The sequence below is a fragment of the Poecilia reticulata genome, chromosome 8, assembly GCF_904066995.2.
Source record: "Poecilia reticulata chromosome 8, P_reticulata-male-v2, whole genome shotgun sequence".
Lineage (NCBI taxonomy): Eukaryota > Metazoa > Chordata > Actinopteri > Cyprinodontiformes > Poeciliidae > Poecilia > Poecilia reticulata.
This window is the reverse complement of record NC_088837.1, coordinates 4,626,452-4,687,399: the sequence shown is the minus strand read 5'-3', so window position 1 is coordinate 4,687,399 and position 60,948 is coordinate 4,626,452. Positions and strand designations below refer to the sequence as shown.

At 40.5% G+C, this 60,948-nt stretch overlaps 1 protein-coding gene across 3 annotated transcripts; it reads left to right on the top strand.

Annotated features, from left to right (window-relative positions):
- The first annotated feature begins 233 nt into the window (after positions 1-233).
- On the top strand, positions 234-41,639 carry plppr2a (phospholipid phosphatase related 2a). Of its 3 annotated transcripts, none has more exons than XM_008415345.3 (8): positions 234-877; positions 7,259-7,359; positions 20,028-20,216; positions 33,659-33,779; positions 34,941-35,191; positions 35,407-35,583; positions 36,217-36,344; positions 38,020-41,639. In XM_008415345.3, exons 2-8 carry the CDS (start codon positions 7,291-7,293, stop codon positions 38,126-38,128), a joined length of 1,044 nt encoding a protein of 347 aa, XP_008413567.1. In that variant the 5' UTR covers positions 234-877; positions 7,259-7,290; the 3' UTR covers positions 38,129-41,639. The 3 variants fall into 3 exon arrangements, with proteins under 3 accessions (XP_008413567.1, XP_008413570.1, XP_008413568.1); XM_008415348.3 differs by having other exon boundaries at positions 238-877; positions 36,217-36,360; XM_008415346.3 differs by lacking the exon at positions 38,020-41,639 and adding an exon at positions 37,709-37,882 and having other exon boundaries at positions 241-877; positions 36,217-36,360.
- Positions 41,640-60,948: the final 19,309 nt, after the last annotated feature.

Genomic DNA, 60,948 nt, shown 5'->3' with positions numbered 1-60,948 from the left:
GATTTCCCATCGTAGGGATATTTGCAGTTAAAACATGAACAGATGTGTGTAGTGGCCATCTGCTGTGGCCAGCCTCCATCTTTGTCTTTGCTCCTGCATCTCTGTATCAGTAGTAGCCATGTGTCATTAACTCACTTCCTTTCCTCTCGACACCTCTGCCCCTTAGTTTGCAGAATTCTTTCATCACTCTTGCCTCTCCCCCCGCCTGGGTCGGGGTTCACGGCCGAGAAAGGCAAAGGAATGGAGGGACGAATTGTAGATAAAGGGGGGAAGATGGATAGAGGGATGGAAAAAGGCAGGGATGAAGAGGCAAAACAAGCACTGAATACAAATGAGCTGACACACATAATGCTCTCCCTCCCTCCTGCCCTCCCTCCATTTCCCTCTCTCTCTCTTTCTGCTCTCGATCACTGTCTCCCTCACACCGTTTCTTCCCTCTCGCACACGTTCTTGCGCTCTCTGGCTCCGCTCGGCGTCCTCTCTGCTGGATCAATGGAGCGCAGGAGGTGATTTCAGCCCCTTGATTTATTAGTCACCCCTGGTTCCTGGAACAAGCCAATTAAAGAGGATTCCGAGTGTGTGCACGCGTGTGTGTGCGGCCGATCCTGAGACGGAGACGATCCTGAGACAGAGACGAGACTCTTCGGCTGTTCCCTCACGCTTTTTACTGTGGACCAGGAGGCAGTGAGGAGAAGAGGGCTGCAGGGTGGTGTGGGGAGGGTGATGGTGGGTTTCTTGGACGAGGAAGAGAAAAAAGAAGTAACGAGGGACAGGCAACTGGGCGGACAATTTCACGCCACTTTAGCATGATTTGTTCTGTCATGGCCAGGACATAGAACTCCACAGCAAACATCAGCTTGGCGGCAAGGTACCCAAGGTAAGAATGATGTGTGTAATGACAGACGGCAGGTTTTCCTTCTAATTTTACTGTTGATATGTTGCGTTTAGGATCCTACCTGATTGGGGAGCTGTTAGAAAACAGCTACTATATGGTTTCTTTGACCCCCCCCCCCTCCCTTCTATAAAGAATTTCCTTCTACACAGTGAAAGGTTTGCTTACTTGTTTTTTCCTAGAGGCTCTCCAAGCGCCTCTTGGGTTTCCTCCCCGAGGGTGTTCTGAGGTATTCCCCAAACTGAAACCCCAATTATACAATGCAGCTTTAGTCCTATTATGGTTTCTAATCCCCACTCTGTTCTTTTCATTAGAAAAGCTGTTTGTCACATAGCCAGAGGACCGCTGTGTGTATGTGTGTGTGTGTGTGTTTGTTTTTGACGGTTGTTTGTGGGTCAACTTCTCAATCAAGATAGCCGTGTTGCACATGTTTCTAGCTCCTATGTGCACAACCGACCAACGGTACCGTCAACCCCTGGCAAGTGTGAGGCTACAATAACCACAGTGTGTGGGAACTTTGGAGTTTGCGAATGTTGCTATTCAATAGACAAGGCAAACTAACAGAGCCGCTAACCTCTCAGGCCTACCTGCTGAAACATTGTAGCAGAAAATTTTACATCACCTTCATAGTGATACATTCTAGGATCATCCTAATGATTCTCTTCAGAATGGATGGGGAAGCCGGTCGGCTTGTACGTTTGTTTGTAACCAGAAATTAGCGCTGCATGTCACTCCAACTTCCATGGAACATGGGTTGAACTTACAGCTCTTTCCCAGTCATTCTGTCAGGTCAAAACGCTTTACGCTGGAGCCACATTCACACTCACAAATTTATACACAGAGTCACAGATTGGTTAACTTAAGGTTAAGGTAAAAGGTTTTAAAAAACTGCACATTTTCTATTGCTTTAATGCATGTGCAGTCAATGGTGAGAGCCCCAGGGGGATTCTGGGAGAAAACTTATTGAGGTTCTGAAACATTTGAGATTAAAAATTTTACACCAAGTGATATTCATGTCCTAGAATGGCCTAGTCCAGACTTAAAACTATTTCAAAGTAGAAATGTCACCATCTAATATCTATATCTGTCCAATATTGAAAAAGAAATCTAGATCAGATATCGATGATTATGTGTCCAATCCATTAGAGCAGATTTAGTTAGTATAATTCTTTGCTTTGCTGTTTCTTTTACATTATATTTAGAGTTGCACTTTCTGAACCATTTGAAAGGTTTGTTGCTGCTTATTTTTACGTTTGTCTAAGACAGTCAACTTATTGTTTTTGTCACTTTCAGTTTCTTTATGATTTTTTTTCCATTGGCTGTTCTGCTCCTAATTACACCGAATAACGCAACAAATGAAAGTCGTGTTATTTTTACATGTTTGACCAGGCTTGTGAAGCTATTGGTGTATTTAAATGTGCTGTACTGGTGAGAGTTATCAAATACATTTGTAATTCAGTACATTTATGTTCGTGTTTTTAAAAAAAAGAAACATTTTAAGTCAGTTCAGCACTTTTTTTCTGTATCAGATCGGTATCGGCTGATACTAATCCTCAGATATCGGTATCAGAATCTGAAGTGGAAAAAGGTGGATTGTTGCATCCCTAGTGTGAGGTTTGTGGTGAGACTTGAAAATTATTGTTCACAGATGCTTTCATCCAGCCTGACTGAACTATCTGACACATAATGGAACAAATGCTCCCAAATGATGCGGTTCTGAAATAATTCCATTACAATTTTTAAAATCTGCTCTACCACTGACTGTTGCACGGCAAAAAAATAACTCCAGTCCACAAATATAAAATTGTTCAAAGGCATTTAAAAGGAAGAGATTTGTTGTGATAAAACCCGGAACCCAAAATGGTAAAAATTCAAATGACATTTTAACACTGCTGCATCTTCGCGAATGCTCCTGCAGCACAAAATGCATATTGAAGCAAAAAACGGCACAGAATATGCAAGGCCATTTGCTCTGCAAGGACAAAACTGAGCCGGACCCAAACCTTTGTGTCCAATTACTCAATGTGTCTGCATTTTTTTTCTCTCCACATGCATGGCTCTGTGTTTAGTCTGTCCTGGAGCTTGGTGGCAAAAGAGAGGACAGATGGCTGCCCGGGTCTCTGCTCTTTGACCAGAGTCCTTGGAGCGGCAGGGCATTCAAATGTCCTGCTGACCCTGATGTTTGGGTTTGTGTGTGCGTGAGACAGTCAGCTTTCCTCTCTGTCGCTCCTTTTCTCTTCTCGCCACCACCATTTTGATTTCAGTTCTTTCATGGTTTCATGATGCTGTGGTTTGTGGAGAGTCTTTGGTTGGAGTCCTTTTAATCTCTGAATCCTCAGACAGAGAAACTTGAGCTTCCCTGATAGATGGATTATTAGGATAGATTCATTTTCATGTGATCTCTGGGAGTCAAATCAGATCAAATCCTGCTGGACTGTTTTATTCCACATACTAATGTCTTTATCAGTTTCAATATATTTCTTTTTACATATTGTCACATTAAAAAAATCAATCAATCACATGATAAATGAAAAGACACTCAATCATTTTTATTTGATTTTTCTTTTTTCTCTTTTTTACCAAAAACTGGATGATAAAGTCTTCAATCTGGTGCTTTGGTCTCAACTAGACCTTTTTTTAAAACACATTTTTGTTTACAGAAACTTCATAATTCATTTAATTTGTTGTTTTCTTTATTTATCTTGAATATTTCAAATGTCTTCCAATTCCTGTGTTTAAATGTTCATTTGAATTTAAAGTTTATTAATCATTGAGAATGTGTTCTTGCATTTTTATCGCATTATTACTATTAGGTCACTTATACATGGTCTCAAAACAACAATATTATTGTTTATCGCAATAAGTTCTGACAATTTATCGCCCAGCAAAATTTGTTGTTGTGACAGAGATAACAGTCACCTTTCAAAATTAGTGGTCACTTTTTCCCAAAAGTGAAAAGACAGGTAAATTGTCAATTAAACGACTGGTACAATTGGTAAAAGCAAAGACACCTCTATTGTCGCGAAACAAAGTAATGTTAATGGTTCATCTAGATTTATAAACTTGTTTTATATTATAGTAAGCAATGAATTCAGATAGTTTAACCTGAGCCAGCCATGACAAAGTGGCGCTCATAACATTTCTGACGGAGGATTCAAAGACTGCTACAGTCTTTATTCACAGTTACCCCACAAAACTACACTGGTGAAGAAAAATAAATCAAACTTAAACTGTGCTAATGCTGTGACTGGAATAGAGTTCTTTTTTCTTAGGCCGTCTATTGAGTTTCTATTCTACTCAGTACAGAGTTGGTACAATGTGTATGGAATATGGCTTTAGTTGTAAAGAGTTTTACCTTATTGAACATAGGAATTACTGTGTTCCTCACCATATCTGTCTGTCTGTCTAGTTAGCTATAGATATTGAGCTTCTATCTATCATTTTATCATATAGCTGTAGATATCAATCTATCAGTCTACCAGATACCTATCTATTTAGCCAGCTAGCTATAAATAACTAGCTCCCTAACTAGCTAGAGATACCTATCACTCTATCTTGCTAGCTTCCTATCACTCTTAGTTAGCTTCCTGTCTGTCTGTCTGTCTGTCTGTCTGTCTGTCTGTCTGTCTGTCTGTCTGTCTGTCTGTCTGTCTGTCTGTCTGTCTGTCTGTCTGTCTGTCTGTCTGTCTGTCTGTCTGTCTGTCGAGCTATCCAGACAGACAGATGGATTGTTGGAGTAGCTGGTCTATTAAAGAAACACAGACTTCCTCAGTGAGGATCCCAAAGCATTCCCAGGTCACAAGAGATACATCTGCAGTCCCTCGTATGAGTTCTGGGTCTGGTGAGGGGTCTTCTACCCCTTCTTTGCAGCATAAACCTTTAGTTTATGCTGCAAACCTTTAGTTTATGCTGCAAAATCGTCCTGAAGGAGGCATCCAAGAAACATCCTGATCAGACGCCCTAAGCACCTCAACTGACTCCTTTCATAGGGAAGAAGCAGCAACTCAGAGTTGAACTTTGACTGCGCCCTATCTGTGAGGATGTGCCTTTCATTGGTTCCATCTTGTTGTTTTGGTCATTATCTCTATGTAATGGCTCGGACTTTAGATGGACCTCTAAGTCTTTGCCGTTTTGCTCAGCTCTGTATCCACTACAGCGGAGCGGCGCTTGTATTACTGCTGTCCCACTCCACCCGGCCATCGCCTGTGAACAAGAGGCTGACATACTTTGAACTCTCCCGCTTGGGGCAGATGCTGACCTCCTGACCCGAATCATAATCTTCCGAGCTAATTTTTCAAATGCGACATGATGACGGAGGGTCTGTGTCAGCCTCCAGCGCACTTCGCGTGCTTTTTGAGAGCAGCGAACAGATTGTTTTCACACACTAATCAAGCCTCAAACTTGCCAAAATCTGTCATTACTTTACCCATACTAACCGAGTCAGCTCAGCAGGCTGCATATACCTCAAAGGAGTGTAACTTAAACTTTAATGATCCTATTCCTTTGAAGGAATCCTCTGCTTATCAGATATTAATCATCCGCTTCATCGTAGGCCCTTCGAGCCTTTTCCTCAAATCATAAGTGCACCTTTGGGGAACCTGCCAACGCCAAACCCTCTGACGGGCCGAAGTGTGGGAGAGCTCCCCCGTGCCGCCTCACACCGAGCCAATGAAACACAAAGTCACATCTCAATTGTTCTCTTGAGGTGACGAGACAGCAGCCATTTTCCCCTCTGTTTCACCATCTCTTCCTCTGTCTCTGTTGGTTTCCTTCGCTCGAGGTTTCTGCTTGCTCGCAGTGACAGCTACTTGCTTCTTCTCTTTTCTTCTTTGGAGGGGGACATGTATCACACGCACACACCAGTTAACCATGAAAGCAGCCATGGTTGGCACGTTGTGATGTCCTGAAGGCTGCTAAGAGCCTGGTTTTATGTTTTATTTATCCCTCAGGCTCATTTTTTATTTTTTTTTCCTCCAGCGAAGAGGGATTTTTGAAGAAAAGCTCTCCAACACGAAGCACTTGTAGCGGTTAGCCTTACAAATGCTGGCAAACAAAATTTGTGTAAGTGTGACAACCACTATCGGGCAGCGCTTGTTGTTGGCAGCTTGCGCTGGTCTTTAAAGTGTTTGCTTGTGGGATCTTCTTCCGTACTGATGCTGCCGAACACGAAGCACAGAAGCAGAGATATTTGGCAGAAAAAGAAATTGTTTTGCATTTCAGGAATATGTGGAAGCTCATTAAAGCTGTTCACAGCGCAGAAGCTGCTCCCACATTTGAGACAGAAGCAGCTGAATATGTCCGTTGTACATCGTAACAGGGAGGCACACATCCACTTTTTCACTTCTGATACCGATACAGAAAAACAGTGCTGAATTGACGTAAAATGATTCTTTTATTTTTAAACACAGACATAAATGTGCCGAATTACAAATTTCTGTGGTAACTCTGCACAAGTGCAGTACAATTAAATACACAAACTTGGTCAAACATGCAAAAACAACTTTAGTTTGTTCAGTCAGTTCAATTAGGAGTAGAACTGCCAATATAAAATAAAGAAAACAATAAGTTGAATATGTTGGTCAATCATGTAAATAATAAGGTGCAACAAACCTTTTTTCAAATGGTTCAGAAAGTGAAATCAGAAATTCTACATATAATGTAACACAAATAAAGCATGACGTCACTCAGAGCACAAAGCATAGATCTATTCTGAATAGATCTGCCCTTTTGGTCACATTGTCACAGATACCCGATTTAGAATTTTTTTCAATATTGGGACCGATACTAATATTAATATCGGATCGGTGTGTCTTCACATAAGACTAATTTGAATGTAACACAGTAGGGATTTTAGATATTTTAATCTAATATTTAATATTTAAATTAAATTCACTTAGATCCATTTAAATGGTTCAGTAACACTGAGCCCTCTTAGGTAGCATTCACACTGTTCAGTCTGCTTTATTTGAACTCTAGTTGGTTTTCCTAAAAAGTCTGGTTCGTTTGGGGAGGTGTGAATCCACAACCGAATTCTGATGTGGATGAATAAAGCTAACTCTGGTCCACCTACAAACCTATAGGTCTCTGTTCAGATGAAGTGAACTTTTGTGCGGTTTGAATACATGAATGTCAAGTGGACAGAAGAGAACTCCAAAAGCAGGAAGTGGACTGTAGTGCAGGGCATTCTGGGTAAATACAACCAAAACAAATGTGCTAGTCTTATGCTGACGGGAGAAATCGCTCGTTTTTTTAAAAAAAATTTTAATGTAAACTCTGTGTCCTGTTCTCATCTTTCATCTAATTTCACTTCAGATAGAGACTTCTGACTGGCTTGTGCGTTCACATGATTCCCTGTTTTTGTCTCAGGTTAAGGGAAGTGACGGCTGGGCCGGGTCAACATGGCGCTGGAGGAGAAGCCTGGTGTAAAGAGCAGCAGCTCTATCGTTCCCTGCTTCCTGTTTGTGGAGGTAAGAATTACGATGCATTTCACATAAACACCAAGACCATCTCAGAGTAGTAATATCTATTGTCCATCACCTATTTCTATATCTGGACTGTCTGGGCCACAATCGTGAACTGAAAAGAACTCACAGAACAAAAAAAATATGTTTTTTGAAAACTATAAACACCAAAAATACTGTGATTTCTTTTACCTACTCAACAATAAATTAAGCATGAACTATTTTTATTTAACAATAAAGTATTCCGATTTTTTGGGAAGGCTGATTTGCAAATTTCTTGTTAAATGAAACACACTGAAAAACACAGAATATAACCAAGTATTTTTTAGCCTAGTTTCTAGTGCCAATGCCTCAGTACATTTAAAAAAGACAAAAGTAGTTTACAAAGAACTTTTCAACAAAATATAAGAGCTTGTTTTAAATCACTAATTCATTTATGCTGTATATAAAAAGTGCTGATATCACTGGCAGATTGTAACATGTCTAAGGGAAACAATCTTCCAGTGGAACTAATACTTATTCATCAATATTAAGTAATTATTGACTTAAAACAAGCTTCTATATGTAGTAGAAGAGTTATTTTTAAGTTAGTTTTGTCTTTTTTTTTTTCAAGAAACTAGAAGCTGGACCAGAAATATTTAAGATTTTGCGTCACTGTTTGCTCGTTATTTTGGTCTCGTTTGAAGAAAAATGAAACAATATTTCAGTTTGAAGGCTTCAAGTCAGTCAAAAGTTGGAAAAGATGATCACTTTGTGTTTTTTTAAAAGTAGATTTGAATATAAAAGTCGTTGTTTTGTCTTAATTTATGTAATTTTTGCGTTGGGGGTGGAAATGCAAATGGCTGCCGGGCCTCACTTTGACCACCGTTGTTCTGTGCGCTCCCATCCTGTCCCTGCAGCAGACGTTTTCCTCAGGGACAATCTGAGATTTTACACTCTGTCTGACCTCCAGCTTCTTCTCCGCCGCTTTCCTCTTTTTACGTCTTGTACAACCATCGTCTCTGGTGAATATTTCAGGACCAAGAGACGAGTTGGGGACAGCCTGGCTGACGTTCTCACAAGTGCATCACACATCCTACGATGTTCCAACACCAGTGACTTCTCAGCATGTGTAAATGGGCGACAGCTGCTTTAATCCTTTATGTTTCATTTACAAACTCCATGATTCATTCAGGTGGTTACGTTGCAGACCGACGCATTCAGGTTTCTAATTTGGGATCTGGAGTCTTGTTATACAGACAGCCCCAAAAGTTGGCCTCTGTGGAGGACAGAGAGTTCTCGGACTTGAACGCTGCTGCGTCTGAATCGTGTTCTCCGTTGTTTGTGAGAGCGGTCAGACGGATGACTCAGAGGGCAGAGGAAGTCCCTGAGCGCTCTCTGCTCTCTTAACTAGAACTCAGGTCGACATACGTCATCCTTTCGTGTCAGAAATACAGAAATAAAGTGTTTTTCTATATTTTTGTTGTGATCAGAGATTTATGGCCAGTTTTCTGATCAGTGGTGTCATAAAAGCTGATAGGGCAGATTTCAGTTGATTCTAGTTTCTCTTTAAAACCTTCAACTTGGCGTTGAAACAGGATTTTGCTAGCCTCCGCTAACACTGTCGTCTGATTGGTTGTTTTTGATGGAGTGGTGTGTTTCTGAAGTTAGCAATGTGAGAAGGAAGAGGAGCTAATTTGAATCTGTTTCATAACATACTGTATAAAAATAGTGATATTTTTAACAAATATGTAAAATGTATTTATTGTCTTTTTAAATCAAAGCTACAGCTTTAACCACTTTCAAACACAACTGCTTATGTTTGCTTTAGTTAACTCAGAAAAAGCAGGAAGATAATGTGCTTTACATGCATGATGCCTAAAAGTCAAATTATATTTCTAATAATAAACAATTTTTCTATTATTGTCTATTTTAGGCCTGATTTTGGATCGTCTAAGAAAAATAATTCAGATGTCATTTTAAAGCATTTTCTTCGCCGTGGTAGTTTCAGCACCTCGCTCCACGTGTCAGTACCTTCGGAAACAATGCAGAGTAGCGGCCTTTTATTAGACCACTTCGCCAAATGCCTCCCACACATCGGCGCTCAGTCAGTTCATCTTTTCACGCCACATAAACGAGTGTGTGTGCGTGTGTGTTTGAGAGACGGTGTATTTCTGTCTGCTTGTACGGTGTTAAAAAAAAACCTTGTGAGCAACCATGGCTAAAGAAAGAAAAGCATCTGCTAAAGTCTTTATACAGAACTGTATTAAAGACAGTAGATAATTGTCATTAATTGAACAGTAATTGAATTTACCATCTAAAAATAATTTTATCAGCTTAAATGATTTAGTAGTGAAGGATTGGCAACTTATTGCTTCATTTATGAGGATGTAAAAGATTGTAAACAGCCTTGTCATGGTTCAACGCCGTAACGAGGTGTGTCTCTGTAATATTCATCTTTTTCTTTGCTCGTCTCTGCAAAATGGAGTTTGTTGCATGGAGTCAAAGTAAATCCTGGGGTTTGGTAGGCTGCCTCATTACTCACATCCCAGAGCTTCACTGCTGCTGATTGGATGTCAGATTCCATCTTAAGAATTTTCTTCTTTTCTAAGAGAGGATTTTCTCAGCCCTACATCTGAAACACTTCACAAGATAGTGTTAAAAAATAAATCGTGCACTTATCTCGCCCAACTGCTGCTGCTACAGTTGTTAAAGTTGCGATGAGTTTGGTCAGACTCTAAAAAGTGGGCATCTGATGTTTAATTGGGTAGGAGAGAAAGTGAAGTTTGTTGGTTACTGAGAATTTTTTTTTTTTACCTGACTTTCTCTCTGTCTTTTACTGTAAATAGCAAACATCACTAACAATTTGATCATGGCAGACACCACTGACGTTTCCTTTAACAGATGTTGCTGCATGAGTAAACCAGTTCACACTACAGGCGTACCTCACACTACAGCTTGCCATGCATAGATAAGTTGCAACGCGATGTAACGCGTGTGAGATCCCGCCTTCCAGCAGGAAGATGGAGGGCAAAGACCTGTTTGCTGACCATGATTCTTCTTGGTTTTAGCTGGTAAGTTGTTGACATATTCCACTAAATCTTAAATGTACGCATGTCATGTAAAGGGACAAACGGGATGTGGTGCTTTGCTACTGATTGTCAACTCTACGACAACTAGATGAGGTCAGAAAAATGTTTTAATTAAAAAAGAATTGGTGACAGAGGGGAATGTAGGTCAGTCATGCTAGCTTGACTTTGACAACTATAGCATGTAGATGTGCTGCAGAACTCAATGCGTTTTGGTTCAGTTAAAAGAAATAAGGCAACCCTCACACCCACTGTGTGACAGATTAGCTAATCAACCATCACTGTGCCTATATGGTCACTTAATAATCATAAAATAAACATCAAAGCTAAAAACATAAAAATGCCACAGACTGAACGTTCTGTTCTTTGGGTGGGAAATGTTTGTGTTTGTCAGTCAGTTGCTATGGCAACAGATCTCTGTGGCCTGTGAGGAAAATAAAAGAAAACGAGTAGCTATGAGTTTTTCTTCAACGTCAACGCGCCAATTAAGTCATTTCATATGTGAAGCCGGGATTAATACAGCACACGGAGCTTCACATAGAAGGGGTTCTTTATTCTCAAAAAGACACTGTTCCCTTTGAATTGAAACAATATAAAAAAGAATGAGATTCAATATATGGAGAAATAAACGTCCCGTATTTCGAACAGTAGAAAGCCTTAGCTTCGGTGAAATGGCGGGCTAACAATGCGGTTAGCTCTCAACTGAGTAGAACGCAGCGCTGAAATCTAACAGCATATAACGGCTTAAGAAACGGCTAAACAAACGGCAGTGGCACCTTGAACACTTGGATTCTTCTCTCATGTGGCCATAGAGTCGTCTTCTCCACCAGGTCTCAGATCAAAAAATGTCCTTCTCTTCCGTTTTACCAGTTAGTGCCACAGTACATCAACAAGAGGTTTTTTCTACTTCCGGTAATTTTAGACCTCTCTGTAGCAACATGCTGACAAAAACAAGAATTACAACCAGTCGGTGAAATAAAAGCAAAACATGGTTTACAAAATACATTTGACATGTACCCATTTTTTCACCTGGTTACACATATGTTTACCTTCGGGCGACCAGTTTCTCCAAAGTCTATCGGTATGTTGGCACGTTGCTGGTTGTCCTGTCCATTTGACACTGGAGACGCTCTTCCACCACAATTGATGAAAAGTTTTGTGCTACAGATTTATAAAGTCACACTTCGCCGTCTGGCCACAAACTTTGGTCTCGTCGCAGATCGGTTAAGATGTTGTTTGAGGATGATTCTGCAGGTCAATCAACAAATGCAGTCGCCTGCAAATCAAGTCGTTTTTGTGCAACGCCCGGCTGGGTCCGGCTTACACCCCTCCTGAGGTTGTTCCAACAAAACAGGAGAAACCGCACAGGATCTGATTGAGGAAGAATCTGATAAGGCCGTGGAGAAGGGGTTTCAGTTTCCTAATTTCTTCACATTTTGGCATGACGCTCAGATCTTTTGGCCTACTCCGTGTTGTCAGACGGGTTCTGCTTCAATAACCTCTCCATTCAGCAGATCTGGAATTGATCAGGCCAGAGAAACTGAACTAAAAATACGGTTTATGACTGTTCATGATTGAACAAGGGGGACAACATTTTCATTCAGAGCTTGGTTGGTTTCACCTGGTTTCCCCGCCTTGCGGCCCCTTTGATAAATTAAATCATCGTTTAAAACTGCTTTTTCCGTTTGCTCATATTGTCTTCGTCTGATACAAAAACGTGTGCAATGTGAAACGGACGAGCTGCCGAATGCATTAGTGAGGAGCGGAGCTGATTGATGACCGGCCCGCGGAGGGCAAAGGTGCGACTCTGTCGATTAAACACGACGCTTGCCGCTCTCGGCGAGCGCGAGGTGACAGGGATCCATAACAAGAACGAAGGATGCCGGCTCTTTTATTCAGCCCTGCGCTTCTCATCAGCAGTTACCATGGCAACCAATCAGCCAGACTCTCTCTTTCTTCTGACTCCTTTCATCCTCTGCCCTAATCACAAGTCACAACCTTTTCTTGTCGGTTCAGCCCACTCAGCCATCTTGCTCTCGTGGTCCGCTCTGTCCTCTCCGTTTTGCTGTGTCTTTACAAATTTCTCAGTGGGACTCCCTCCCCGAGAGCACTAAATGCTTAATCTGGGATTTTAGCATTTAATCCAGTCATGCAAAGCCTAAACCAATGTTCTGTATGAAACCTCTCTTGAAGTATGGACTAGTTTGAATTATATCCCCATCACTACAGTCATCTTATTTTTCCCCAATAAAAAAAAAATATATATTTTTTATATTTTTGTTTAAACAACTGATCAGAATCTGCTTCATCGGTCAGGATTGAGTGCAAAAAACAGGAATTTGACTTTTGTTTTCAACAATGAAACCCCGACGTTACGCTTGAGGCCAATACTGAGAATAATACAAGCTCTGATGTGTTTCACCCTCAACAAAAATCCAACTGACTCATACATGCAAATACATGTATGTATACTGGGGCCCCATGCATAATAATCTGGCAATAAACGATAAACAGAAACTTTAGCGTAGAAGAGCACAAAGTCAAAAAGGAGGGATACTGGAGACATATTCAGAATGATTAAAATTCATAAACTGTTTATTAGCAAGGTCTAGTAAATTCATCGATTTTCTTTTTTTTTTTATTCCATACAGACATAAATGTTCTCCTGTTGCAGATTGTTCATCACTCTCTGCTGTATTAGTGTGGGCGAAAACATTTCCTTTCCTGTTTAAACCACCAGTGGACAATTTTTCCTCCCCCATTTCCCTAGAGTAATTGTCCTTTAAAAAAAAACAAAAAACAACAACAAAAAAACCCCCCCAGAAAATTAGAGGTTTTATTTCTTCTAACTCTTTTTAAAGCAGAAACGCTTGTTTTAATAGTGAACAAGTGGTCAGAAGACGCTGCTTTTGTTTCCTTTCTCCAGTAATTTACCGTCAGTTCACGGGCGTTTACATTCATTTGCAAAGATTGGATGGATTTCCCTTAACCCGGATACTTTGTCTAATTTAATGTAGAAAAGAATATTGTAAACATCCACTGAGTGGCGCTGTTGTAACATGACAGAAACGCCACTGTACTATAAACTCCCGCTGTCTTTTTTGCCAATTGAGTTTTCAGCCTATATGAATGCATGTTTCTGATGCATATTTCAAGTATTGGATGATTTGAAGTGAGAGGAAAAGGAAGGGTTTCTACTATTTATCTTTTTACCAATGAAAATCAGATAAGTGATGTGTTTGTTTTTCTTTTTGACTCAACATCGTGTAAAGCCGCTTGTGGCTGCAATGCTTTTTTTTTTTTTGCAATACTTCAACCAGCTTTTGTACTTAGATGCCTTTTTTTTACCATTTGCATTTTGATATAAAATAGATCATTTGTGAAAAGATCGATCTCTTCCACCTCCTAAGCTACTGCTTGAAGAAATGTACTGCTGCGACCAAAAGCAACCACTCAGAGCCAGGAGGAGGGGATAAGCGCTGTCAATCAACTCTTGTACCTGCTGCTAAATGTGCTAACGACGAAGAAACAATTTACCGTTACAGAAACGGTTTGTCTGCTAACTAGCCTTAGCATTCATGGCAAGAAGGTGAATCGTAGCAGAGAGCAAGGCGCACCACTGAGCGGCACAAACACAATTATGATTGACAGCAGTAAGACCCTCCTCCTGACTCTGATTGGTTGTTTCTTGTTAGTACTGGGAGACGGCAGATGAGCTCACATTTTTTTATATTATCTGTATCATACTATACTGTCACAACAGTTTCAATAAATGGATAAAAACTATATATTTTTCTTTATAAAAGTTACGTTCTGCAGCTTTAAAAGTAAAACGAGTGCATTACTATTATTACTATTATTTACCAGAACCCAAAGGAAAGCAACACATTCTCTCCTGTAAACACACCTGATTCATCATAGTAAGTGTTCAGTCACACATAACTCAGCAGCAGCACAGTCACACAGTGTCTCAGCTGCTGCTCTGCGCTCTGCCAGCCTCGCTGTGATATTATTTATTGACGAGGAGGGGGAGAAAGCATCACGGACTGCAGGCCGCACGAACCGGCAGACAGGGCCTGGAGCTCGGGGTCAGGTAGCGAGCCAGTAATGGCTGCTGCTGCTGCTGCAATGCAGTCTGATCTGTGTGATGTGCACACACAGGCTCTCCCCATGGGCATGTGAGCTCTGCAGATGCGTGCCTGACCCGGGTTAAAGCAGGCAGAGCGCTGAGAATCTGATGCCATCTGTTTTTTGTTTAGCTTTTTTTGCTCTTTTTCTTTACACAGTGATTGTAAAAACTCCCCTCTGAGACGAGTAACAGAGCAGAAAACAATGTTGACGTTGTCTTTTTTAGCACAACCTTTTCTTCCGGTCCCTTCTCATAAGAAATTCAGCAGGAAAGTTTCCACTCTGCTTTCTGCAGTTGCTTTGTTTCACCTTTTCCACATTTTTATTGAAATGCAACCTTTTTCCAAACCACGTAGTTTCTGTTTCCACTCATCATTTGAAATATTGTAGTGCTGGAAACCTGAAAATGGATTGATTATGAACTGTACCAACCATGTATTTATGCATTAGAACCATATCAGTCTCATTAAATTAAATACTATACTGTCATCAAAGTCAAATCTTAAAGGGGCAGCATTATGTCAAATTGATTTTTTTGAGCTTCACATCATTTCATGATGTTATTCCGTCACCAAACACATGCCTAGAGTGTTGCTTTGATTATTTCAGGCATGATTGAGAAGCCTTTCAATTTCCATGGCAACCATTCAGCTCTGCAAAACGCCCTGGTGGTCCTAGCTCCGCCTTTGAGGACAAAGCTCCTCCTCTGAACTGCACTTTCCAAGCTTCTGAGCTTCCCTCCTCCACACCCAGTTCCATTCAGCTCCTTCAGACTAGCCAGAAGCAATTAGCGAAAAACCTAGTATCTGCTGAGCTCATTATAGCAGCAACTCCTCAGAGCAACGCTGGTAAAAATGTTGCTGAAGGGTTAACAAAGGAGCCGTGTTGTGATGTCTTCTTGAAGGCAGAATTTCAGAAGGAGCAGGAGTTTTAAAGAGACAGAGCCCCAATTTCAAGGCCTTAAGTTACAAAGTCAAATTTCTTTTAAGTAATATTTCATATATGTAGCATTTTTATAACAACTGAGGGTAACATAATCACTTGATTGTGTGATAAAATTTTACTATGTACCTGGAAAATACATAACTCTGGCCATTTAAAAAGCAAAAAATAAATTCAAATAAAAAATTCAAAAAAGCACAGAGCAGTTTGATGTTTAAAAATTTAAACTAAAAAAATCACATGTTCCGTCACAACACATGTGGATTTGTATTTTGTAATGAAACCAAGCAGCAGAAAGCAAAGACGTGAGGAGTTCTCTGCGTGGGTGTTGATGGTGGGAGTGTGTGACTTTAAATGGACTCGACCTTCCACCAAACAGTAGGAAATCAAGCTCTCCCAATATCTGTTGTCTTTTTACCTGCAGCAGGTAGGAAAAGCTCAAAACGTCAGCTCAATTATTTATTGTGTTCTGCTGAGGCCCTGTCGTCATGTCAGGTCGAACGACTAGCATGTCATGGAAGAACACAAATGCCTGTTAATGGAACTTACGTACATTTACGTAAAACTTACATACTTTCGACATTTCTTTTTGAATTACCCTTCAGCATTAACTCTATTACTTTCCCAACCTTCAGCCACGTCCTATCAGCTTAGTTTCCTCCCTCTGCAGCGCTGCCATGCAGGTCAGGTGCAGCGTGGCATGCGTTGATGGCGGGCTCCTTAATGGACAGCTGGTTTCTGATGGAGGACCCCTGAGCTTTCCTGTCCTGCTGCTCCGCACCGTCCGTCTATAAAACACAAAAGCACTCTTTCCGGGTTCTGACAGCACCCTGGGAAATAAACATGTAACCAGAGTAGATGCAGGCTGATATTTTCAAGTTTAAGAGTTGGGTGGAGGTTTTTATGCCGAAACACTCTAAAGTGATTTACAGCACGCGGCAGAAAGAGGGCGCCGTGGTTCCAACTGAAAAAGTGAGAAACCTTAATATTGACTGATGGGAAGATTTTTGCTGTTCACATTTTTCTCTGTGTCCTTTAGTGCAGTGGTAGCTTCTGAACTTTGTCCTTCTGTCATGTAACAAAGGCTTTCTTTTAACAATGTTTCTGCCATTGTTCCATATTTGTGGAGTGCTTAATTCTTTCAATTTTGACATTTTGAAATTAATTCACTAATTTTGAAAGAAAGGCAAAAACAACTCTCATCTTTTGTTAAGAAATTTGGGCACTAGGATGGGGCGAGGTAATTTTGGTCAAAATTTACTTATTTCGATAAAAGCTGTAACAGAATCACGTCATTGACAACCGGATGTGACTACTGGCAGAAACCACAAAGAAGACGACGACAGGATGTAGTTGGAGGATCTTGGAGCAGCATGTTTTTAATGACCTACCGTGTGAACAAACTTATTCACGTGTAATTTTAATTTAGTTTCTTATGCAATGGAAACACCACAATTGAAAATTTTTGGTTTTTTGACAGTAGTGGAATATTGACGAAGTCTTAGACTTGTAATGGAAACAGAGCTAGTGACAATGGATGTTCTTAAGGGTCTCAAAGTAATTTGGGATAGATACAATGCATAGCTGCTTTCCAGATTTTAATTTGTAAAAAAAAAGACAAAACAAATATTTTCATTCAACTTTTCAGATATTTGCTGCTTTTTGTGGGTTTATTGCATCAAATCTTATCAAATTTCTTTGAAGTTTGTAAAATATACTATAAGAAAGCTAAAAATGTACCAATTCTCTACTCAACCTTTTGTTGCTTCACAATAGAAAAAGTCACAATTTTAGAGGTCGACTCTAAGAGAAAAGGCTAGAGCTCGAGGTGATAACTCCACCAGAAACAAGTCCTTAACTCTTTATTCTTCGTCATGAGGATTTGGGATGTTTTCTTGTTTAAGCAAATTACAATAGTAAGTCAGAGGCCGCCACAATATGCTGGGTGAATGCAAGGGAGGAGCGGAGCTCTGTCACACGGCAAGACGAAGGAACGCTTTATGAGTCACGCGACGAAAACTCCACGTCCCTCCCTAGCAGGAAGCTTGGACGCGACAGAGGAACACGGACATTTACAGAATAACAGGCGCAAACTGTATGCAGTACCTGGAGAGCATACGGTGAGAACACTAAGCCTATTAAACATTCTAGAGGTAAACTTCATCGGATTGCTGCAGAGATGCTAAAAGCATAGACGCTCCTCAGTCATTTCCTCATCATGACAATCGGAGACTTCAAAGTACATCTCTCTCAAGGGAGGGAAGGATGAGAGAGCGTTCGATGCAAATATATATATATATACACACAGACAAAAAACAACAACAATGAGGCAAAGAAGTTAGTACTGAACACAGAAGAGCATCTGTGCATCTGAATACATAAACACTGGTGATATTTTTTCCATACATGCAGGAAACGTGTAGCTATGTTCGACAGATGAAGCTAAAGTAACAACTAACCAGGAGTAAGTAAAAAAAACAACTAAATACACATTAAAATCATAAAATATGCCCACCAGCCAAATGAGAAAGTTGCATAATGTTACAACCATATAAGTAGAATCTTGTGTTTTTGTGAACTTTATGATTAAGTAGTTTCACTTTATTCATATGCTTATTAGAATGTTAGTGAAAATAAGCATAGATCTGATCTTATTTACTGTTTTCCTGTTAAGAAAGTGATAAAGCGTTCACTAATCCGGCTTATGGAAGTCAAATCAGAGCTAAACAAAAAAACATAGCTCAAAATATTTTTCCGATTTAAAATTGCAACTCTAAAGAAATTTTGCCATATTTTGTTGTGATAGAGTGCATGAGAAAACAACTTTATTTAGTTGATTAAATTATGACCAAAATGCTGATCACACAAATTGATGAGTGACAAATAATTTTTCTCCTTCTTTCTCCTTTTTCTCTATGTGCCTGTTTCATTTTCACAAACCGTTCTTTTTTAGTTTTCATGAAAATAGGCTTTAAAAAAATCAGTGCATGATGTTACAACCATATAAGTAGAATCTTGTGTTTTTGTGAACTTTATGTGGTTGAGTAGTTTCACCTCATATTTCACTAGTGTAATTATTGAGAACTAATCTGTTCATGAAGATGCAACAGAAAGACTCTGATTTGTTTTAGTTGTATGATTTACATATAAGTTGGCATTTTAATGTATTTATCGAACACGCTTGGCAAGTAAGACAGGAAATTATCTTTTATAGCCTATTTTGCTATGGAATTATTATTGTTATTTTTATTTTTTTTTTACAAATCTTTCATAATGTTCATAAAGTTTGTTCAGTGAACTTTGGCATTCTTCTAGCTGCTTGGTATAGTTTATTTTGCTATATGTACTATAATGCACAAAACGCTACTCCATCAACCAATCAGATCTTTTGCCACGCACTGCATATCTTAACCTAAACAAAGGAAAAGTTGGTCATATTCTCAGTTAATGCTGTTTTGTGTTAGCCTGGCCATTGCTATGCTATTGATTAACATCTGGGAAGACAGTCTGGGCTTTCTCTCGTTTACAAGGATTTCTTAGAATATCTACTTGGCCAATCAGTGAACAGAAGGAAACTTTATGAACGACGATGATGTCGACCTTTTTTTTGGGTTGTTTTAGAATAAGAATCCGCCTGTAGTTTTTCAATAGTAGTGGAGGAAGTGAATGAAGCCGTCCACGCTTCCAATTACTAAATTAACATTTAATAATTGTTCAGCTTGGACTCTCCTGACACACATCGTGGTCAAACGTTAGCGATTGGGAAAACTGTAAAACTTCAACAGAGTCTAAGCTTCCGTGAAAGCACTTGCTTGGTAATTGCCGAGAAGCATGTGTCTAGGAGCTGGTTTCTACCAGGGTAGTTTTGTGTGTTTATATTTTATGTGCGTTGTCGCGAGCTGGCGTCACATTCTGGGTGTTGCGTACTTTAACACGTTGTTACAACAAACGTGCTTGGCGCTGCCCAGAAACACAGCCGTGCTGGTGGAAGTATTTTTGGGAGCACTGTAGCAGAGACATCAGCTGACGGTTTGAAGCACGTGTCTGCAGAAACATACTTCACCACCCGGCGCACACGCTCGCGCGAGTCGCGCCACACATATTTGTATGCTCCGCGCTCGCGCGCGCACACACACACACACACACACACACACACACACACACACACACACACACACACACACACTGTTTCTACAAATACACTCACAGCCCAACAGTAGTAGGTTCCGTGAGTGCCAGCCGCAGAAAGGCTCTCCCCCTCCCGCCTTCCTCACTCTCACATCATCTCCGTCCATCTCTGCCTTGTTTTCTTGCTCGAGCTGTTTTCAGAGCTTCTTTGATGTTTTCTTTTGCCAGTCTATGAAGCGAAAAAGCGTCATTCTTACCCCCCTGTCCGTGTCGGATATAACCTCTCACTCTGCCTCCTACCGGGTCCGGGTTTCCTATGCATCTTCTCCCCGTGACTGAGGGGAGCAGGGACTCGGTTCTCCCCTCTTCCTCCCACTTCCTAACGCCGGGATAATGTTCTATTTCCAGCTGGTGATCATGGCTGGGACGGTGCTGCTGGCTTACTACTTCGAGTACACGGACACCTTCCCCGTCCACATCCAGGGCTTCTTCTGCTACGACAAGAGCTTCTCTAAGCCCTACCCCGGTTCGGACGACGCCAGCAAAATCCCGCCGGTTCTCATCTACTCGCTCGTGACAGCCGTCCCTACGGTCACGGTAAGAGTTGGATTGTTTTAGCTGCTAAAGTAGGAGCAAAGTATACTAAAAATGAATTATTTAAAAGAAAAGTTCAAGTAATGTGATAGGTCTGTTTTCTGTTTTCATTCGGGGAGTATTTACTCAGTTACATTCGAGGAACTTTCTGGAAAAATTGACTTTTAGGAGTTAATTTATTTTTTTTATTTTTTTTTTACGACGGTGTACTTTTTACTTGAGTAACTTTATTACGAAGTATCACTACTCTTATTTGCATACGATTTCTGGACCTTGAGTAACTTCATTGAATTAAGAGAAATAAAGTTTTAACCTAAAAATCACCATAGACACAGACCTGCAGTTTTTATTCACGTTTCTTAAGTCTTGTATTTGATTTTTTTTTCTTTTCACTGATTTTGTTGTTTTGTAACTACACTATTTTTATGAATCATGTTCATTTTAGTCTTTAGCCAAACCCCCAGACACAGAAAAACATAAATAGTTCAATCTTGTAGATGGTGTTTTAGGAGTACTTTGAAGATTAAAATATGTTTTCAATTTTTTTCCTGTTTTTATAAGGTTTTATGAAAATGTTTTAATATTACACTTATTATAAAGGATGCTCTAGGTTGCTTTTTATTTTAAAATTTTTTTTTTACAAGTGTTTGCTAGAAAGGATGTAGTCATGTTTTAGACATTGTGACGTCCCACAATCAATATTTGTGGGAACAAATATGCAAATTTCTTATCCTATTGCATTTCAAGAGAAAAAAACTGAAAAAAGTGAACATTTGTCAGTTTGTTTGTTTTTTTGCTTGTTATATTACAATAGTTAGGTACTACAGAGTTAAAATATCTACGTGTCTTCATAACTTTATATTTTGGTTGTTTTGATAATGTAATTTTTAAATATTAAATTTGATATTTACTGTTTCTCAGTACTTGAGTAGACTTTTTGCCACATGCCTTTTCACTCTCACTTGAGTAATTTCTTGGACGGCTACTTTTTACTTATACTCCACTTGAAACATATTGAAGTAGTGCTGCGCTAACTTGAGTACAATTTCTGCTACTCTATCCTCCTCTGCTTGTGAGTCATGCAACAAATTACTTCCTGCTCAGAAGATCCCGAGAGCAGATCTGCGGGGTGCGAGGAGGTCGTCCAAGTGTGTGTGGATGAGTGTGTGCGGAGATTAAGGAACTAAAACAACAGTCAGCGCTGACCACACAGAGACGTGATGAGAAGAGGCAGACAGGTCATTAGAGGAAGCCGAGGAAGAGCTAACATGAGAGAAAACGAGGGAGAGAAAGAGAGAGAACGAGCGTGGAAGTGTGAGTGAAGACGGAGCGATAGTGACAGCGAGCAGATGCTGTTTGAAGAATCGGACTCGGAAGAAGCAGATACAAAAATAACAAAGGTGCCAAATTACAAAAAGACCCTGTTCATGTTTTTGAGGTTTCGTCACAAGCTTCAATGGATTTTATCGCGACTTTACTTGACATTTCAGCAAAATAAATACAGAAAAGTGATGCATGGTTTTCTAAAATTTTCACAAATCATAACCTGTTTTTTGTTTTCATCCCTCTGATTTAAACACTTTGTTTGGAGTTCTTGCTATACATTAAGGTCTATCTTATTACATGAACTTCCTGCCCAATCTTAAGTCTTTTGTTGCGTTTACCAGGCGTCCTTCCAGGCTCGCCTTGTATTTAGCTCCATTCATATTCCCATCAAATCTGACCTACTTCAGATTTCTTTTATTATTTTCCCCCCAACTTTGGCTTCTTCTGCACTTTTTTATAAAGGCAAAATTTCACAAAAGCTACATGAAAAAAAAAGAGCTTAGTTAGCTTAGCTTATTGAAAAGGTTTGATTTTAAAATGAAAGAAAGGCACTTTTATATTTGCTTTTCTGTATTAAAATAAAGAAAAAAATGAAAGTTGTCAAACTTAGAACGTAAATGCATTTTTTTAAAAAGCACATCCTTTGCAACCAAGGCAAAAAAAACTACTTAAGTTATTGAGAACCACAGTGGATGACGCTCTAAAAAGCAATTCTCTTTTTAGGTGGCCAAGTGTTTTGCCTGTCTCATATTCTTCCATTTCTTCACTTCTACTTCGACATCTGAGGCCTTCAGAGAACAGACAGATTTACAGAGCGATGAAATTACAGACAACAAAAACTATTTACTAACGAAGCCAATTAGATGCGCTGGGATTTTAACTTAAGGCTATCAGAAGAAATATGTCTGAATGAAAATGCAGACTTTTACATCTACTTTATGGTTTTCCTTCCACTTCGTGTTGGCTTTGTGGGTTTTGACTCTAAATAGGTTAAATGTGGAAGAGTTGAGAGCTCTATCTGTTTGTCTTGTGTGTGTTTCTGCGAGTTCAGCTGCTAAAGCCCCTTGTGAGACGGTAGGCAGCGATCCTGATCACCTGACTAAACACAGACCCCGAGCCGAACCGCTGACATCCCCTGTGTGCTGCAAACAACACAAAGCGCTGCAAACAGAAGCAGCCTCAACACAAAGCAGCCAGATAACCGGATTACACATAACCGCGGCACGGACTTATCGCTAAGGAAACAATACCTTCAAGCTGGATCACAAAACAAACACTGCTGATGTTTGTCAGCAACGTACATTAGAGTTTCCTCCTGAGGAACGGCTGCTGTTTGGGATAGAAGAGTCTTTATGAATGTCGATTAAAAAAGGAGAGTTTACAAATCGTAGAAAAAGGAAGTGACAAATCTTGGAATGTCTTGATCAGACCTGAACGTCTCCGATGATGACCTAAGTCATTTTAGGACATGAATTGTACAATAAAGTTAATAAAACATATGTGCTTGAATGCTTAATAAAAATGTAATAATTAATCATTAAAAAGAAAGTTGCATCTGTTTGTTTTTTCCCGCAGCAAAAATATTTAGTCCGAATTGGAATGTCTGCAAGTTAGCTCAGTTACAATTACCGTCAGCTAAAAATGGCAAAGCATAATCATTGGTTTGCAACCATATCTAACCTTACTTGACGTTCTGCTCCTACTCACTACGTTTCCATGTGAAGCAGTTCGCCAGTGCTACAAAAGCTAACGTTGCTCTCTGTTTTGTTGCGACTTGTTGATAATCCAGCAGCTTGTAACATTTCAGAGCAGCTCCGCTTAATTATGTGTGAAAAAACCCACAGAGAAGTTGTGAGTGAAATGGTCAAAATTGCTTTCAACATTATAAAATCTAATGACTACACATGACACAGTCAGCAATCCTCTGCTGTCAACATAGTACTTTGAAATCAAAAACTGTTTAGCTTACATTAGTTTGTTGCTAGGTGATCTGTACAAGACCAGTTTATCCCAGAGTATTTTAAAAACCTAACAAACTGTTTTGCTGTCTACTTCCTACAAACTGAGATGAAAAAGAGGCGCGGACACGTGATGACAAACCCCAGTCATGCATGTTTAATTTCCAGTGTTAGCAATGTATTTTTAATGGCTACGTCTTATTAGTTGTAGAGACAGTGAAATATAAAAGTGATAAATAAATAAATGTACGGTATTAAAGCAGGTCTAGTTCATATATTTATGACTTAATTCTTATTTTATAAAAGTACATGAAAGAAGGGTGGGCGGCATGGACTTAGTTTTGTCGCAATGTCATGTGAAACTTGCGATAATCATAAACGTGATAAGAACTATTTATTGCCTTTTTCCGCAACTGTATGTTTGTCACAGCAATCATTGCGGTTCTTGAAAAACATTCCCATTTGTAATACGCTTTGTTACGACACCAGTCACTGAGCTGCACACAGTGCACACTTTTAATCATATTTTCAAATGTATCGATATTTGACAGTTATTAAACAAAACGTGGAGAAAATGATAAAACTAACAATCTTGATAATACGTACAGTGACAATGATAAATCAAAATTCTTATCCCCGGTAAGAAGTTTATCACGATACATGATAAACGATACGATAAATGCCCATCCCTAACTTGAAAACTTGATTTTGTGGGAAATAAAATCAAGGATTTTACTCAATATCTTTCATTTGGCTTTAAGAAAAGTCATTCCAGGAATCCTGAAAGAAGCAGAAAATGAGTTTAAATATAGGGAAACCCAGTTAGCATGGTCTTTTTTTCTCAAGAGTTTCTATTACTTTGTACTCCTTGCCAGAGAAATGTACGTAGCACCACGTTGCTTAAAACGTGGTCCCTGCTTGACTGTTTAACAGCACTAATAAAGCTACCATTTAACTTTGTAGCTCTGAACTACACCCAAAAACTCAACGTGAGGAAATCCTTAAACCCGCCTTAACAGAGGCTTAATTACTTGGGATGTTGAAGTGGGTCAGAGCACACTGGATGCAGTAGTTTGTCTGCTATAACCTGTGCTGACAGGGACCATGGTGGGCAACAGCAGCAAAGTACATCGGAGGCGTAACTCCTGGCAACGGAGCAATCTGCTCGGCCATTTGCTGCTGGTTCCGGATGAGTCCTATCTCTGCTGTGCCTTGTGTTTGGGGCTAAAGTGGCTGCAGAAAAAAAAAAGATAATACAGAGCTTTGACCTTTTATATGAGCTTAGGGTAAGAGGTTTGGGGATATTTGTTGCCAAGCAACGAGACTACGGCAAATGCAGCATCGTGTGGGGGCAATTTTATAATCCTCTGTAAATGAATCACAGTGAATTTAAGAAAGAGCAAGAGAGATATTAAAGGAGCATTAATTATTGCTTTTTCAGGAATTAATTAGACATAAACAAAAATATTCCTCAAATATGAGTTTGCGGAGTCCTCTGGGCCAGACTCGGGTCAGACGGCTGCACTCGGGCTCCAAACGTTTAATTAAAACCATCAGTCACATTTTAAAGCTTCATTACACGGAGCCTGCCACCATATTGCTGCTGAAATGCACCAGGACATTGTCTTGTTTTCAGGTGCGTTAAGCCTCAAGTCATCTTCTGTATGCATATAGACAAACAGTAAATGTCAGTGGCAGCTCCCATAGTAATGATAATAAAAATAGTTTTAATTTTGCAGTATCTTTTCGCAGTATGTTTGTCACCCCACTGGACAAACATTTTCTTGGTTCTTTTTATTGTTATGATGTTTTTAAAGGCGATACAAGAGTTGGTAATTTTGTTTTGTTTTTCTCATGAAATGAATAAATAAAAAAGATTTTTATCCTTTTGTGGTGGCTTGTTTGAAGTAAAACAATTCAAAGTTTCAAAAGTAATCACGTAGACCCCTTTGAAGTTTAAATTTCAGTAGGAAAAGTTTTAAGTTTTCCACCAACCATAGCGAAAAAAATCAAAATGGCTGCAGCAGATTTCAAACACTGTGATTAGGGATGTTTGATTTCGATACTCTAAAAAAATATATAAAAAAAAAAAAAGAAGAAGAGTGAAGAGTATTTTATTTTTCATACAGAACACTTCTGTGAGATATCTTGAACTGATTTACTTGCACTTCTGGCAGTTTGTATCACATTGGATACTTCACACATATAACTGCATCCTGTATTTGTTAGCGTTTTCCTTTCAGAGAGACATACATTATTTTTTATTTATTAATATTTTTTCGGGACACGTCATCTTTTCACATTCTGCCCGCACAACATCACAACGTCAGTTGTGTATTGGTGAAAATGTCTGGCATTCATTGTTTTTAGGGGACTGATGGGCATGCTTTGTGGTGGGAACACTTCCGCTAATGCGCTAATAGCAGAGCTAATCCTTTGTTTTGCACTTAAGCTAATGTCTAACTCATTTATGTTTTTCTTAATCAACTTTTCCATATACATATACAAGAGCTAATTTAGTAAACGTTTGTAAATTTTCAGTTGAATTAGATAAATTTTCAATTTTGGTTTTCGACCATTAAAAGAATATTATTATGCAATATTAAATTTTTCTGTACATCATGTTATATTGTTTTCCTACCACTACTTACTCTTGTTTCCTGAACGTAGAACTCCCACTGTAGGTCTGTTGTTGCTTCCCCAGGCTAACCGGGCAGATGGTTTGGTTTGCTTTTAATAGGAGAAGAAGAGTAGAACTAACACCTTGTGAAATCATGTGATTGGAGGAAACATTTGCACAGTCTTCTGTGTCAATTATTTGCAACAATCAGAAAATAGAAAGGAGGATAACTTCATAGGAGTAATAATAGATAGCAAAATTAGCTGTACTAAAGAAATACAAAATCATGATTCCCGCATCCCTGCCGCACATTAAAGAGCCTCTATCTGTTCTATCTTTGCAGGTAATATCCATAAAATCCATAAGTTTTTACTGCCTGCTCTGTTTCTGGACCTCAAATGGAAACAGCTCCCATAAAACTGGTCATAAAGATAATCAAGATAGTATTAGATTATGTTCCTGCTGCCAAGTTTCCAGCATCTCCTTTTTTTATTGTCTCATTTTCTGACATGTTCTCACAACAACACCCATTCAAATCTATGGGATTTAAAGCAAGTTCTCTGTAGTTAATTATCCTGTTTGGGAGAAACAAAGAATCAATGCAATAAAGTAGATGAGCTGAACAGTTCTTATGTAGTTAAAAAGCTCTTATTTTAAGTCAAGTTTATTTGTGTAGCACATTTCAGGAACATGGCAGTTCTAAACATCGTCAACACATTACATAGTCAACAATTGTGAAAAACTAGTAGCAGTCATTGCATTTGTCAAATACAATCGTTAAAATCAATTCACATCAAATATGTGGATCAACGTTCCATACATTATGGTCCAAAAGCAACTCCAAACAGGTGGGTTTTTGCCTAGACACAAAAGGAATTCATTGTTTCGGTTAAATTTGGACACAATAAGATCCTTCTGTTACTATTTTGATTAATTTTGTTATTCCATCATGACCCAACAGAGCCTCCTCTTGTCTGTATCTGCTCTGCTTAGCTAGCGGTCTCTTGTTAGCATTCGTTTCCACGCGGTAACTGTCTTGGTGAAAGGTCCAAGTGGGTCCAAGGGAGTGGATGATGTATTCAGACCAGTGCGTTAGCCCCCTATTTTTACTGATATCCTGCATCGCAGAGGCCGAGGTCGCCGTAGATGATGAAAGATAATGGAACGTTAGTGACAGGGAGGCATCTCTGTGTACTTTACACATGAATAAGTTCCCCAATCTTGTCAGAAGCATTAAGTCCTAAAGCTTGCAACGCCACGCTTTGTCGAAATGGCTCTAAAGACAGCGGCGCAGATTAGTTTCATTAGATTAACCGTTCTAAATATGTCACCGAGATGTTTTGCTGCTAAATGTAGCAGCAGCTCCCGTCTCGACCTTTTTTTTTTTTTTTTGGTTCGTTTGTTTTTCTTCCTGGTTGCATGATTTCCCCCAAAACTGCCAGAAGTAATCAGATGAAGCTCATTGGAGAAATTATCGGGATCACTGGTTAAAGTGTCAACATCTGTTGCTGGTGTTGGTGGGCTAAAACGTGATCAAACTGATGACTTCTCTGTAATCGGCCTAAAGGCTCTGGGTCAGCTCGGTCTGTAGCTCAGCTTTAGTTCAATAAATAATGACTCAGGGTACGATGTCATGTGTTGTTGTTGTTCATCCGTAAAACCTTGAAGCTGAAAGCAGCGCTTACATCATAACTGTATCCTGTTTTATTTATACAGATACTTGGAAATTATTAAAGACAAACAACAGCCTCACTCCCAAAATGGCTGCATGTGCCTCACTACCTGCAGGTCTTCAAGAACCCGTAAACATTCCCCCCCTAAAAGCCTCTAAAGTGGCTGTAAAATGCTAAACAGAATTAAATCAGAGGCAACACTTTGTGTCCGTAGAGATAATAAACAACCTGAGCAGACAAACCCACTGTAGCTGAAACAATTTAGTAGTTTTTGAAGTTGAAACACACAGAAATGTATCATTTTGATGATCTTTTTGTTTTTAGGACTATAGATATGAACTTGGAAATCAAATGAGGCTATCAAGATAAGTCCTACTAACTACTAGCCTGGTAAAACCCAGCCCCATGTTCCACATTTTGCTAACATTCTACATCTAAAACAGCGCAGAAAATCATCGTCATTGTTCGTCTTCATTTTTTCACTGATTGGTCCGGTTGAAATTCTACTGGAAAATCCATCTCAATGGGAGAAATCCCAGACAAAGCAGTGAAGGGAGATGAGAAACAAACAAAATTTCATAATAAGTCAATAGCCAGGCTAGATTTGGTGTTTGAGACAAATTTGCAATCGTGTTTCACAAGGAGTAAAACTTCCTCATGGTTTTTGACATTGACGGACAATGTAGAAACTTTTAATCTGAGAGTACAAAACTATTTGTTTAAATGTAATGCGATTGGACCGGTACGTATCTTGCATTTATTTCCATATATGGAGGATTAAGCTGAATGAGCTGAGAAGCATGGAAACAATACATACAGAAATTAGACAATATTTAGATACTATATCTTTGTTTTATTTTAACATATTTATTTATAAACCTATGTTTGCAATTTCAAAAAACGTTAAAAACTTTATTAAGCAGGTTTGGGGCTTTTATTTTACCTAGTAGTCAATTATTCCCGTTTAGGTATTCAGATATTTTGGCACCCTTGTGTGTTAATAAAGATGCTTAATGTAAAAGAAAAAATAAAAAGTATCAGATCACATAGATGAACTTGTGGCAAAAAGGACGACAAATTGGAAGTGGTACATTATTTTTTTCAATCTGGTTATAAAAGGCAAAATCCAAGGTTGAAATTGGTATTGATATCCACAAAAACAGTCATCAGAACTCATCTAGATTTTTGGTCCGTACATATCTGATTTAGTCACAGATTTATCTAATAACACTGTCATTTATTGTCTTCCTTGACGTATTTAGATTTTAATTGTTTATTTCATGGCTACGTATAACGAAGTGAGTCGGATATTGGCGGAGGGGAACACAGAAGCAGCCTTTGCTGTGCAGCACTGGGACTCTGACTGAGCTGGTCTTTATTGACGTATTTCCTGCTATCTGTGACGCACAGCTTCCCAAACTCTGGGAAAAACACTCAATATCGACATGATGAGTAAGCTGCCACCAGGTTTGGAAAACAGCCTTAAACACATTGACAAAGTAGCATCTTCTGTTGTAGCTCCATGATGTGCGGATTTGCAGAAATTCACACATTTCTGTAATATAGTGACACAAACAGCGACTCAGTTACTCATACACACAGCTCTCTGTGGCTATAATTGGGCTCTATAATACTGATGCTATTCTTACATGCATGATGAGTAAATCTTTACTCTTCTCTCCTGTTCTCAATTATTCCATTTCTGAATGCTTTCATATGTCCTTATTTACACCATTCCAATCTTGTAGTCCTTGCATGGTGTAAGTCATCACATGTGACGTCTAACTCATCGTTTAGGGCTCAGGTGTTGTTGTTTTTTTTTTTTTTATGAATTATGGATCCTTTGTCTCTACACGTCGTAAGTGAAAGGGCACTGGGAGGTCGGCAGTGAGAATCTAACAGCAGCTGAGAGATCATTTCTATCTGCTTCCTCAAATAAAACACGTGAATTATATGAACGCAACAGACTCATGAATTATTCGTCCTCCTCCAGTTCTGAAAGTCTGCCTTTCTCTTTAGCGAGCAAGCCGTACTTCAAAAGAAATAAAACCTTAAAAAAGAAATTAAATTCTTTCATTCATTATAAGGTTTTACCAAAAGTGTAATTTAGCTTCATCCAGAATGTGGGAAAACTACGGATGGAAGACTTGCTAATTCAGCTTTATTTTTAAAAACTTGAATTCAATACAGATGGAAATATTGTGATAGAAACTCTTTAGGAAAATAAATGTTTTTTTTTTTTATTTGTGAGTCGGTATTGTACATTTTTATTTCTCGAAGTGCTTAACTACCAAGAAATATAAAAAAAATGCACAATGCTAAGTATGTGGGAGCTATTATGCTTAAAGAGGTGGTATTATGTATTTTCCAGGCATTCTATATCATAATCCAATAACTACGCTATGTTCAGTTGTTATAAAAATACTGTATATATCAATGTGACTTAAAAGAAATGGAACTTTGTAATTTAACGCCTTGAAATTGGGCTCCTGTCTCTTTAAGAAGCTTCTGCTCTTTCTGAAACTCAGGAAATCATCACAACATGATTCCTCTATTAATCCTTTAACAATGTATTTACCAATGTTTCACTGAGAAGTTGAGTGTATAATGAGCTCAGCGCATGTGCAGTTCCTCCAGGTGTTTGCTAGTTGCTGCTGGCTAGTCTGATGGAGCTGAGTGAGGGAGTCGCTGGGGTGGGCTGCTCTGTGAAGCACAGCCCATATATGGACCATGACCATGTAAGGAATCTATGAGAAGATATTTAACTTCATGCTAACAGTCATAGCTAGTTGTAAATGTATTTGTTTTACAAAATGTTTCTCAATCTGTTCCAGGCTGAGGATCACTTTACTCATTTAACAAACACTCACCGACCACCTGGCTTAAAATTGCCCTCGCAATAACATAACATCTTAAACTACACAACCTGAAATGAAAATATTGGTCTCTTAACTAACGAGAATGGTGGAGCTGTTTGGCCACAACAAAACTCAGGTTTGAGTTGTCTAAATATTCTGAAAGTGTGGATTTTAAGTTTAACTGTAATATCATATAACACATGGAAATAAACTACAAGTGTTGTGTGCATTAAAAATGTTTTTTTGCAACATTAAATATAGACCTTATTCACATATTTCAAATGTCAAATGTTTTTATCTATTCTATTTAAATCACTTTAAATTAAATAAAAATAACACGTTGACATGTGTGCTGAGCATTATTAGCAAGTCAAGTCTTTAAAAATGAACAGTTCTCGTTTATTGGTCATGACAAATAAACGTTTACATGCAGAACCACCAGGGGGCGCCCGCGGACCTTCAGTGTTCAGGTAACCACAGTTTGAGAAAGGCAGATTTTACTTTAAATAAAAGGGATAGTCTTAATTGTCTGTTTTTGTATTTCCACATTGCTGGCCTTGTACCTTTGTACTGAAAGGGAAGTTCAAGCTTTTTATTGTTACTGAGCTGTATTATCAATGTGGCGAATACCACTACACACTTTGTAACACCAGAACATTCAATCCAATGTCTCATATATTCTTTCAAAAGGAATATAAACTGGAGGAACGGGATGACAGACAGTGTTAATGGTTTTGAAACTGTAGAGGTGAAAAGTCTGTTTTTCAGATTTTTGGAAGCATTCACACTCATCACTGTTCTTTGATGAAACATTTCCATTGTTAGGATTCCAATTATCTTAAATAAATAATAATAGAAAAGGAGTCAAAGATTTTCTGCCTCTATTGTCGTCTAACTGGCTGCAGGCATGTGCTTCTTTCTTGTTCCCATAGCAACTTTCTGGTTGTAATTACTGCAGTTTGCACCTTTAAAAGCTCTGCAGAGCTCTTTGGGTTCATACACTGGCAGTCACTTTATCTTTCAGTTTTTTTTAAATAAATTTAGATAAATGTATTTTAAATCAATAAACTGCAGACTAATGATATGTTTGTTCTTTTGAAAATTAATTGTGAACTTCAGAATGATGTTTGTTCTTGACACCTTGATTAAATAAATGGATTTCTTTGTGCTCCTTAATTATGGACAAGCCTCAATGTTTACACCAGTGCACCTAAGTGGTCGAACAGTTTCTACCTCAACTATCCAAAAGTAAAGTAGAAGAGCTTGAGTTGTAGCATTTAGCATACTGAGGTGGTGAGTCGCGTTAAGAGGGTCAAAAATACAAGTCAGATGTGTAGGATGGCAATGTTAGAGCGTTATTTACCTGAAATAATGTGTCTTTGTATAGACAGAGATGCAACAATTTGAGCTGTATTCATGTTAAAATAACCACAACAAAGAGTTGTAGTTAAAGATTAATTTAAAGAGGTTCTAAGTGTTGGTGTGAGATTTCTAGTAATGCAGATGAACTTCTTTCTTTCTGCTTCTTCACATTATCCAGGTTAAATGTTCAGTGTGACTTGTACATCAGTGTTATTTGATGTTTTGTGGGCTTTGTTCAGGCTCAGACACTGCAAAGCAGCCGTCCCCATGGAAACGCCATCTATCCTGTCTTTTAATTGCCTCAGAAATGCTCTCAGTGTGCGGATTCTCCTAATATATCTGATTTAACCCCCACCCTCCTCAGCTTTGATTTCATGCTTGTGTTAATGCTAAAGAGTGTTGCCATGGAGCACCCAATGGGGCGTTGTTGTTTTAATGGGAGAGACCACTTGGCTGGGCATGCACTTCACAGGACTGGTGCTTTGGCCAGGTCCCTGCATGCTGCTAACACTTTCAACTTGGCTGGATCCAGATGATAAAGCTGAAAAGGCTCAGGACTATGATTGGAAACACGGTCGTTCCCCTCATTTTGCTCTAACCGTCCTTGTTCTTCCTTCATTTCCGTCTGCAATCACTACACAGGCAATTTTAGTGGCTCACTAATTGCCAGAGTCAGGCACAAATGGAGCAGAATGTTAAGTGTGCAGATAGAGAGAGGCTGATGGAACACCATCACTGATAAAGTGGGTGCCACCTCACTCATGGCAGGGCGAGCGCATTGTCGGAGGGAATTTACAGGTGAGGCGTCTCTGTATTGTAGAAAACTATTCATTACTGAGTCCTGGGATTTGGTATAAGCTCAGGTATTTGAGGGCTGGAGGCCCCCATGCTTGCTAGCCTCACAAGCTGCGTTTCCATTGCAAATGTGCGCAAAACTAATGTCGAAGAAACACAATTTTGCAACTGCAGTGTTTTCATTAAGTAAGAAACAATTAAAATCACAGACGAATACGTTTGTCCATGCGATAAGCCATTAAAAAACAGTCGTGCCGTCAAACTCCTACCCTGTCGTTGTCTTCGTCTTTTCCGACAGTAGTAACATCTGGTAATTGATCACGTGACTCGTGTGACACAAAAAAGTGTTCCCGTTGCAGTTTTGTGAAATAAAACTCAGCTGCATTTTGATACAGCTGAAAACACGCCTCACGCTAGTGCGAAAACAATGTAATCAAAAAATGTGAGTCTTTTGAAATTACCGTGTCTCCAATGAGCAAAGCTATTTTTGTAATTCCAATTTGCACAACTTTAAGTCGTGTTTTCATTGACCTAAAAATTGTGCAGACTGGAATTACGAAAACAGCAAAACTGTCCTTCAAACAGTTGAAAGAATGAAAAAGAAATGCTGTAGTACTGTAAAGAGGACTAAAGAGGTAAATTTTGACCAAAATATCCCTATTCATTTAAAGAAGAAACTTTATATTTGCGATGTAACGCAGTGCAGATCTTATCCAACATTAATGTTTCATTCCAAATAACTGGACTACGATAATGCCCAAACTCCAACACAGCTTCAACATTGTTGCCAGATACACCAAACAACAACATGATGAATATTACACTTTTCTTTGTTTCTCCTTGTGTTGCTCAGATCCTTGTTGGGGAACTTTGTGCGTTCTTTACCAAAGCAGAGGGAACCCAGGAAAGGACCATAGTCACCACAGACTGCTGCTACTTCAACCCCCTGCTCAGGCGCATCGTACGCTTCTTAGGTGAGGATGCAGCAAACACAACATAAGACATTGTACCTGCGAGTTCTGCTTTTATCAAAGGTTCCTGAAAATACCCTTGTTGAATCATAGCAACCTAATAAAATATTTCATGCAAGTGGCATCCAGTTTCAAAAAACGAACATTATTATGATGTTAATAAAGATCTAAATATCTGTCAGTGAAGGCCATAGTCTTTCTTCTTCATTGCCAGTGGTGTTATTCTGCTAACTTAAAAATTACAAAGTAATTGCGATATCCTCAATCATTATTTAATGTACACCTTGAATGTGAATTTAAAAAATATATATTTTCATTTATTAATATAAAAACAGCCCTTGTTGTAAGATTTTGTGGGTAGTATGGATGAAAAACATCTAATGTACACAAACGTTGGGCAATGTTTCTGACATCTGTGGATTCTTCAGTGGCAATTGAAATGCAGTCTGCACTCTGTACAGCTGCATTGTCATTGTTTGGTAATAATTCACATTTTTTTGATTGTCGTAAAACTGACACAGAGAGAGACACTGTGAGTCCCATATACTTGATCCATGAATGTGCCACAGAATCCCTGAAATGTCCTCACATTTGCACTGCATAAATGGCATTTTTCAAGCTATTAGTATACATGGCAATACAGGAATCAGCCTTACAGTGAGCTTATCTTCTTGTGAAAGCTGTACTGTGCCTCATTGAGGCTTGAGGATGAATGAAAAACATCAGGAAACAAGTCAGGCCATCATGAAAGACATAGCCGCAACACTTCAGTTTGTCATCCAGTCCTGGTACATGAAGCTGTTAATTGGACGATTAAATGGGCTGTGATGTTGAAGGTAGAACATTCAGGATCCCTGCAGGGAGACTTTCATGAATATTAAGCAGCTTGCAAGTTTGCATCTTGAAATTAATCAGCTGAGGTGAAGACTCCAGCGACGATTTTACACCTTAGCTGATAATAAAGTGTTAGCGCTATTTTGAGGAGAGGGGATGCGTGGGGGGAGTATCCTGTTTTTACTCAAGGCATGTGTACATGATTTGATACTAATCTCCAATATTTATCGTACTTTAATTTCTTTTCCTATGTGCAAAGATAAAATCTTTAACATCTTATCACCGCATCCACTAAAGTTCCCCGCTCCCCACTGCTCCTCTTGCACCCAGGAGTGTACGCCTTCGGCTTGTTCACCACTGCCATTTTCGCCAACGCCGGCCAGGTGGTGACAGGAAACCAGACGCCTCATTTTCTGTCCGCCTGCCGACCAAACTACACAGCGTTGGGCTGCCAGTCGACCATGCAGTACATCACCGAGCGCCGCGCCTGCACGGGCAACCCGCTGATTGTCATGTCTGCGCGTAAATCCTTCCCGTCTAAGGACGCAGCGCTCAGCGTGTACTCAGCCTTGTACACTGTGGTAGGTCGGAGCATGCTGCTGGTCGTGATAACAGCTGGTTATGATTTTGTTCCAAGTGAGGTTCCCTGGAATACCTTGGTTATATAAAAAGAAACACTTCCTTGCTATTTGAAAAATCTGTCAAAATATCGAAAATTTGCCATGGAGCATGCAATTTTTGTCACTGCCTTGTGCTTCTGTATACTGTGCTTCCCCTTTTGACCGGCTCTCTGCAGATGTATGTGACATTGGTGTTTAAAACCAAAGGCACTCGGCTCACCAAGCCCACCATCAGCCTCACTCTGCTGTGCCTGGCCGTGCTGGTGGGAGTGGTGAGGGTCGCCGAGTACCGCAACCACTGGGCTGACGTGCTGGCTGGATTCTTCACCGGTGGCGCCATCGCTGTGTTTTTGGTGAGTCTAAAAGCATGAATGCATTTTTTTTTTACCCCCTGTCTTATTTTCTCATGGAATACTCACAAAGTAGGTTTTTAAATGTTTTCAATTTGATTGGAAGTTTATGTGAAATGACTAACACAACAATGTGGTGATTGTAATAATAATTAAATGATAAGAAATAATTTAAATTTGAATCTATCTGGTTATCTTTCTAGCTAGTAAACTTGCTATCTAGCTACTTTAATAGCCGTCTTGCTAACTAGCTTGCTTCCTTGCTATCTCTCCATCTAGCTTACTCCCTGGTTATCTTCCGAACTAGCTAGCTACTCAGCATCAGTGTTTTCCACTGCTAGCATAATCTTTGTTGGGGTCAAAGTCGAATGTAGTCTTAGGTTGCCTTCTTATGGTGAACTTTGACATATAGGTTGCTTCAAATAAGCCATACTTACCAGCACCACATAATACAGTATATTTACCCACTTTTGTTTGTTGAGAAGCATTTACTGTAGCTGTATTCTGAAATGAAAAGTTCATTTTTCAGCATTGCCTTTTAAAGATGACTAAATCAAAGATAATCTCCAAGACTGCAGCTTCGTTGTATTTTAGACGGATTCCCATACCCCTCATGATTTTTCTCGTCCTCTACAGGTAACTTGTGTCATTAACAACTTCCAACAGTTTCAGCCAAGCCCGCCTCCGCTGCGACCCCAACGTCCTGAATCCATGCTGGGCATGCCCATGGTGACACTGCCTTGTGTGGAAAGTCCACTCGAAAAGTTAAGTGGCCCTCAGGTAAGGGGCGGGGATGGGTGTAAAGTACAACTGTGCCCACCAAATGGCTGAGATAAACACCCCTTGTCTCTTAACTGGATCTGTTATCCTCCTTTTTTTCTCCTGCCCTGTATCAAAATGAGCGTGCATGCGGCCCATGTTCCCAGCAAAAACACCCGAGTGAATCCTTTAAATCTATGCACACTTAAGTGGGCAGCTGAAAAGGGTGTAGCGGGGCTTCCTCCATAAGACAGAATGGATCATTATCTTAGCATAACTGGCTATACAACCAGGGGGTTTCAAAGAGTTAAATTCCCCTTAGCGAATTCGACAACCGTAAACTGTAAACTTCTGCTGTTTTTTTATTTTCTTCGGTCAAGTTTTTAGCAAAAACAACAAAAAGACACTTTGCGCGTCAGTTCTGGAGTTCAGACACACACAAGAAAACTGACCTATAAATAAGGTTAGCAAAAAGTGCAAATAGCGATTAGCAGAACAAATCAAGTACAGTTACTAGTGACGTTTCAAATGTCCATCTATACATCATATGGTAAAATAATTACTTTTTACATTAACTGCAAAAGAGCTTGTTCAATAATTCATTAATCATATGTTGTGCAACAAATATTAAGTTAGCCATTAAAAATACATTTAATACTCTGTTAGCATAAACAGAAAATAATCACAGGCACAAGCATTTCATTAGCAGTGCTTATAACCCCGGTCGAGCCTCTAGATGTGCAAAGCTAGCAAAGATGTACCCTGAATTGCAATCCAACAAAAACAAAGACTTAATAAATATCAAAAACACTTTTCAGATATTTATTAGTGAAACTAAAAAAGCTCAATTTCGGAAAACAGTCGCTAAAAAGTTTATGCGCTAGGGGGAGGTGTTGTTGCAGTTGTATTGAAATTGTTTTTCACTAAACTGCAGTGAAATTTTTATTTTTTATTTTTTTTGCATTACGCCAGTGTGTTTACAGCTCAAAGAGCTTATTTTTAGGCATTGGCCTCTTTGGACAGCTGGCAAAGTTGTGTTTCTTTCTTTTTTTTCTTGCACAAATGTGTGAAAAAGTTTTCACACAGCTAGTTTCAGATTAGACCTTGAGATCTCCTCAGCGTGAGTCATCAGATTGTCTAAAACACAGCGACAGCAGCAGTCCTGAATGCCCCATAAAGTTTTATCTTCTCCTAAAAAGAGTGCTGCATGTCCTAAAGCGATTCTCAGCGGGGGTGCTGTCCGAGTAGCCGTGTTGATGTCTTTCGTCCTCTGTTGGTCCGTCTCCGTCACTAACCCTCGCCTGACCGGTTCTCTTTCCTCTGTCTCCCCACTTTGTCTTCCTCCTCTCGATCTTTCACTCCCCTCCAGCACCCTGCACTCTCTGCCTCCCCGCCACCTTTCAACGCCTACATCCAGCCATTCTAACCAAACCTGAACCCCCTTTTTGTTACCGTCATCCCTCCACTATCTCTGTCTTATTTCTGTTCGCACATCCTCTCTCCTCTCTCTCTCCCCATCACCCCCAACCCTAAACGATCAGTTCATCCGACACATTGCACTGGATTATTCTTCTCTTCACCCCGCCCCTCTGTCCCCTTCGCCTTCTTTTTCTTTTCCTTCTTCTCCCCCCCCACTCCCCTACCTCTCTCTCCTTCTCACTCCTCTCTCTACCCCTGCAGACTCCGCGGGACTCTCCGTTCACAGAGATCACATGACCATCAGCCCTATCGGTTCCCCGCCACCCCCGATGTCCTCGTACCGTCTCGCTCCATTTCCAGCGAAGTCTAGACCAGCCGGAACAGCAGCACTCGCCACACTGCGCGGCCCACGGGTCGGGTCGGAGCGCCATGCTGCATCGTTCCTATTCCACGCAGGTCTAGGCCCGGCGGACATTAACCCCTCCCCCTCCACGCCCCATAGACTTCCTTAAACGCCGGGGAACCGATAGGCAAACTATTTCAGACTTCTTTGTTCTTAAAATACTGTGAACAATCAACAGAGAATCACCCATCTCTCTTGAGTGATTCATTTTTACGTTCTTTTGTATCAAATCAGTCGCGATGGATTTCTCCAGCTTTGACTTAAGAGATTTTTGTACCGCTAAGTTCACACCTGTGGAAGAGGAGGCGGGATCTGACAACCAGAGGTGGGGGGATGACCTCCGCCACAGTGGACCAAAGACACTCGCTGCAGGCAATGTGTCAAACTCTGTTAAAAATACCTTTTTACCAAGCCACACACTCAAAAATAACCATAAGCTGCGTTTCCATTAACCACATAATTGCTCAATTTGACATTTCTGAAAAACTAATTTTTCGATGAAAGCGGTGCTACATGCTAGTGAATCATGGGGTGTACTTAGATTTGTCCATGACTATGTTAGCAATCAAATGAATTTTATTTCTTCATAACTGTATACCGCAAATGTTTTTGATTTTAAAGTCCCATTTTAGGTTCTTAATTGTTTAACAATTTAAGACGTGTTGGTATTTCATCACTTTAACTTTTAATAGCGTAATCGCCAAAAGTCATATTTAGGCCAAATTGAGATATCTGCGTAATACTGACCTATTTATCCTGTTAACGTCAAAATACATTTGCTTAATGGAAACATGCTAATTTTGAAAAAACTTGTTTTTCAAAATGTTTTGGCGTTGAAATGAGTTTTTTTTGTGGATATTTTAAAACTACTTTAATTTGCAAAACTGCAAAATACTTTTTTTGTATCATACAAGTCATGATCAACAACAGGATGTCATCATTGGCTCAAACCATGACAAAAACAACGGGAAGCAGTTGGAACTGAGACATTGCAAGTGCAATTTTGTGGGTGTTTTTTTGACATTAGCGGAACATTTACAACGTTTTGTGCACGTTTGCAATGGAAACGCAGCTGTAAGCACGTGTCTTTTTTTTTTCTTCCTGCTCATCTTATCGAACACGCTGCTGACATTCGGGTGGTCCGCTCTGTACTGCATGCGGTCCACCTCGAGCAAAGCACACTCGGCAGAAACAACCGACAGAAGCAGAGAGGAGGAAAAAGCACAGAACCTTTCAGATGCCTGTCTGATTTAAAGCTTTTTTTCCACCCTGAGACGGGTGAAATTTTACCAAATTCTAATGGAAAAAGTATCAGAGTTTCTGACTGCAGCCAAATTCATGTTTTTCGTTGTTATTGTTCCTACATGCTGTCTGAGATTCTTGTTTGGTCCTTGTTCCGCTGGATTTGGAACATCGTTTTCCCAGGGAAAAAAAACAAAAAAACTTTTTCTCTCTTTTGATTGGCCCTGTAGTGTATCTCTTCTGACTGATTCTGAAGACTTTATGTTCACTGATCTGTATATAAGACGTAGATGCCACAAGCGCCACATGCGGTGAGACAGTTTTGCTGAATTTGATTTGCACACTCTGCCCCTTCTTCTCCATTCAGCTCCCCTCCCAGACACTGTGCCGTCATTGTGCTGTGAAAGGTTTCCCCCTGCTGGATGGCCCGTGCATTAACACACTAAGGAACAAAGGGAAAAATAAACTTCTGAACATGTTGTCACATTATATAAATGTATTTTATTAGGATTTTATTGATGATAGGCCAACACAATGCATCGGAAAGGAAACACTTATCAAAATTTTCCTGAAAAAATAATTAAAAATGTATACCTACATTTATTCTGACTGATTAAAAATAAATCCAGTGTAATCAGTTTCTTTAGTGATTGGAACTAATTCAGTCCACATGCTTTACTAAACTGTTCAGGTCGTTATTCAAAAATTAAAGGAGGGTGACTCAATATCTGGCAATGATTTATATCAAAGCATTTAAAAAGGGCCTAGTCAAAATCTAGACCAAAATCCTCTTCTTAATTCCAAGCTGTTCAGACCTGGTGGACCGCATTGCGAAACGCTCGACGTAGCCACTGAATGGTGGTTCTAGAAAGTTCTGCCTCCACACTTTTAAGATTTTCATTCAAGTATCATTTTCCCTCCACGTTACAAATATGCATAACTTAGTTTTGGACCATCATGTAAACTAACCAATAAAATGCATTTTTATTGGGCGGTTTGATGAAATGTTAAGGAGTTTAAGGGATGCCAACACTTCACTGAACTCTAAAGCACACAAAAGCATAACTAGGTGTTGTCATACCCGTGCCCCGCAACACCCACTTTCTAACCCTGAATCTTCTTTGTATGATACTGTAAATAGAGACATTTTTGTACTTGACAGCAGAATTTCCACTAATTTCACTTAATGTTGAAATTGGGTTGAATTGTGTGGATTTCTTTTTATTTATTTTGATGGAGAACGTGGATTCTGTAACTAACCAATGGGAGAGTCTCCTGTGAGTTTCTGTGGGATCACACTGTTACATTGTTCTTGTTAAATCTAAGTACACCCTGGCAGCTTCCATTTGATTTAAAGTTTGTTAAAAAAAATAACAATTGAAACTGGACAGGAAATGTTTTTAAACTGAAAATAAAGTTTTGAAACTGCAAAAAAAAAAAAAAAACAACAACACTGAATCTGAAAAGTAGTTATGAACATTTTTCAGTTTTAAACTTTTTTTGTTTCAAATATTTTATTTCTGGTATAAAATAAGTTTTCAATTTCAAATCTTTAGTTTTCGCCGTTTCAATTTGTCATTCTTTTGAACAAACTTTATGGAAAGTTTTCCTCTGGGATAATATGGCATATATTATGTAAACACGTCGAGAGTCATTTTGATGCTAAAAGTGGTGCTACATGCTAGTGAATCCTGGGGGTGTACTTAGATTTGTCTATGTCTGTGTTAGCAAACAAATTTTCTGTTTTCATGACTGTAAACTGCAAACTTTTTCCGTTTTAAAGTCCCGTTTAAAGTTACTGATCTAACACGTGGTTTTACTTCAGCCCTACTTTTACGTGATGTTAGCCTCATAGCATAATTGCCTGAAGTTATGTTTAGTCCAAATTGAGATATCTGTGTAATATTGATCTCCTCACACTGCTCTATCACCTCAGCCTATCAGAACACTTGTTAGCATCCAAAACTCATTTTTCTTCCCGTCCAATATTAATTTATTCTCTTGTTTTCCAAAATCGCTAAAATATGGCTTTGACGGTTATGCTACGAGGTTAGCGGTGAGTATCATGAACATTTCAACTTCACACATGATTTATTGTGAATGTAAATCTTTTCAGTATAAAACAGCTATAGGAATTTCTCAGTTACAAGCGAAACATGCATCATTAGCTGTTTTTCCATTGGCCAAATAATTGCGCAATTTGACATATCAAAAATAAATTTGCTCAACGGAAACATGCCAGTGTTAACCAATTGTGGTTTTTGTGGGTTTTTAAAATTTTTTTTCAAATGTGATGTAATGTTTTTATGTTTTCATTTATGACAGAAACTGCATATGCGTTAACCTTAAAATTTCGTGAATTGGAATCACAAAAATAAGCTAGCTTAATGGAAACACAACAATTTTGAAAAAAACTAATTTTTGTATTAGAAGTTTTGAAGCTAGGATGAGGCGGGGCTTTTGGCCGTATTGAAATTGGGTTATTTTGCAAAACTGTGATGGAAACACTTTTTTCACATCACACGAGTCACATGAACAACCAGATGTTGCCACTGGCACAAAACCACGAGAAAGACGACGACAGGAAGTAGTTGGAGGATGGTGGTGCTGCAGTTTTTTTAATCACTTATTGGTTGAACAATTTTATTCACATGTGATTTTAACTGCATTTCCTATCTAATGAAAACATCGCAATTGTGGAACGGTTTAAATTATAGAAGTATTGATGAAGTTTTGCGCACATTTGTAATGGAAACACAGCTACTGCCTGTCAGCTGATGGTATTCAGAAGCTTAAGCTCATTGAAAACAAAAGCTTTCTAAATCAGTGTTCTCTCTTTTCGGTCCTTTAACAGACAACCATCCACAAGACAAACTTTCCAGACTCTTTCCCTCTGCTGATATTTACCTGCTTGTCTGAGCCGAAATGAAAAAATAATCCTCCAAAGTCCAGATGTGAAGTTTGGTCAGATGTTTTCTCCCTCTGTCGTGTCTGTATTTCTGTCCTTATTTTTCCTCTGCCATGCCCCACTGAAGCAGAAATGCCTTAAAATAATCTCCATGGAGACATGTAATAACTCTAGGTGGGTATACGTTCCGTGCTTCGAGTTCAGCGTGTGAGCAGCTCCTCTGTCAATCTTCAGATGTGCCGTTGGTGTTCGCCGTGTGAGCACCGCGTCGGCGCCGCTAAAGAGGTTCAAACGGCTGCACCCCAGAAGTCAAACGGTCCTCATGAAGATGCAGATTTCTCTTTTTGCTCAGCTTGTCAGCCGCGCCGCTCCGCTTCCCCTGTAAACTCTTCGACGAACTCGTTAGAAATCAAAGAACAAAACATGCCGAGGTTGACTGATATGTGAACAAAACAAAGCGAAAAAAACCACTCATCTCCTTCAGATCCGCAGCTCTGAGGGACCGCTACGTTTCCTTTGATCCCGCAAACCTTCTGTTTTTGTAATGATTTGTGTGAAGAGAACAATAAATGGATATTGCGATAAGAAACGGGGCCTGAGCCAGTCGGCGGAGTCTGTTAGTGATTTATGGACAGAGCTGTCTGTCTCTCCACACGGCATGGTGTGCGGTCATCATGTCTGCGTAGTTTTACAATGAGTGGAGACATCAACGTCTCCACTCCACACAAGTGGAGACATAAGACGGATTTCTGCTTTTGTGTTTATTGTCACATTTAAATGGTTTTGATTTGAAATATTTGAGCTTCTGACCCCGAAGATGACAGAAGTGTCTCGTGGCTGTTGGTTGAGTTCACAACCAAGTCAATTAAACAACAGACACTTCACAAGCCAAATGCTCTTATCTTCTGGTAAGGATTGTTTTTCTTTTATCTCTTCTAACACAGCTAGCATTAATATGTGCTAGCATTATAATCTTGGTTATATAATTTGATCAAAACAAACTTTTATCACAATATGGAAAACGATAAAAAAGACATTTGTACTGCTTTGAGATTGCAAACGAAGAAACATGACGATGTGGTGAACCTTCCCAGGAATGGCCGACCCAACAAAATTACTAAAAAAAGTTAAAACCCAGAACAGCATGCATAGCTCTACATGCCTCAGTTAAAGTCAGAATCTATGAGTCACCAAGAAGAAGCACAAAGTTACAAAATGGCCTCCATGGGAGAGTTCAAAGGTGAAAAATACTCATGTGTAGCACGTCATATTTGATACAAACGGCATTTGGAAAATACCTTCAAGTTGTAAAACTGACTTCTCTACTTACTCTCAGGCGGTTAGGGTTACGGTTCTCTGACTTTTAATTGTAAAAATGTCTTTAAAACCAAACAGTGAGATGTGAATCGCATCAGAATCATTGATTCCTTTCAACTTGTTCTGGTCAGAACCGCCCATGTGGCAGCGTCGCGCATTTACTGAAGAAATCCACAAGATGGCGACGCACGTCACACACAGGAAGCAAGCAGAGGCATTTTCCAGCTTCCTTTTCAGCCTCCTGAAGTGGGAGGAACAATCAGATGGCGGCTGATGAGGCCTGCACCTGTGTGTGCTAATTGGCGAGGAGAAGATTCAGCCTCTTAATGTCACAGATTATTGGAGGAATTACACGCGCATAAGTGGCTTTACAACCTTTATGCTGCATTCCTGATTTGCACAGAGCACCTCTCTGACTGATTTTAGGGATGTTTGTCCGTGAAACGACTTAAAGGCATAAGTAAACGCGAAGAGTACAGCTGTCTAATTGCAGCCAACTCAATTATTTGAGATTCGAGTGTGATGCACCTGCAGTGTTGTCCGAAAAAAAAAAACCCAAATATAAACTTGTTTCTGGTTTTAATTCCACCTTCTTCCTCATCTCTGCGTCTGCGTGGGAGGTTTTGGTTTGCTTCATTGTCAAACAGAACGCTTTTGGATTATTTTAGTCTACATGTGAGAAGTTTGACCATCACGCAGCAAACGCAGCCGAGGCTTTGCTGTGTTTTTACTCACATCTTTATGACAGAAACAGTCAATTTTAGTGGAATTTTGTGAGACAGAACAGAGTGGTGCACAATTTTGAAGTAGAGAGGAAATGAGCCAAACATTTGGAAACAACCTTAGGTTTTTCTTCCCAGTGCTTTTGTTTCAGTAAAAGTAATAAAAACACATTTCACATTTATTTTCTATGGATTTTCACATGTATTTACTGCATGATCAGACTTCATGCTTATGGATATGAAACATTTTTCTCATTCTTTGAGCAGACTCGAACCTGTTCTCAAACCATTAGTCAATGGTTGTTAAAGGGGCAGTGTAATGGGTTTTCCAGGCGCAGTGCCATTTTACAGTACAATTAAGTCCCCGTGTTTACTTAATTGGTTGTAAAAAATGCTGCAGACATCAAATACGGCCTAAAAGAAAATTTACTTTGTAAATTAACACCTTAAAATTGGGCCTCTGTCTCTTTAAGAAACTCCTGCTCTTTCTGAAATGCGTCAAAACATGGCTCTTCTATCTAACAATGTTTAGATAGAAGAAGTGAGCTACTTCACTGAGAAGTAGCTCCTACAATGAGCCCAGTTCCACCAGGTGTTTGCTAATTGCTGCTGGCTAGTCTGAAGGAGCTGAGTGAGGGAGCCGAGGGGAAGGGCTGCTCTGTGAGGCAGAATTTCATAGTAGCTTCATCAATCAAAGCAGAAAGCCAACCATCGTGTTAGGAACTTAGCACAGATAAAGGTTTTGAGAAATGTGAACATCTGGTCAAGACCGAGTCAGTAGCTTCCATTACAAATGTGCTCCAATCTTTGTCTATATTCCGCTAATGTCGAAAAATCACAATTTTGCGATAACAATGTTTCCAATAAACAATATACAAATTTGAAATCACACGGGAATATGTTTAACGTTATATATTTGTATAGTTTTATCTGGTTTGAAATGATGTGACATTTTTACCTATGAATTTATTATTTGCAGAGCCACTTTGACGCAGTCTATATCGTTAAATTTTCTATCACATCTAAAGCTTTCAGGTCTGGAGAGAACATGGCATCCTGCCTGGTTTGTGAAAAGCTGCTTTTCAAACATGTCACCTGGTAAGGAAAAGGTAAAATCACTAAAGAAGTATGAAAATGTTTGAACCAGCACCGAGTACATTGGATTTTGAATAGATTGAATTGGTCATAGCTGATGGTCAAAATGATTTAGCTTGATATCGGTGTGGATATAAATCCTGCTGCGAAACTGTTGAAAGGCTTGAAAATGACAGACTCTCTTCATATAGTCAGATTAAACTTGAGTTACTTTACGAAGAAGAACGTTTAGTCTCTACAGAGGTGAAAAAATTTATGCATTTCAAATGTTTTAAGTTTTTGCCACCGACAAAGAATAGAGAGATTTGTTATTTTCATCGTAGGTACATAACTGTGAGACAAAGAATTTAAAACAATAAAAAATCCAGAAAATCGCTTTGATTTTTGATTAATTGATTTGTATTTTATTGTAGAAATCTGTATTAGGGACTTCCGGTTTGGCGATGTAGAAGGAGGAAGCAGGGTGAAGGAGCTCCCAGCCAACTTTCCTTAAATTACCTTAAAACCGGAGTTATATATTTCTATCAAGCACCGGACTGACAGAAGCATTGTTCCTGTACCTTCGCGACGTTATAATGGCTAGCGATAATCCTAAACAACAAAAGCTTTCTACTTCAACCAGGCGAACGACTAGCCTAGCTAGCAAGGTAGCCTTAATGGCCGCGGCCTCCACCGACATCGAACCACCTGGCGAAAGTAAATGCGGAGATCCTGTTTCCATGTCCCAACTGGTCACAGAACTATCCAAGCAGCGGAACAACTTTAAAGAGGATGTGGCCTCATTAATTCAAGAGTCGATTCGGCCTCTACAAGCGTCGGTGGACGGACTCCGGGACGAAGTTGGCTCTTTTCAGGGCCGCCTTGTAGCAGCGGAAAGCCTGGCGGGCGATAACTTTCAACGCATTTGTGAAGCTGAAACTGTCGTTAAGACTCTCCAGACCCAAAACGCAATCTTGCTGGAACGCCTGGAAAACCTGGAAAATCGATCTCGCAGATCCAATCTACGCATACTCAACATACCTGAAGGCAGTGAAGACGGCCAAGATCCAACCAAGTTTATCTCCAAGTTGCTAAAGGATGCTATGGGGGACGACATATTTCCTTCTCCCCCGGAATTGGAGCGCGCGCACCGCACAGCTGGACCCAAGCCCGCAGCAGGACGACCACCGCGGCCCTTCATCCTTGCCTTCCATCGATACCGGGAAAAGGAAGCTGCTTTAAGATGGTCCAGGCAGCATGAAGTAAAGCATCAGGGAACCACCCTGAGAATATATCCAGATCTCAGCATCGCTCTTGCAAAGAAAAGGTCGGCATTCAATGACGTTAAAGGAGCTCTCTACCAGAGAGGTGTGTCGTTTCGTCTTCTTTTTCCTGCCCGTCTTAAAGTCACGTTTAAAGGAGAAACCCACTGGTTTGAAACGCCGGAGGAAGCCCGGGCGTTCTACGACCGCTGCGTTGCAAAATAAACAAACACCTGATGGCAGACTTTATCTTTTGGTGGGCTGCGGGGTGCCCAGGACACAGCAAAGATGGAGAGGACGGAAAAAGAGGGCAAAATAATCCGGGAAAGAGGTAATGATGAGGAATTACTGAGTTATGGGTTGCACCTGCATACTCTGCATTGAATGACGGGATTAAACAATATTTCTGCTTCGAGTAGATGCACCGTTTTTCTCATAAGGGGCATACATTCACATATCTAATTGTATAATAGTAGGTTATTGGTTTAAGTGTTTGTTGCCTTGTTCTATTCTAATGTCTGTTGTTGGCTCTCATAATTTAGTGAATTTTAGCCCGAAATCCACATTCATAATGGTGTTGGTTATTGTATAAGTGTCCCGTGGAGCCTTTATTACCCACTGTTTTATAGTTGCTGGTGCTGTTTTAATTCATTGTACTAAGTGCGTAACTCCTGCACGCTAAGTTAATTGGGAACCTTCCTAAGTCAGTTTGGGACAGTGAGTGTGGCCTATCGGAAGACATACGAGGTGTTTAAGGGAAAGCAGTTGGCTTCATCAAGAGAAGCAAGGATACAGCTGGGGTGGGTTCTAATAAGGGTTGGGTTCAGTGCTGCTTTTTTCATTCATACAGCTGTTTTGTATTGTTTTTTCTACTTTATTTTTATCACAAGCTTGAACATTGTGGATAATGAAACCATGTACTGCCTGGTGGGGCTGTTGGGCCGGGACGGGTATAGGATCGGATTGTCATGGCTGACGTGTGTAACGGCGGTGTAAGAGGGGAGGCCTCAGCAGGTCGCTTTACTAGTTGGAACGTGAAGGGCATGAGAGGACCACCTTAAAAAACTAAAAACAGAAATAGCATTTCTACAGGAAACCCGCTTGGTCTCTGCAGACCAAATTAAACTTAAGAAGCCTTGGGTGGGACAAGTTTACCATTCACAATTTAATACAAAAGCAAGAGGGACAGCAATATTAATACATAAAAATGTACAGTTTACGTTAAGCAAGTCCATATCAGACCCACAGGGCCGATATGTTATAGTATCTGGCTCCCTATATAATATTCAAGTTATACTTGCTTGCATTTATGCTCCCAACTGGGATGACCCCACTTTCATATCCAAGTTAATCTCTGCTTTACCAAGTATGAATTCTCACCGTTTGATATTGGGTGGTGACATAAACTGTGCAATGGATCCGACCCTAGACCGATCCAGTTCTAGATTGTCACCTCCATCAAAGATGGCTCAGGCTTTGGGAGTATTCATGAAGGAGGTGGGCTGCATAGATCCTTGGCGCTTTTTGTTTCCAGATAATAGGGAGTTTTCTTTCTTTTCACATGTCCACCAGTCATATTCAAGGATTGATTGTTTTTTTGTAGACAAAACTCTGCTGCCCTTTGTCAAGAAGACTGAATATTCTGCTATTGTAGAGTCTGATCATTCACCAGTAATATTGGACTTGGCCTTCCCACTTAATCAAACTCAGCGCCCCATCTGGAGATTTGACTCAACTTTGTTAGCAGATGAGAACTTTTGTGAATTGATGTCAACCGTCATAGATAATTTTTTGCTTGAAAACAAATCAGACTCTGTATCACCCTCCGTCCTGTGGGAAACATTAAAAGCGGTAATTAGAGGTGAAATAATATCTTACACTGCAACACGTAACAAAATTAGAAAAGCAAGGCAGGAACAACTTATGAGTTCTATGCTGGAGCTGGACCGCAGGCATTCAATGACACCCTCCCCCGAGCTATACAAAGAGAGACTTTGTTTACAAATGCAATACAATCTTATATCAACGCAGGAGGTGGAACAATCCTTGCTTAGATCCCGAGGCTTTATATACGAGCACGGTGAGAGGGCGGGCCGCCTTCTGGCCCACCAACTCAAAAGTCGGTCGGCAGCTCAGCTCATATCACAGATCCAAAAGACCTCTGACGAGCAAACTGTTGATCCAGTTGAAATAAATAAAGTCTTTGAGAAATTTTATTTTGATCTATACTCATCACAATTCCCAGAGGATAAGTCAGACATGTATGATTTTCTAGATGGGTTGGATATTCCGGCTATAGATTCTGTTAAGAAGAGGGATATGGATAAGCCCCTCACTCTTATTGAAGTCATCAGTTCTATTTCAGCAATGCAGAGTGGCAAGGCCCCCGGACCAGACGGTTATCCAATCGAATTCTATAAAAAATTCTCATCCAAATTAGCACCTCTTTTACTTGAAATGTTTAACCATTCACTGGATCAGGGAACCTTACCACAGACCCTTACAGAAGCTAACATTATACTTTTACTGAAACATGGTAAAAATCCAACAGACTGCGCTTCCTACAGGCCCATATCACTCCTAAATGGAGATGTTAAAATCTTAGCTAAACTTCTGGCTATGAGACTGGACACGGCCATGATGGACATAATCTCCTTGGATCAAACTGGGTTTATGAAGGGTCGTCACTCTTTTTCTAATATACGCAGGCTTATTGGTGTTGTTCATGCTCCTGCATCGGGGGAGACCCCTGAGGTTGTGGTCTCACTCGATGCAGAGAAGGCATTTGACCGGGTTGAGTGGCCCTACTTATTTACAGTATTGGCTAGGTTTGGGTTTGGGCCCAATTTTACATCATGGGTGCAACTGTTATATACGTCACCTAAGGCAAGTGTAATCACCAACAGAACAAGGTCTAAGCCCTTCTCTCTGTCCAGGGGTACTCGGCAGGGTTGTCCTCTCAGCCCGCTCCTCTTCGTTTTAGCTATTGAGCCACTTTCAATTATGCTTAAGACTTCACAGGGCTTTAAGGGTATTTATAGAGAACAACTGGAACATCGGCTGTCCTTATACGCAGATGACTTATTACTCTACATCTCGGACCCGGTATCATCCATCCCCAACATTGTGAGCTTGTTGAACCGTTTTGGTAAATTTTCAGGATATAAGTTGAACTTCCTAAAGAGTGAATGTTTTCCAATTAATAACCCTGCACTCCAAATTACAGAAACTGACTTGCCCTTCCCTCTCTCTAGAACAGGATTTAAATATTTGGGAATCAATGTGACGCGTTCTTTTTCGGATCTGTTTGAAAAAAACGTCACTCCTCTGCTCAATAATCTTAAACACGACCTTCAGAAGTGGAGCGTCCTAAATTTATCCCTAGCTGGCAAAGTTGCATGTATTAAAATGAACATCTTGCCAAGATTTATGTATCTTTTTCAGAGTATTCCAATGTTTCTCCCAAAATCATTCTTCAGACTTATTGATAAACAGCTGTCTTCGTTCATGTGGAGTAATAAACACCCCAGAATCAGTAGGCGTTTCCTTCAGAGACAAAGGGAAGTGGGGGGTTTGGGTCTACCCAACCTGTTGTATTATTACTGGGCAGCAAACCTACAAAAAGTAGTCTGTTTGCTCCAACAACCGGATGTTGACTGGTGCCAATTAGAACTGAATGCATGTCGGCCATCATCACTCCCTGCATTAATTACCTCAAAGCTCCCTTTCTCTCCTAAGCAACATTCTTCTTGTCCAGTTGTAATCTCCACTCTAAAAATATGGTCACAATTCAGACAACACTTCAATATGACAAATTTCTCTATCTACAGTCCCATATGTAATAATCATGTTTTCCTGCCATCCATGTTGGATCCTGTCTTTGCCCAATGGCAGAGAGCAGGCTTAAGTAAATTTAGTGACCTTTATATAAATGGTGTTTTCGCTACCTTTGATGTTATTTCCTCCAAATTCAGTTTACAGCATTCCTCCCTATTCCGATATCTCCAGATCCGAGACTTTGTTCGTAACATCAGTCCTTGCTTTCCCAACTTGCCTCCAAAGGGAGGAATGGACATCCTCTTGCAAACCCCTACACATTGTAGAGGTCTCATCTCCAAAATTTATAATAGCATCTCATCACTCAACGCAGTAAAGCTCGATGAAATCAGAGCAGAATGGTCAGAAGAACTTGGAATACACATCTCTGATGAGACTTGGGATCATGCATTGCATAGAGTTAATGGGTCAACATCATGCGCTCGACTTGGACTTATTCAGTTCAAGGTTCTTCATAGGATTCATTACAGCAGAGCCAGACTCTCAAGGATTTATTCTACAGTCAGTGAAACCTGTGCTCGTTGCCATATAGCTAAGGCAAATTTAACACACATGTTCTGGTCCTGTAACAAACTGTGTAACTTCTGGTCTACAGTTTTTCAGATCCTATCTGAAGCTTTTGAAATAGGCATCCAACCCAGTGCTGTATTGGCTATCTTTGGAGTTCCAGGGGAGGGTATATCATTAACACATGATTTTAAAAATGTACTGGCTTTTTCAACTCTCCTCGCCCGAAGAAGAATACTTTTAGCGTGGAAATCAAAGCACCCTCCCAAGGCTTCTCTCTGGTTGAAAGATCTGACCATGTTCCTTAAGTTAGAGAAGATCAAATTTTGTGTCAGAGGTTCGATCCGAAAATTTTATAAAACCTGGGCCCCTCTATTATTTTATTTTGAGAGACTGGATGCCCTCCCTCGAGCCTGAGGGCCATGCAAGATGCTGGCTCTGATGTGTGTGTGCCTGTGCCCCGGCCCGGCGGCCTCAATGGCTCCTTGTGGTTCTGGCTATTGACAGTGTTCGTCCACCTGTACACTTTTGAATGTCCGTGTCCTGACTCTGTTTGTGTACCCATGGTTGTATAGACGCATGTTTGCATGTTGCACACGTCTTGGAGTTGTCTCCCGGTTTCTTTGCTTGTGGCCCTTTTTTTTTTTTTTTTTTTTTTTTTTTTTTTCTCTTTTGGATTTTTCTTATTTTATTTATTTATTATTATTATTATTATTATTATTATTATTATTGTTGTTGTTTTATTTATTTATTTTTCTCTCTTTTTGCTGCAGCAGGAGGGGGATAGTTAGGGAAGGGTTGTGGGTACAAGGGGGAAGGGTAGGAAAAAAAAACAAAAAAAAAAAAAAACATGTCATTGTTTTCTTTGTCCCTGTGGTCAATGCATTGTTGTTGGATGTTTAAATAAAATTAAAAAAAAAAAAGAAATCTGTATTAGATAACCTACTGACCAGCAAGACAGAGCCTGTTAGTTCTTCTTGAAGAAGTCCTGCTACCTTCCACAGTCTACTCATTACCTGTTTAACTTGAACATGTTACCTGTATTAAGCTGTTTTCACACCTGAAAACTTGGCAGTGGAGCATCTTCAGATCCAGCCCACAAAAATCCAAACTTTAAATAATGACGGTCTTACTTCATTCTTCTGTATTATTTTTGTTTAACCCAGACTTTGTCTCCTCACTCACCTTTGCTTTTGGTATTAAAAATCTATTTTTGCATAATTTTGCTGCATAGGCTTGATGACGTTGCTCTTTCTGGGGGGCTTTTTTTTCTCACCTGTTTCCCTCCTCGCCTGTGGGGGCGCTGCACCAAGAACCACTGAAGGAAACGACATGAAAACCTCTGAGGGCAACACTGAGCGCAACTTCCTTCGTCACAAAACTGTCCGCTTTTAGTGGTGGTAGGATTTCTCTTTTGTCTTTGGCTACGGAACACGAGACATTTCTCCTGCTAGTGCTGGCGACAGGGGTTTGTTTTGGTTGTATTAACCCAGAATGCCCGGCGCTACAGTCCACTTGGCATTCACATATGCATTCTAACCGCACCAAAGTTCACCATTAGCCGAGCCGATACCTAGGCTTTGTCTTTGGCAGGAGACCACTAGCCACTTCTTCCGCTAGTGCTAGTCTAGCACATTTGTTGTGGTTGTATTTACCCTGAATCCCCAGCGCTATATTATGCTTCCTGCTTTTGAAGCGGTCTCCGGTCTGGTTGACATTCAAACCGCCCCAGATTTCACCTCAACAGAAGCAAAACCAAGATTTTTAGGCGAACCAGAGTTCGTTTTATTGATCTGCATGTGAGTTCAGACCTTCCCAAACAAACTAGAGTTTGATTAAAGTGGACTAAAGAGGCCTGGTGTGAATGCTCCCTACAAAACAACCTTCTAGCTTCAAATGTACATCTGACTTTTGTCTGAAGAAAGAAAATGTAATGCCACATCTTTCAGACTCATTTGCGAAACAAAACGTTGATCGTTTTCCTTCCACTTCCTAACTGTATTCATTGTATGAGTTTTTGTCAAGGATACAAATTCACTGGGTGTGAATAGTTTTGCCAGGCATTGTGTGCCGCCATTTTGCTGCAGCCAGATTCAGCTGCGTTTTTCTGAGTGCGGAGCTACCAGGAAAAAGAGACATCTGCTTTGTCTGCAGCCAAGGACACATCCCTTGGAAAAAAAAAAAAATCACAAGTTTAATGAGCTGAAAATTTTCCATTACTGTCACTTAAAATTACGAAGAAGCTCCAACCAATAAAAGAAGAGATTTCTGCCTTTGGTTATTTCTTTTTTTATATCACTTCTCTGCATGTACACATAATTGTGCTGTAGTCCAGTTAAAGCGCTGTACGTCTTCTTCTCTGGGTTGTGTCACAATGTCAGTCATCTCCTTCTAAAACTCACACAACAAGGCATGAAACGTCTTCACTCGGAGCGCCGGCGTGATTTTTATAGAAAAGAAATGAAGCGGCGGCGTTCTGAATCTGAATCAGGTGAATATGGAGAGAGGGATTAAAGCACTGCGAGGCATTTTTCATTTTAAAATTGCTTCAGAGAGAGGGGCTGAGTGTGCCTCTACAAGCTGTTTCTAATACTCATATAATGAAGGGGAAAGAAACTGAAATGTCATTTTCTTCATTAAAATTGAACTACAGAATGAGTTTCATTATTTAATAGCCGGGCTGTCTGCCGCGCGCCGCGCTAGCACCAAAACTACAATTGCATCTCTTTTTACAATAATTATTTCAGGAGGATATTGATTTCCTTTGTGGTCGGTTCATTTTGAATCTTAGATTATCTTAACCATGATATATGTGCTTGTTCCTGAGCGAACGAGCCAGCTTTCGTACTCCTTCCCTTTTTCTTTTTTTTTTTTTTTTGTCTCAGAGAAAGCAAAGGCAACAAGACCAAACACCAACAAAAACCCGTTGGATCTCAGGTTCGGTCCTGCATGCAGGAGCCCCGGTTTTCCCCTCGATGGGTCAAAGGTCAGGTGGAGCCCGCAGAGGGGTTTCTCTGAGGAAGGTGCACATGTCATCATCGTGGTTAAGTGGGCCGAAGGCGGAGAGGCAAGCCGGATGAGTCATGGTGAAACAGGCAGAGGAATGGATGTGTACCTGGGTGTGTGCGTGTGTGTGTGTGTATGAGGCAGAAAGATGCTGGTATTGAATTAGTATACAGTGCACTATAAGCTACAGAGCAGATGCAGAGAAAACGTATTAGTTCTGTTGCTCCTTTTGTTGTTCTGGGTTTTCCTTTCATAATGAAACTAATGCACAGAGGAACCCAGGCTGCCACGCATAGAGTCCTGCCCAAGTATTCAGACCCCTCCTACTTTTTCACATCTTGTCACATTACAATTGTAAACTGCAGTGTATTTCATTGGAATATATTATAACTTTAATTATGGTCATACTTCTTTTTTTTTGTTTTTTCTTTTGACCCAGCCTCTCTTCTCACTCACAGTAGCTTTAGGCACCAAAAATCTATCCACTTTGGATCACCTTGTTGCAGAGGCTTGAGTAAGTTGGCTATACATCTTCACTTACTTTTTCTGGGTTTTTTTCTTTGCTCATGAGAAACCTATTCACCCTCCTCGCCTGTGGTGGCGCTCCACCGAAAACCACTGAAGGGAAAACAGAAAAACATCTGAAGAAGACACTGAGCGCAACTTCCGTCTTCAAGAAGTGGAACTAAAAATAAGAGTGGAGTCAAATTTTAGATGTTGTAGGGTTTCACGTTTTTTGACAAGATTGAGCCATTTGTTCCAATAGTGGCAGACTAACATGTTTGCTTCGGTTGTACTTTCTGCTTTTGCCGTTGTCTCCAGTCCGCTTGGCGTTCACATATGCATTTGAACCCCACCAGAGTTCACTTCAATCAAACTGAGACCGAGGTTTGTAGGAGGAGCAGAGTTAGCTGGTCGAAACAAACTGGACATTCTAGGCAAACAAACTAGAGTTTGATTAAATCGGACTAAGCAGGGCTGGTGTGGATGAACCCTAACAAACCTCTGTTCATAGAACAGCTGGATTTATATGTGCTAGATGACTTCTGAAGGCAAATGGTTGCACTGAGTTTATTTAGGGGTATCAGGCTAAAGGTAGCTAATCACAAAGACACTCTTTTTACATTTTTAATTGTAAGCAAATATCTAAATTTATCTTTTATGCCTAATTAGAAACTGCTTTGAGTTGGTCCATTATGTGAAAGCCTACTGAAAAAACACCAAAGATTGTGGTTGTAGCGTGAGAAAATATGCTGCCAGCCCATTTTTAATGTAGTTAAATCATAATTGTTCAGGCAGAACAACAGATCTCACACAATGAAATTAGACAAAAAACTGCGAGGTACCGATTTCATGTTCTGTGCAGAGGGTGTGAAATAAATTGAAAGCGTTACTACGGCCGCTGGACATGGACAAAAACCCTAACTTACATGCTTCAACCCCCACCCACCACCACCCCCACTTCCCACCTCCACCCTCCACCCCGACCAATCCCGAACACGACTGGCAATTACCGATGCCCTCTGAAAACTCGGGAGGATTCAATCAGGCAAAAGTTGAGCCTCATATCCAGCGGTGAGCAGAGGTTAATTAGTCTACTTGGCTTTAACCAAGCGTGCCGGATGCTGAAAGGTTGAGGGATAATGTTTGTTTAGATACATGGCTGCAGTGGCTGCAGATAATGTCTTCATTAAGTATTGATGCGCTCACACACCAGGCTGATAGCCCCTCCACATCTGCAACCGTTTTTTTCCCCCCGCCGCTCATTCTGCCTTCTGGTTTTACACTCCTCTACTTTCCCCTCCTCTCTGTGTATTCCCCACCCCCCACCCCCAATGTTTTCTCCAGATTTTTCTCTCTTTCTTCTTTTTCTCTTTTGCTTGAACATAAGCACTAGGTACACACCGAACACCCATGCCTCCCCCCGCCCCCCATCTTTCTCCCTCCACATACACACCACCAGCCCTTACACTACTTGCATTATCTTTCCCGGAAATTGCATTTCCAGCACAGCCAGGGCCCCATTATGAAGAGGGAGCAACATGCTGTAACCTTTTTAAAAAGCCATTAGTGATGCACCTGCCCCGCCCCCTGCCTCTCCCACAACTACCCTCTCCCCCCCCACACACACCAGAACCCCCACAAACCCCTTGCAATTCATACGTACGTCTCACCACCCTCCCCATTCCCCTTTGCTTCACCCTTCCTGACCCCTCCCCGCTCTCATGGCAGCTGTAATGTTATTAGGCCGTTTGTGCCGGCCATTACTCGGCCGCCGCCCCCTCTGCAACCCCTTCACCACCCCCAACTAGCAGATGCATTGGGAACAGCGCGGGGCAAATGGGTGCAGCGATAAGTGTGCAGAGGGTGAGGTGTAAAGGAGGGTCCGGATTGAGGGGACGGACGGATGAAGAGCAGGATACAGACAGCAGCCACAGACGCAGCAGAGAAAGAGAGAGGGAGACGGAGAGAGCCCAATCAATAATGGTAAACAATGAACAGTCCGTCTCTCCATCCACCGCCCCTCCACTCCCCACTCTCCTTCTACCTCCACTGGCACTCTTATCCAAACACAAACAGTAAGGAAAACCCAAGAATCGCGCAAAAACACGCAAAAAAACAAAAATGCAAACAGACCGCCAATACGCGGCCAGGAGCGAGCCGGAGGGGCGCCATTGTCGCCGCGCGCGCACGTTGTAGATGTGAGCCACACCGGCTGCATTACCGCGCTATTAGGATGCGGAGAGGAGCCAAGGAGGGCCGTAAAAAATAAAAAAATAAAAAAAAGAGAGAGAGATAGGAGCAAAAGTGCCAGGGAGCTCTGAGAGAAGCCAGGCACACACAGACAAACACAAAATCCAATTGCATTGGCAAGTTCCAGGAAGTGGATAGAAGGAGAGATAGAGGAGGAAGAGGAGGAGGAGGAAGGAAAGCTTCCCCTCGTATTCTTCTTCCTCAGAGTGGAGTCTGCGGCGGCTGTAGCTTAACTGTACCGAACGAGGCTGAAACAACACAAGCTGACGCTGTCAGCGTGATGGAGGTGCAGCACTAACACCGAGGCACCACCCAGAAATCCATAAAAACAGGAGCCATATATACATATATATATGTCACCATTATAAAATCCCTCACACGCGCGCGCACACACACACTCACACACACACACACACGCACACACGCACACACACACACACACACACACACGCACACACACACACACACACACACACACACACACACACAGGGGACGTTCATTAAAGCAATTACCAGCAGCGCGATGGCGCTTTTGCTCACTCCTCCGTAATATCTCCTAAGTCTATATAGTGCCCCTTCTTAATGCGATCGCATGCTTGGCACCGTTTGGACCGAACCTCCCGAGACGCTGGAGTGGGTTTAAATGATGGCCGGAGCTGGGAGGAAGGTTTGTAATCTGCTCCTGTACACGTCCCCCGTGTTTTACTGGCAGCAGCGCGGCTTGGTTCGCTCCACTGTAAGTCACCGAGGGCTGCTTCCCTCACTGCCCATAAAGCTTATATTAACAACTGTAATCCCAAAGCTACTTGTGCGGCTGCTGCTACTTTTTTTTTTGTCTTCCTATTTATTATGGGATCTTTTTTTTCCAGTTTTTTTTTTTTTTTTTTTTTCCTTGAAGGTCTGCCAGCTTAATGTTTTATTCTCACCTCGTTCATATCCACGGCTGAGCCTGCAAGCCAAGAGACGTTTATAGCCCAAACAAGAGGATCTCTGATACACTGAGTGCTACCTGTGTAACATGTAAGAACAGCCAGAATGGAAACCAAAAGCGAAGCTTAAGCAGATGGAAGAGAAAGTTGGATAAACATAAAAAAAAAAAAAGAAACCATGCTGGTCAGAGCAACCAGTTGCAAACACCTCATTAGGTTGCAGCATGATGAAGACCAAGCAATGGTATGAAAAAAGATGGTCAAACGACAGCAACAACAAGCTTCATTTCGAGTTTGCCTCAAGACCTGATAGGAATGCAACAAACATGGAAGAAGGTGATCCAAAATTTTGCTCGATGCAAAACAAAAACCATTCGTCGATTAAACAAACAAACAAACAAAAACATCGCTCTGAGGATTAGGGGTTAAGAGGCTGAGAAGATGCAAAGCGGCTCTGGTGGTAGAGTAAGTTGGCCACAGACCTTGAGGTTCCCTGTTCAAACCCTGCAGGACTCACTTCAGGCTTTGCTTCGTCTGAAATTTCTCCAGCAGGAAGAGGAGTTGTAAAGGATGACGTCAGTGTTCTCTGTGCTGTTTCAGAACTGTAATCTGTCTGTTGTTGTAGTTTGGCAACGGCAGCGGAGGAGGTGAATGACGTCATTCAGTCCGTGCTGGCCACGCTTCCAAATATTGATCGATTTAAAGTCGGAGCCAGAGGAATGTTTAGGATATTTATTGCTGGAAAAGACGTCCAGCTTGGCACTTCTGTTTTTACAGTGGGGGGGAAAGTTGTTCACTGTGCCACAACTTCACAGCGTAGCTTACTTCATGGTCAATTTAGCACATTACATACGTGACGACCAAACGCTAGAGATTGGTACAATCAGATCCAGTATAGAAGATGCATCGAACAAGGAACCGGGATTTACCAGGCTGTCTTGGCCTTCTGGTTCTGGAAAACAACTGCAAGGTGCATGGAGTGGAGAGGCTTCAGTGCAGCAAATCCTGTGGAGGAGGCGCTGTAAGGACTTGCTAGAGACATTTATAGCCCATATATAGAGGCAGGAAAAGACTTTGGTGGAGGTTCATTTTCAACATTTGTCAACAGGACAACAACCATAAACCTCTTGCCAGAGAGACATTGGAGCAATTTAGATAAAAGCGTGTTCATGCGTCACAATGGCTTAAAGTCAAGACTAATTCCAATTAAAAATCTCTTGGAACACATGGAGATTATTGTGCATAAGCACTTCTCCTCCTCTGACTGTGGTTCTACGGAGTACTGACTGGAAGGGTTGAATAAAAATGTATGCTTACTTTGTAATATTTGTAAAAAACACATTGAAAACCATGCAGCATTTCCTTCCACTTTAAAATGTCATTTTTTTTTCTCCCTGTGGCTTTTAATCTTTAGGAGTCAACTTATTGAGGATGATTGGTTCTTTAACATTAGAAACACTCTTTGAGATATTGATAATGCAATCAACCTGAAGAATCAAGAGTGTTTGAGCAGAGTCAAGCAGGAGCAGCTGCAATCACGTAAGTGGTAAATGTAGGCGGTAATAGTTTGCAAGGAATAGTTTGCTTTCGCCTCACAAGAGCTTTTATGAGCTTTGAACCTCTACCAGTTAGTTGTAACCTTTGGTGGGTTTATAGTTCTTTAATGCCTCAGGGGGTACTAGTCGTATGGTAAGACACAATATCTTGTCTGTTTTCATAATCAAATTGGCCCATAAAACCAACCTGTGCCTCACCATTCCTGACCCCCTTCAGTTGTAGGTCCGTAGCACAATGATACGGTACAGTTATGGCGGAACAACACACACTGGAGTACAGAAAAACGTCACTGCTTGCAGCAGCACAAGATATACAGTGCGTCATGTTTGTTTTGGCCGGGTAAAAGTCCAACTGGTGGTGGAAACACTCCCCTCAATACACAGGACCAGAAAAAAGTGTACCAAACCACACTGACCTCTCCTCGTCAAGTTTATTGGAGTATGTTTTACAAGATCTTAGAGACAGCTCATAAAATCTCAAACGTCCATTTTCTCTACAGAATTAAATGGTCACTACCAGCAAACAGCTGTAGCCTGGCTGTCAAGTCTCCTTTGTTCTGTGTGACGAACAAGCAACCCACGTCTCTTTAGATAGGTTGTGCTAAGTTAGCCGGATAGCAGCTATTGAAGTCAAGACGAGGCATTTAGTACAGCAATGAAGACGATCCTCATCAGTCTATATATTTACAAACCTCTCTTATCCTAAGCCTTGGTAGCTGACCACTGTCCTGAAAGCAATGCAGTGGTTCTCAGCTGAGAAAAGGTGGACAGATTCTTCCAGTCTGGTATCAGTCTTAGTCTTAAGAGAACCATTCAAGTATTTCTTCATTAATGATGGAGACAGAACAGGGACATGTGTACAATACTTACAGTTCTGCTCCAGTGTTACAGTTAAGATATAGATGAGCAGAAAGGCAAAGCATCCGATATACCAATCTGTCTATAGTCCAAACTTTACCTTGGTGCCTGATTTTGAAAGTTCTCCCTTGCATACGCCATGGGGAGAAGACCATATGGCCAGAACAGGAAGCAATACAGTATATCCTGTCTGGCCTAAGGATGCTTTGGGATCCTCAAGATTGAGCATAAAACACTTCTGCCATAAACCCACCCATCTCCAGGCTGCTTCAGGCTATTCATAAATCTCTAATCGACCCAGCCATGTCTCGCACACAAGCTTTCTAAAATCAGGGGCCCAAAGCTGCCCTTGAGTGGAACACATTGTTAATATAGAGTTTAATACATAAAATGTGTCCTAAAGGGCTTCACACATCAGTGGTGTGTGATGCCTCATCCAGTATGTTCTGTTTTCAGGCATTGCTGCAGAAGAACTACCCATGGCTGAAATCCAGTAAGCAGTTCTGTTTCACCACACTTACAGCAACCGGCAAGAAATGACATCCGTCAAATAAAGCACAGCTTTTGACTTAAATCTATCAGGTAGTTGTTTCTCATCGCTACATCATACCTTCAAGCCACAAAGCCGGCTAATCTTTATGCAGGTCAGAGGTTACTGACTGGGACTCCACTGCTTGGCTGCTCAGAGGCACAACGGCAGTCAGTCGACTTCAAACCTCCAGTCAACTTAATACATAGAGTTTTAAAAAAAATCAAAGTCCTGACTTTTGCTGTTCTGGAGAAAAAGACTTGGGTTTCCATCTGCAGCCCGATCT

What these genes read in the sequence shown, in the direction of transcription:
- plppr2a (XM_008415345.3), top strand. Translation starts at nt 7,291, where the DNA reads ATGGCGCTGGAGGAGAAGCCTGGTGTAAAGAGCAGCAGCTCTATCGTT. An exon ending in GCGCATCGTACGCTTCTTAG is followed by an intron (nt 33,780 to 34,940) that starts GTGAGGATGCAG and finishes TCTTGCACCCAG; the next exon opens with GAGTGTACGCCTTCGGCTTG. An exon ending in ACTCAGCCTTGTACACTGTG is followed by an intron (nt 35,192 to 35,406) that starts GTAGGTCGGAGC and finishes GGCTCTCTGCAG; the next exon opens with ATGTATGTGACATTGGTGTT.